This window comes from Echiichthys vipera (assembly GCF_963691815.1).
Source record: "Echiichthys vipera genome assembly, chromosome: 17".
Taxonomy (NCBI): Eukaryota; Metazoa; Chordata; class Actinopteri; order Perciformes; family Trachinidae; genus Echiichthys; species Echiichthys vipera.
Window position 1 is genome coordinate 21,998,562 of NC_139842.1, and position 59,126 is coordinate 22,057,687.

General features: G+C 41.8%; 4 protein-coding genes across 6 annotated transcripts in view; 1 reads left to right on the forward strand and 3 right to left on the reverse strand.

Moving 5' to 3' along the window:
- The window catches only part of rras (RAS related), a 12,860-nt gene extending 4,909 nt beyond the window's left edge, over nucleotides 1–7,951 (reverse strand). The window contains exons 1-3 of the mRNA XM_083930721.1: nucleotides 7,255–7,951; nucleotides 4,531–4,618; nucleotides 2,358–2,460 (exon numbers count right to left, since the gene is read on the reverse strand). Of these exons, the coding sequence (XP_083786847.1) occupies nucleotides 2,358–2,460; nucleotides 4,531–4,618; nucleotides 7,255–7,341 (278 nt within the window). The 5' untranslated portion in view covers nucleotides 7,342–7,951. The remainder of the gene's footprint in view (nucleotides 1–2,357; nucleotides 2,461–4,530; nucleotides 4,619–7,254) is intronic.
- Nucleotides 7,952–11,078: 3,127 nt separating this feature from the next.
- On the reverse strand, nucleotides 11,079–15,531 carry LOC310960153 (uncharacterized protein). The gene is made up of 5 exons (XM_083931773.1): nucleotides 15,400–15,531; nucleotides 15,005–15,099; nucleotides 13,312–13,471; nucleotides 13,059–13,182; nucleotides 11,079–12,131 (listed from the first exon to the last, which is right to left on the reverse strand). Exons 2-5 carry the CDS (start codon nucleotides 15,095–15,097, stop codon nucleotides 11,291–11,293), a joined length of 1,218 nt encoding a protein of 405 aa, XP_083787899.1. The 5' UTR covers nucleotides 15,098–15,099; nucleotides 15,400–15,531; the 3' UTR covers nucleotides 11,079–11,290.
- A 2,383-nt stretch (nucleotides 15,532–17,914) lies between these two features.
- ap2a1 (adaptor related protein complex 2 subunit alpha 1) lies at nucleotides 17,915–47,154 on the reverse strand. Of its 2 annotated transcripts, XM_083931033.1 has the most exons (22): nucleotides 46,424–47,154; nucleotides 40,489–40,700; nucleotides 36,957–37,150; nucleotides 36,298–36,427; nucleotides 35,934–36,035; nucleotides 35,058–35,317; nucleotides 33,996–34,164; nucleotides 33,654–33,791; nucleotides 33,201–33,383; nucleotides 32,712–32,809; nucleotides 32,401–32,632; nucleotides 31,966–32,154; nucleotides 31,672–31,826; nucleotides 29,207–29,269; nucleotides 26,257–26,322; nucleotides 24,580–24,662; nucleotides 24,321–24,421; nucleotides 23,308–23,429; nucleotides 21,685–21,801; nucleotides 21,517–21,586; nucleotides 21,159–21,293; nucleotides 17,915–19,993 (listed from the first exon to the last, which is right to left on the reverse strand). In XM_083931033.1, the coding sequence occupies exons 1-22, from the start codon at nucleotides 46,488–46,490 to the stop codon at nucleotides 19,916–19,918; spliced, it is 2,964 nt and encodes a 987-aa protein (XP_083787159.1). In that variant the 5' UTR covers nucleotides 46,491–47,154; the 3' UTR covers nucleotides 17,915–19,915. The 2 variants fall into 2 exon arrangements, with proteins under 2 accessions (XP_083787159.1, XP_083787160.1); XM_083931034.1 differs by lacking the exon at nucleotides 29,207–29,269.
- A 2,144-nt stretch (nucleotides 47,155–49,298) lies between these two features.
- On the forward strand, nucleotides 49,299–56,805 carry prmt1 (protein arginine methyltransferase 1). Of its 2 annotated transcripts, none has more exons than XM_083932024.1 (10): nucleotides 49,299–49,356; nucleotides 50,948–51,043; nucleotides 51,160–51,315; nucleotides 51,483–51,546; nucleotides 51,656–51,798; nucleotides 52,660–52,747; nucleotides 52,883–52,998; nucleotides 53,109–53,259; nucleotides 54,907–55,028; nucleotides 55,153–56,805. In XM_083932024.1, the coding sequence occupies exons 1-10, from the start codon at nucleotides 49,330–49,332 to the stop codon at nucleotides 55,234–55,236; spliced, it is 1,047 nt and encodes a 348-aa protein (XP_083788150.1). In that variant the 5' UTR covers nucleotides 49,299–49,329; the 3' UTR covers nucleotides 55,237–56,805. The 2 variants fall into 2 exon arrangements, with proteins under 2 accessions (XP_083788150.1, XP_083788151.1); XM_083932025.1 differs by having other exon boundaries at nucleotides 49,320–49,356; nucleotides 50,957–51,043.
- The last annotated feature ends 2,321 nt before the right edge of the window (nucleotides 56,806–59,126 follow it).

Consider the following 59,126-nt stretch of genomic DNA (forward strand, 5'->3'; position numbering starts at 1 on the left):
GAGATGGACACAACATGCTTTCAAAGTGCAAAGAGGCAACAGATACTAATGCAATAAAATGTGGTTCCAATATCACAGGTTAATAGTGCCTGGGTATATTTACTCAAGCACAGCAATAACTTATGTCACAAATGTAAACACTGTAAACACTGAGAAAAGATATCTGGAAACTTCCACTAACAATTCAAAACTTTTTTTAAATGAATAAAAGAACAAAACATTTGTACTGTATTCATTCAAACAGACACCATACTGTACATATATTACAAAAAACATTTTGTTTAAGATCCCCTCTAAAGAAAATCAAGTTTTTAACTTAGTTAACACGTCTATATTAGGGATGGGCACGAGTAGTTAATTCCAAGATCGAGGGATCGCATCAATTTCTCGAGGGCCAATCGAGTACTCGTTTTTCTAAATCTATTATTAGAACTTCTGCATCTTCCTGCAGGAATAATGATGCACAGAAATACAGCCTACCCAACATCTAATGCTTATTCTCAATCCAAACAGTCACAGTTACCCACAAAAACCACTCCAGTGGGTTTTTCTGAGGACGAATGCATGGCTCACTGAAACAAGCTTCTAGCTCGTTGACAACCATATTTTGGAACTAGTCGTCCCTGAAGAGGGTGTCCAGTGCCTCTGTGCCTGCGACGTTGCGGACCTAAGCGTAGCTGCTTTCCCCGTGCATGTCGTCTTGGTCTTTCACAGTAATCCTGTCTTGTAACTCACACTTCTCTCGGATGGTAAGGCAAAACGCTGGTTCCAAAACTCAAAAATTGTTTGTGTCTCAGGTCAAACTCAGAGGAAAGAGATGCTGCACCCCCGCACACAAAACAATACTTAAGTGCTAATGTTTACCAATCGAGTTATTTGAAACAAGGACTACATGAGGAATCGATCCCTCATACGGCCCATCACTAATCTTTATGATGTTTTTTTATATGCTACAAGACATATGATGAACCTGTCTGCCTACAAAATGCAGTATATGTATATTAAAGTTATAATCCGTAAGAATCGAGATATGCGGTTTCTAGCGTTTGCTTTGGCGGTAAGATGTAACTGCAGGCGAGCCTCTAGGACTTCATCTCCCAGAGTTCTTTTCAAAATCAAACAGTTTTGATTGTATGACGTCAATAGATTGGCAGCGTGATGCCTTCACATGCTCCACACTCATAGGAAGGAAAGTTGCCACACTCAGATCGTATTTCTCAGCAAAGCAGCAAATAAAAGTGCTTTCATTAGTGGGTCATAGGGTCAATCACCATTGTTTTAACTCACTCTGATAAATATTTACTTAACAGACAAATAACTAGATGAAAATCTTATGGACTACAACTTTAATCAAGGGTTAGTGGTGAAAGGAGGGTAAAGAAGCCTGACCGTTCAGCTGTTGTTTAGTCATTAACACAGACGAGAATACAAAACTTACATCCAGTTATGAGTTCTAACAACAAAGCTTTGGAGTGATCAAACAAAGGGTCTTCATCTGGTAACTGACGGCCTCTGTTAATACAGCTTGAGTTTACTGCTGCAAACTTCATGAGACATGCATTAAACTAGTTGGTAGTTTTGTTGGAATGGATATATTTAAAATAGTTTTGCATACTCCTGTGTGAATTAAAACCTTGACAAATGAAAAGAACTGAATATTTTCTCATTTTATTAAGAACTTTAGTGCAAAATGAACGTATTATGCATGGATCATAACGTAAAGCGCCAAACCAAATTACTTAAATGTTGACATAATGGAGTTTGGCCGCTGGTTTTTCAACATTGCAAAAAATATATATCTATACATCTTCTTGGCTGGGCGATGACGAAGAAGAACTTAATCTCAATATATTGCGATATCTGCTCAGGTATGTGAAATCTGGGTCATGTTTACTTGACTATTAAACTAAAATTGCAATTTTCAAATGATATTCCCTCAGATATATCAGGTAACATTTTCTGAGAAGTTTGAGTTAATGTGTACGTAAGTGTGCATCATGAAACCTCAACTTTTTTTTCATAAAACCTATTCCTCTGAAGGATGATAAATTGTATAGAATTATTGTCCAGTCATAAAGGGAATGCATGCGATTGTACACGTTTCAATGATACTGAGTCAGATCCCTGTAGCTGTCTAAATAACAGCTGGGCAGTAGGTTCTCACATCAGTCTCACCACCAGTGACAGCTCACCGCACTTCCCCTTTAGCAGGAAGTCAGACTGTCACTGTGAGTGACAGCATCACACGGTACCACTGACAGACCATTAAGCACACTGTGTCCACCTCTGAGCTACAGTCATGCTAGAAGCGCTCATCTGTAGGTGAAAACTCCAAACACACGCACACTTTCCATTACCTGCTCCGGTCGTTGAGTGCAAACACCAATAAGAAGCCTTCTCCTGAGCGCATGTACTGCTCCCTCATCGCCCCAAACTCCTCCTGACCTGCTGTATCCAAGACTGAAACACACACATACACAAACACACTGTATTCAAATGTTGTCACTTTCCTGCAATGACCCTCCTTTAACAGACAAGGTGAAGGTACAGGTACAGGTGAACAGAAATAGCAGTCAAAGTGACGGTTTCCATCTGTTATCAACAGTTATGTTATGGTACAGTATATGTTACAGATGAGAACATAAAACCTACCATAGAAATATAAAGACACTAAAGATGGCTATGTTAAGGTTGTAGCTTGGGAAAAGTTATGTTAAGAGCTGGTTGTTAGTGTTAGTTTGTGGCTGATATTGTTTGTGCTCAAGCAGCAACAGATGCCTGTTGGCCAGCTGGCAGTGATAGAAAAACCAGTACAATATGATGAATGAAGTAACTTGACATATTTATGTTGTCATGTTATATCTTCACAACACAACAGTGTTACAATCAGGATTCTAAATTAACACCCGCCAACCGGACGCCGGTGTCAATAATGACTTACTAGCAAGTTTGGCCGGTGATGTACAATATGAGGCATCACATGCATGATACAAGGCCCTGTTCTGGGTCATTTATCCCCCTGACAGTGCTTCCTACCTTTCCCATGAACGTTGTGCCACAATACTACGTGATGACGTTTCATACACCCATTGGCTGTGCACAGTTTGCAGTGAAACTAGCGTGAGAAACCATGGAAACGAACGGAGCATCCAACGGAAAACAGAAGGAAGAAGAAGAACGAAACCGAAGCAGGAAAATAGACTGAAAGAGGAGGGAGTCAGCTAATGTTAGTAAAGTAAAGCCAAAATTCAGATTAAACTAAATGACTAAAGAGGAGGGAGTTAGCTAACGTTAGTAAAATAAAGTCAAACGTTCAGATTAAACCAAATGCGGCAGTGATGGTAAAAAACTTCTGGGGGCGAGAGGAGGAACGAGGCAGGGGACGAGGTTAACGACAGAGAAACAAAGAAAAGAAAATGTAATGCCATATGGCTGATGGGTCGTGAATGGCTTGTGTTTGTGGGAACTAGCAATTTTGTTGTATGTATTATGGATGGATGGATAGATATATAGACATTCGCTTGTAACGAACTGTTTGCACTCCCATTATTTCTCTTATTTTCACCAGAAAAAAAGATTTGGCTGATTGGCTGGATCCCATTGGCTGGTGATCAAAAACGTTAATTTAGAACCATGGTTACACAGGTCATTGCTTGCTGCATTTGCTACATGTCTATGAGTGGGAGGGACGCACTGATTCATCTACAATCATTTCTAAGAGCAAGTTATGAGCCCAGCAATCCTTTGCCCCAGTTTATGCCTCTCTTGTTATATCGTTAGAATCATGCCACAGTTAAGCAGCGTTAGATAGTGTTTTTCTGAAGGATAAATCTGCTGTTATTGTTTAACAACCTCCTTGGTTTTTCCAAAAGATCACAGTATTTAGCTTTCAGAAAAAAAAGGCTTAGCTGTGTGACTCACATGAAATGCTACATTAAAGCCCATGTTCCTGTTGAGGGCTCAGACAGAGCCTGTGACTAGACGGAGCATTTGTGTGTCATGATATGCTGGTCCAACCCTTTACACCACCCACTGCACACGCTGCAACATCTGTGTACACACTCACTGACATACAGTACAGAATAGATATGATAAGTGCTCCCAATATTGTGATCAAATCAAATTTAGATATAACTAATTCCTACTTAGAAGCTCAAATGTCTCCAAACTGTATCATGTTTGTGTAGAGAAGTACAATGCTGTAAACAAACATTGAGACATATAAAGAGCAGCCACTCAGAGTCAGACAAACAGCAGCTCTGCAGAGTAAATCTTTATCCATCTGATGATTCACATATCACAGTGTGGTGAAAGAGCAGCGTGACCCAACACACTTCAGCCTGGCTCCATGCAGTAACACTGGCCAAGTACAAGTCCTAACAAGGGAATGAAACATCCAGAGAGCAAACACACTGCCTGTGTCGTATCATATCAGTGCAACACACCCTCTGCTTTCAAACAAAGCCTTTCACACACACACACACAAATAGTGTCAAGTATGGATTCATATCCAGTGTGACGGAGCCTTACTGTCAAGCCGGGTCTCCTTTCCATCCACAGTACACGTCTTGGTGTAGGAGTCCTCGATGGTGGGGTCATAGTCTGACACAAAGTAGGACTGTGGGACAAACTCAGTGTTAATAACAAACTGCTGCCGTGGACACAGTTTATACTGCAGCTGCTGTCAACAGCAGACTATATCTCTTAATACAGGGGCTTGTCTTTCAATTCTCCCTCTTGAAAGTCTATTAGAGAGAGAGAGAGTGGCCATTTGTTACTGATAATGGTTAAACACGACCCGGCTAGAAAAAGACGCTGGACAGTATTTCCATTTTATACTTGCCTACATTTCACAGGAAAACATAGTACTTTTTACTCCACTATATCTATCTGACAGCTATAGTCACTAGTGGCTTAACAGATATTACACATAGAGTGTGGTATTGGTATGTTTACCTAACTAATAGATTTGAATACTTCTTCCACCAGTGCCTGTACAAGGACTTTGGCTTATACAGCCACGGTTATGGCTTCATTAGCAAAATCACTAGCTAAGTAACTTATGTTAATGTTAACTAAGGTTAAAGGTCCCATTTTGGAAAAAGAGATTTCCAATCTCTTTTTTATTATAGAAGCAGGTGGAGGTGTTAAATGAATACTGTGAAAATATCATAAAGCTCAATCCGCAGAAAAACCTGCACACAGCTTATATTCAGAAACAGTCTTTAAACGAGCTGTCATGACTTCTGGACAGTTGTGACGTCACAGCTATACTATAAAGGCCTATCCGGCTGTTAAAACGTGCCGTGACTTTCAAAATATGATTTCCAGGTCCAGGTCTCGTATTTCCACAATGACGCAGTGCCGCGTTTTTTAAAAAAACAATGTAATTGTCATTTTACCTCTTTATCATCAATGAAAAAGACGTCTAACTGACGAAAGATGTGATCGTAATTGTTCACAGCCGTTGGATCCAAAAATCATATTTCGAAAGGGTTTTACGTCAAACTTAACAGCCGGATAGGTAGAAAGTGCTATAACAGTGCTGTTACGGTCATTCCCCGGCTGCAATGACAGTGCAGGAATGCAGAGAACCTGTACAGCAGACCTGGAAACGCTGACCAATCAGAACAGACTTTTTCAGGAGGGGGGATTTAAAGAGACAGGCGCTAAAGCTGAGAATTCTTCTATTTTTCTTTGAACATTAAAGCATGTTAACAATGCATGTTCTGGTAGAAAGCCAAAATGCAAGTATGAACCTGAAAATGAGCACAATACGGGACCTTTATCTTATGTTAACTGGCACCTGCCACAGTCACTAAGTAACACTGGCTTCTGAAGCTACAGAAGAAAAATACATGGCCAGGAGCAACAGAAACTACATGAGAATGTTAATAATACTTCCCATTACTGCTAACATGCTAACTACACCATACAATACTGTTATTGAAATGTTTATTTTTATTGAGTGTTACTGTCTCTATTGTCCTGGTCTTTTTTTGAGATATGCATTCTGCTCAGCTAATCACAGTCACACATGAAGGGAAACCGATATTTTTTAACATTTAAGTTAAATTGTGTGAATCAGAGACAAGTGAGCGCACAGAGTGTTTTTTTCCCCATCATGTCTGCATGCTTGTTTTTCCAAAGTCTTACTGTGTAGTTAGAAACCATGTAATATAACTTTATTAAGTAAACGCAGACTTGACGTTCACTGGGATGGACGACCTACTGCAAGCAAGTTTCAAGTTCATTTTCATTTAGAGGAGATGGAAACCAGTGTTGTGTAGAAGCTAGGAGAAATACATTTAAACATGCAAAACACTTAAGTGTACTTTGGAAATATTTGCAGATTTAGGGGAGGACTATTATGACTGCCGCACCCTTTATAAAGGGTTTATAGTTGAATCTCATGGCTTTATAAATCACTGACTAATGCATCATAGACGAGTATGTAATGTAATAATGTAAACAACAATTTGGGTTGCCATGGTTTTTGCTTTTTTATCTCTTTAGTCCATCTAAATAACCACTCCAATGGACTATGGTGCAAACATTAGACAATTAATCCTTTGGTAGTCGACTTTTACATGAGTCACCAAATATGTTGATAATCGATTAATCGTAGTAAAGTATTTTTTTAATAATTTATTGTCAAATTCTATAATTGCAGATTCTTAAATGTGAATATGTTCTGGCTAGTCAACTGAATATATTTGAGCTGTGGACAAAACAATACATCGGAGGACACCATCTGCTTTCTGACATTTTATAGACCAAACAACCAATCGACTAATCGAGAAAACGGTGGACAGATTACTTGATAATGACAATAATTGTTAGTTGCAGCCGTACAATGGACCGGTTTGACCATTACCATGTGTACCAGAATGTATTTATTAATCATTTACATGTTCAATTCAAGCCATTCTCTTTACTTACTTAACTCTTAATAACTTTTCAGCTCATGATAAAGTGAGAGACTTGTGACTCATGACCATTAATGACTCACCAGCCAGAGATTTTTCATACCGTGGAAACTTTTTTCCCTCATTAATTAGCCAGAAGCTGCGCTAACCGATAATAAAGCCCTTTGTTACAACTTATACCCGCTTTATAACAGCATTCCTACAGTACAACATAACGCATAATGTGATGTAAATGCTCTATAACACATGCAACAGGGCGTCCTACAGCCTAACTGGAGGCTCCGTGTCCCGGTTAGGCCCTACAGATGTTGGAGAGAGTCGGTACCTGGATGAACTGGATGGTCAGGGCGCTCTTCCCCACCCCTCCTCCTCCCACCACCACCAGTTTGAATCGCTCCTCTTCTCCGCTCATACTGGTCTTGAACTGGGGTTCGTCCTGGTCAAAAACCGTCCCGGGCCTGAGTCCCGCCGTTCACCAGCAGCTACAACAAACCCAAAGCCACGACAAAATCCAAAGCTAAGTAGACCCGCCTGTTAGCAGGAGACACCAGCATGGACGCTTTTTTTTCTTCTTATCGAGCGGCTACAAAACTGAAACTTCTTTACACGGAGCTCATTTCCCACAACGAGGTTTTCAACACACACACACTCAGCCGGAGCCGACAACCAAAGTCCCGCGGCAGCTCTTGTGTCCGTCCGCCACAGCAACAAGTCAAAAGGCTCCAACGGCACCGTGTCTGCTTCAGTTGCTTCTTTTCTCCTTTCTGCTCTTTTCTCCTCGGCCTCCAGGCAGCTTGTGGGGGCGGAACTGCTTCCTCTTTTCTTTCTCCTCCAGAAACTCAAGCAGATATCACGGCAATGTCCCCCCCACACACGGCAGCAGCTGTGTGCGTGTGAGCAAAGAGCCGGCGGAGACACACACTGGAGCTTTCTCCTCTATAAAGCTGAAAAGTGAGCAGAACAAATTCCACTTTCATGTGTCAGTTTCCTTATTTGGTCATCTGGGATATCCGTGACATCATTTCAACCTAGTGGCTCGCGCAGGGTGTTAGAAAGCGGCACGAGGAGGTCTCGAACTAGCTTATTTCACTGTCATTATGTTTTTATCCATATTTATATTACATTTAAACCGACGCTGCCTCGGTGGTTTACGACCCCAGCCTCCCTCGTGTTTCAGCTGGAACAAGAACATACGTGTAACTTCACAACACTCGCGATAAGACACAACTTTAAAGCGAGTTAGCCCAAATGTGTTGTTTTATTCAGTCCGGACGACAGCACCACGCCATTGTTGGCTTTTTGAATCCAAATGCGGAATACTCTGGAAATCTGCGCCCTCAGGCAACACATGCCTCACCTTTCTACCTGGACTCTTGCCAGAAAGTTTCTACTCAACAGATGGTAAACCTGTAGTCCTCTATTAAAGGAGAATAACAACTTATTTCCATGTCATAGGAAGCTTTAATTAATATAGGAACTTGAGCTATGAGCTATGTCATCAAGTGTAAAGTTGGAGCAGGCCTCCAGGAAGAGTGCTGGACCTTGAAGCCAATGTGACCAAAATGGCGCCCTATTCATTCCAATGAGACTTCCTCGCCTGGCACAAATGCCCAAAAGTGTCTGGGCTTCTGGGTTTTACTTCTGTACTTCACCTGATGCTGTAGGACCCAAGAAAACATTTGTCAGTGGAACAGTGGTTAGAGCAGTCGCCCCATGTAAAGAGGCTGAACGTCCTCGAGGCAGCGGCTGCAGGTTTGACTCCGACCTGCGCCCCTTTGCTGCATGTCTCCCCCTCTCCCTCTCACCCCATTTCCCGTCTGTCCTATCTAATAAAAGACTTGAAAACTGCCAAAATAATAATTAGTGTCATTGACTTACATGGAGACAGAGATGTCGATAAATGTGTGGCTATGACTAAGCCAATTTTGAAAATAGGCGTACTTCCCCTTTAACATAATGCACAATGACATCCACATCCAATAAAAACCCATAATACAGAACTTATTCTAATCAATATGGATTTTTAAGCTTTAGCATATTGTGATGAAACGTGTGGGCTATATATATTTTCACATCTAACATTTGAATTTCATACACAAGTTGTCACTTAGAATCAGTTAACCACAGATGAATGTTATGAACACATTGACCTGCTGTTGGGCCCCTAACTTCCACCCTCAAATACAATCCTGTGAATCAGTTTCATTCTTAAATGAAATAAGAAACAAAACAAATCTGCATTGAGCCTAGTTCCCCTATTTATCAAGTCTGAAAACAAAAAAACACTGGCCAACCGTTTAACCTGACTGCTGATCCCTGGTGCACAATCACCAAATGTGCACTCTGGTGTTTCTCTCTCTCTGATGTTCAATGTCAGTTCAATGTGCCTGTCTTTGCTCAGGGTCTCTGCAATCTACTGGTTTTTGTTTTGTGTCCTTAAGCTGCTACAGTGTGTGTGTGCGCGTGTGCCTGTGTGTGTGTGTGTGTGTGCCTGCGTGTTGGTGTGTAAGCTTGTCGTTTTAAATGTGTCTTTTAAAAGGTCTAACCTATTATTTTTTATGCTTTTAATGTGAAATTATTTCTGCACTTGAAGGGATTGTACTGTACATTTCATTGTACTGGTACAATGACAATAAAGACAATTCTATCCAATTCAACAGTACCACCACTGGAATATCATGTGCCCCCGGATTTGGTATGTGCTTATCAACTGATTTAGCATCACAGTGTCTGCACAACATCAGCTAAAATAACGTACATTTGGACAAAGGAACCCTCGGACACTGGGCTGCAGGCTGAGGTAATGACGGAGGAGCCCCCAGGACGCCCTTACAGTGTCAGCTGATATCATGCTTCAGTGGTGCATGTTCTCAATTCAATTACTGGGATTCAGACCACTCACAGTAAGCCTGCCGCTGTTAGGGGGCTTGGGGTTCTGCAGTTCATGAGTTCGCCCACTTGGTAATCCAGTCTGGATAATTGTATGAAATACTGAATTACAGGTTTTACTGGTGAGATGGAACATCAGAGTATAATTTATGATATTGGGTTATAACACTGAGTTGTCTTGATTAGATGGCATTATAGCTGCTGTAGGCCTAGTCTGCCGGGGGATAATACTTTTCCTGATACTCTGAGCTCCTCTCCTCTCTGTCTGTATCATTCATGTCTCATCAATGCATGTACCTAATTCAACTTCTTCCCCGGAGTTGTTTGTGCTTTGTCGTCTCTCAGGTCTCTGCTGATCATGGTGGTGCCTGCTGCCGTGGTCCTGCATGACGCTTCCTGCTACTATTATAATCTATCACCTTAGCTGTGCTTGTTTCTATTCTGCTGTATTAACTGCCATAACATATAAGTCATATTCACATTATTATAGATATTATTATAGTTACTGGAAGTGTGTCTGTCTCTGTCTTTGTGTTTGTCTTTGTCTCTCTCTGTCCATCTGTCCGTCTTTTCTCTCTTTCTCTCTCCTTTTCTTCCTCCCCAACTGGTGCAGACAGATGTCCGTCCTCCACAGAGCTGGGTCTGTCTGACGTTCCTGTCTGTTATAGTGAAGGTTTTGGTTGCCACCGTACTCTACGGGGGAATTGTTGGGTCTATGTTTATCATAGAGTGTGGTCTTTACCTAGTCTGTAAAGTGTCCTGAGATTTCTTTTGTTATGATTTGGCACTATAAATACAATTAAATTGAATTGAATTATGCCCATTATAGAACCATTTCAAGGTCACGATCGATATATTGTATCTACAAGGAAACAGTGACTTCATTTGCATTACACTTCAATACATTCAGTGTCCCGGCACAACATTTAGAAAGAAAATACTGTGAGAAATGCAACTGTTAAGAGAAAATAATGTGCTAATGTGGGCACCATGTATCTGTATCAATATTTAATAATTATAAACAGAGAGAACCATCATATTTCAATGTTTTCACTCACAACGGCTCGCTCGTTTCTGGCGTCATGAGGGATGAGATCTTAAAAACCAGATGACAATGTTGAGAAGACGGCTCTAAACCACAAAGGCAATACGACATGGTTGAAATGTCATCTTTAATCATCAGTCAATACATCACAAGCCATTGTGCCAAAAGTCTTTTTAAAACAACAGAATCTGTCAAATATCAAGATAAGCTGACCCGTGTCAGTACGTAACAAACAAGATGCATTTGGGTGGAGGTTTATTATCAAGTGTAGCTCTTATACTCAGCTCTGCAATAAATAAATAAATAGAAGATAATAGATATTCCACCTCATGTATGTATGTACCACATTCATGTGGTTTGGTTCATTTTGACAAACATGCACAGACACAAACAAACACAACAAGCATTCTTGACACCAGCTGTGTCCTCAGCACCTGTACGGCAATGCAGGCTGCCCCATCCTCACAGGGTGGACGAACACCCCCCCCAGCAGCAGCCTCTCCCCCCAGCCCAGCAGCTTGTTGAGGGTGACGCTGAACGGCGACAGCAGGCCCTGCTCCTTCACCTCTGCAGCGCTGCACTTGCTGTGGGAGGGGCTGCGCTGCCTGCGGGGGTCCTCTGCCTGCCTGCGGGGCCCAGTGTCACTCTGTGTCTTCACCTCAGGCTTTTCTCCCGTCTCCCTTCTGTGGACAGTTTTGGACGTGGTGGTGCAACTTGCTCGCTGGCTGCTGCCTGTTGGGGAAGGAGGGCAGGTCCCCAAAGGGGTCAAAAAGAGGGTGAGGCTTTTGCGTTTCTCTAATAGAGAAGCAGAGCCTGCTGGGAGTTGTAGTTGTGTGGGCTTTGCTGCTGGTTTGGCTGGCTCACAGGGGCTCGGGGCTGGAACCTCAAACGGTTTCTGGACTTGCTCCTGGATTTGATTAAGAGTCAAATGAAGAGTCCGAAGTTTCCCTGATAGAGAAAGCTGCTGGTTTCCACTTCCGTCTGAATGCGAGTGTCTCTGCTGCGTTTTGTCTGTGTGGTAGAAACTCTCTCTGTGTGCCTGCTGGACCTCTGCTGAGTCGCTGCTGACACCGTCTGCCTGATGATTCTTGTTCTGACTCATGTTAGCGTGGTTAACACTGTCACTGACAGGTGACAGACGATTGTCCAGCTGCCGGGGGAGGAGGTCGCCGCCAGAGGCCTTCTGGTTCAGAGTGGCCTGGAAGTGCTGCAGCTGACCCAGGAAGTTGAAGTTTGGGGAAATGGAGGGCCGGCGCTCTTTCACAAACCTTATAAGGGAGAGACAGGATGTGGGTTAGGGCTACTAGTCTTTAACGGCTCACACACAGACAGTGCAGTCAGATCATATCAGGACAGTGAGGGTTTTTCTTCCTTCTCTAACTCTGATAAGGTTTGCAAAACCACAGTTTACATGACAATTAACACAAACAGACAGGACCATTAAAATGACACTAAACAGCACAAAAACAGGTAAAGTAACTTGTTATGATTTGAGTTGAGTTTGTGCACATACACTATACTGTATGTTCATGGGTGTTGGGGGGCGTTTCCTTTTTCAGTTCAGGTTTTTGTTCCTATGAACACCGTGATAACTTTTCTGCTGTGACTTTGGGTCCATCAGTTGTTACTTCTGTGAATCCAAACTGACTACAGCTGCTGTCCTTTAAAAAGGAGTAGGATACAGTTTACACAAGAGCCACAGGACTCTGTTAATGATTGGTTGCAGGTACTATCTGTCCACAATTCGCTGCTAAAAAGTTAAACTACCCCCAACTTTTAGTCTGGCTGCACTGAACACCCTTATATCTTTGGCGTTAAGGGAGTATTCTTTTCTTTCATTTAAATATGCCTACCATTTGTCAACCATGGCGATCAAAATGTGATTGCTTTATTAAACTTATTTTTGAGCACTTATAGAGATCGTACTGGAGTTTTTTAACTACAAACTAATGGAAAACATGGAGAGAACACTATTGGCCACTTCAAAATACAATCACTTTTTAAATGCGTCTCCAAGGAATTCACTTCCGTTTCAGTTTTTCAATCAATTACAACATAAAAACCATCAGGTATGAATGAATGATGAGAATGATTTGTAAGCAAAGAGTCTGACTCTGACATTCACTCCTCCATGCCAAATAGATGTTCCTCCCACTGGCAGATAGGATGAATAGCAGCACAGCCTGTAACCGTACCTGTAGGCGTGGTCCAGGTCCATCCCCAAGCTGTACATGATGTAGGCTACAGCCAGAGCCGGGGAGCGAGAGATCCCTGCTGCACAGTGAACCAACACTGAGCCACCAGAAGACATGGCTGCATCTGAGCACGCACAGCAAAGTGACGGTTAGTCAAACAGCACAAAGCAAGTCAAAATATCTATTAGAAACTAGAGGTAATCCGCGGGTAAAATGGCGGCTGTTTTTGCTGTGCTGGAGACAGAGTACTGACCGATGAAGTGCAGAGCCTGTGGGATCCAGGGCAGCAGGTCGTCCCACAGGGAGTCGTCGATGGGGATGCGAAGATATCTGGAGCAAGGCAGGAACGAGGGCTGAGGGCTGCAACGGCTCACACTCAGCACATAGGAGATACCCAGAGAGGCCAGCCGGTCCTACACACAAACACACACACACAAGCGACTATTATGTTCTGCTACTTACAGTAGTACAATCCAATGAGATGTCTAATTTGCAGATTCAGATTTTACATTCAACACATGTGATCAGTGTCTATATCATGTAAATGTAACTTCCCAACTGTATGTTAAAGGTCCCATATTTAAAAAAAAAAGAGATACTATGTCTTTTTTATTATAAAGCCAGTGGAGGTATGGTATAAATACTGTCAAAGTATCAAAACACTCGCTCCACAGAGAAACACACAAAGCCCGTAATCAGAAACTGTGTCTTTAACCAAGCCGTCAGCACTTCTGCACAGTTGTGATGTCACAACTTTACTATATATAAGTAGAAAGTGCTGCTGCAGTGTTATTAAGGTCATCACCCGCTGCAATGACAGTGCAGAGACCCTGAGGCTTAAAGACACAGGCGCTAAAACTATGTTTTAAATAACCTTTTATGGGTTTTAAATATTTTATGCGTTTGTTTTTCCCAATGCTTTTAATGTTTTATGTAAAGCACTTTGAAATACCTTGTTGGTGAACTGGGCGTTACAGATAAACTTGCTTTGCCCAAAATTGGGTCATGTCTAGATGCTAACAATAGATTTGCAAAAACTTGCCTAAACTCTGCCAAGACTCATTTCCCAACCACCTTTACTAACCTTAACCATTAGATTTAAATGTCAAACCTTTCAAATTCAACGCTTCTAAAAATGAGCACGATATGGGACCTTTACGAAGTTAAAGGTTGAACATGGAGAATGAGCAGAACACCGCCATCTAGTGTCTCAAGATCGTAGTCGCAACAACAAAAAATAGTTCCAGCAGTCGGGTTGCCAGGTTTGTTGCTGAGTTTGTCAAGTGAGGAGACAGGAGACTGGAGTCTGTTTGAACCCGTCCCCTCCGGCAAATCACACCATAAAAACAAGGATTAGAGGAGTGTGAATGACAGTAGCATTAGCTGTTAGCATTAGCCGTTACAGCTAAGTAAAGATGAAATTGATGTAAGCGATCAAGGAGAACCGTAGCCATTTGAGGGGTGCATTTGAATGGCGTTTCTCTCCTTTCTCTCAGTCCATGGTGTGAATGCTCGGCCTATATTGACTCTGGTTTTTGCCCGTCTTCGGTCACTCTGCTGCTGGGACAAAAAACGCCCCCTTCACTGATGCTACAGTAGCTGCACCCAACAACAGACAACCGTGGCAACCCGCAATGTCAGCTACTATTGACTGCTACAATGTTAACATTGTCCAACCCCTTTAAATTTCTTTTAAAATATTAATTCCGACAAAATATATATATATTTTTTATGGAAAAGCAAAACTTGCATGGGTGTATTATTAAAAGCTTTTATTAAAGATTCTACATATTCAACCTTTAACATAAGCTCCATTCAACATTAAAGTACTGCTTGCACGTCACACATGCATTAGTAGACCGGGTGGGTTTAGTTGAAATGATACTTTGATGTGTGTGACGGATCTGAACGGACCCCCTTCTTCCCCAGCCTCGGCCCCGTCTTACCTGCGTCACGTCGCGCTCCGCTCCGAGGTAGAGCCGCGGGAGGATGACGGACAGTGGAGGCCGCTCCGCCTCGGTGTCTCGGGACCAAACCATACCTGCAGCACAACAAGCACCACCTGTCATTCCCTCTGATGACGTAAGAAGTTGTCTCCACAAAGCACAAAATGTTGGTCTGTTCTGCAGCTCGACTGGCACCATTAGGGGCTACTCCTGCAACTTCCCCTTATCTTAACACAACATAAACATATCCTTCAAACGTACATACTGGGTAAACATGCATCTATAGATTCAAGCTGAATAACAACCAGCAGATTGTGAAAACACACAGTTTTCCAATTAATGAAGACTTTTTTTCTCACGCAAAATGAAGATGTTCCTTATTTTAAATCACTCACTGTAAAAGTGTCTCCGGACAGGTCCCGGTGTTGCAGCAGAAGCCCGGTGCAGGTCCCAGTCAGAGGTTTAGACCCTGTCCACTGCTGCTCTCTGATCCAAACGGTGCTGTGTCTCTGCTGCGTCCAGAGTCCTCTCACAAACTGCCTGCTAAACGATGAGCTCATCCTCTTTCCAACAATAGCTCTGACTGGGATGATGTCATTTTCAGCCAATCGGCGCCTTGCCAGACTCCCGCATGCGCAGACGCAGCAGCAGAGAGGTGGAGCGGGTGGAGCGGGAGTACCGTCTGCCCCCAGCTCAGTGTGAAGCGAGCAGAACGGAGTCCGCCGACCAGCTGCCTCATCGATACCTCCCAGCGTCCATGTGCACACTGTACAAGACACAACACGTCTCCCGACATGACGCAATACGGGCCTGATGTTTGGACTGTGTGCCATCACTGCAGTGTGCAGGTCATTCTGCTGCCCCAGTGCAGATTTAAAAGATTTGATCTGGTTGTTGTTTATCCTCTACCCCCTCCTGTCAGCTCCTCAACCCTCATGCACACAGGGCCGTAAGCAGCATTTAGAGATGACAAGGTCCAAAACCTGAGCATGCTAGAGGAGCATGTCTCACGGCTCTTCTCTTCCAAAAGAGATCTATGATTGACGGAGAGTGCCCATCTCACTGAAGACAGTAAACACAGGGCCGATTCATATTTATATGGAAATGTTACCAGCTGTGAATGAAGCTTCAGGAAGCATTAGTTCTATGTGTTAAGCCCACTAGATGGCAGTGGCGTGCACAGACTTTTTGAAGGGCAGGGGCAAAAAGGCAAAAAAAGGGCACATATAGTGCATCCTTGCCACAGAAGAGGCACTTTAGCACACATTTAGGCTCATATGGGGGCACTTTAGCACACGTTTGGGCACCTAGAGGGCACTTAAGCACAGGGTTTGGCTCCTAGGGGGGACTTTAGAACACATTTAGGCTCATATGGGGGCAATTTAGCACACGTTTTGGCTCCTAGAGGGCACTTTAGAATACATTTTGGCTCCTAGGGGGCACTTTAGCACACATTTTGGCTCCTAGGGGGCACTTTAGCACACGTTTGGGCACCTAGAGGGCACTTTAGAATATATTTTGGCTCCTAGGGGGCACTTTAGCACACGTTTGGGCACCTAGAGGGCACTTAAGCACAGGGTTAGGCTCCTAGGGGGCACTTTAGCACATGTTTTGGCTCCTAGAGGGCACTTTAACACACATTTTGGCTCCTGGGGGGCACTTTAGCACACGTTTTAGCTCCTAGAGGGCACTTCAGAACACATTTTGGCTCCTAAACGGCACTTTAGCACACAATTTGGCTCCTAGGGGGAACTTTAAGACACCTTTTGGCTCCTAGAGGGCACTTTAGCACACATTTTAGCTCCTAGAGGGCACTTTAGCACACGTTTTAGCTCCTAGGTGGCACTTTAGCACAGGTTTTGGCTCCTAGAGGGCACTAAAGCACACATTTTAGCTCCTAGAGGGCACTTAAGCACAGGTTTTGGCTCCTAGAGGGCACAGCATGTGTTTTTCAAAAATCTATTTTTTGTTGACCCCTGGCATTTCTTGTCTTATTTAATCTTTTTCCTGTCATTTGCTTTTATTTGTTTGTGTAGTGGAAATATAAAAGGTTGAACATGGAGAATGAGCAGTCTTTCTCTCAGTCCATGGAGTGTATGTTCAGCCTATATTGACTTTGGTTTTTGCCCGTCTCTGCTCACTCAGCTGCTGGGACAAATAAGCAGCAGCAGGATTGGAAAACTCCATTTCACCCAGTGCCAGCCTACAGTAGCTGCACCCAACAACAGACAACCAGCAACGCCCAACACTATTGGCTGCTACCATGGAAACAGAACAGGACAGAAAGTCAAACCCTTCAAAAAAAATTTAAATAGGAATTCAGACTAAATATATATTTTTTTATGGAAAAGCAAAACTTTAATTTCGTACCCCTCATGGGTGTTTTATCTTTTTTTTTTTAAATATATAGCTTTTAACAAAGATTCTGCATATTCAACCTTTGATGTTTAATGAATCATTGTCATTTTTACACCTTCCTAACCTTTTATTTGAAAATCAGAAATGAAATGTCACTGAATTCGTTCATTTAAAACTTGTGAAGGATTTGATATGAGAGCAAGTTTTCTTTGTTCATTGGAAGACTCTAAAGCGTACCATGTGTTCATGTCCCGACAAAGACACTATGGGAATCCTTTAGTGATATTACACAGGACTTAAAAGGAGAAACTGTGAAGTAGAGGGCATACTTTTGACTCTACAGTTTAAAAAAAAGATTGCACATTCTACTGTTCAGTGAGTGTGAGAGACAGAGTTCCCCCCGGACCTCTGAAAACTGAGGAAGTTCTAAGAATCTGACCGGTGAAAGAAGTGTTTCACATTTCCTTTAATTCTGTTTAATCGTGTTGGCCGTGTTCTGTGCATGTGCTGTACTGGAAGAAGACAGGAGGCATCAGATCGGATATATGGCATAGTTTTACTTTCACATTTTTTCATTACAGAGTAAATCTTAAATTCTAACACAGGTATTGGACAGGTTCTTAACACCGATACATGAGGCTGCATTAGCTAGTGGATACTGCATACACACACACACACACACACACGCACGCACACTCACAGAATGACAAAATGACTACATTTTCCACTACGAAGTTCAATATCCTGTGATTGCCGTGCAGCCACAGAATGGAAATGTGACCGCGTTATTAGAAATGTCTTTAGGCTTTTTTTTTTTCTTACCTGCTTACAGCCACATTCACTCAAACACTCACACACACACACATATACTGAGTCCCCTGTAGTTGAAATGGACATCTGGGTGTCTTACATCCTGTCCTCTCCCACAACATCAGTGCTTTGTGCGCGAGAGGAAATCTGGGAAGAGTTAGAAAGCTGTGGACGCATGAATCTAAACATTTTGAGCTTAATGAACAGAAGATCTGTGTTCTCTAAACTTTTACTGTAGTGGTTGAGTACACATCAGATTTGTTGGCATTGATCTCTTCTATAAAAGCTAAGCTGGAGAAGCAGGAATATAAATTTATATATGAGACTAATCTCTCTCTCTCTCTCTGTCTGTCCAGCCAACGTGAAGCTGACTCATATATAATTTGGGTCTGGATTTAGCTGCTGCAACTGTCTGACTTCAAATCGGTTATGTCCTTTGCATGATTATGGTGCAGCTACATGTGCCCTATTGTGGTCGTAGCTAAGGCTGTGCACTTCTTCAGAAAGAAAACCAACTGGACTCCACTTAGACAGCAGCGCAGCAACACAAGCCAGTACCAGGGTCCTCTGATAAGTCACCCCCCACCTGGGCCTGTCTCCTCCACAGTCTCTGCAGCTGTGTGCTACCAGTTAGTCCTCATCACTGAAGTCTTCTCTCCTGTAAGAACAAGCTTGAATATGCGTTTATAAAGTCTTAAGCTCGACAAATGCCGGACAAATGTGAGATTTATGTTTCATCAGGAGTGTTAACAAGAGAACAGTCTACAGTGATGACAACCGTGTGCTTGGCTTGCCAAGTGTACAGACGCTTCCCTAGGATTTTCAATGGCAAGCACCTGGAACCAGGCAGTGCATGAGACAGACCCAAATGGTCAAGAAGACTGTTGTAGGGCCCGTCATCTATATAGTGCCATCCTTCTACTCGAGTGGCTTAATCAGAGGCGTTCTAAACCAGCATGATGGGAATGTCTCAGAAAGCGATAAAGTAATACACTGGCACATATTTACATACACATTAATGATAAACAAGTGTACTAGTTGTTTGAAATGAGAGGCTACTCATCACAGGAGAGGAACTGGGTCGTTCAGGGGGGAAAGTAAGGTGGCTCATGCTCGAGAGGATCCCAACAGCTTAAGTGCATTTTCTCTGGGAATGCTGACGGAAATGAGTGGGCAGACACGGCAGAGATCAGAGTTCTGGACCCTCAGAGGTCTCACTTCATTAGTGGATCCCTCCAGAACCACCAGGAATCATGGAGGCCTTACACTAGTGTGTGTGTGTGTGTGTGTGTGTGTGTGTGTGTGTGAGTGCATGTGTGCAAAAAAAAACCCAGCTTCACGGAATGCTCTACCAATTCACACACACAAACACGCACACGCACGCACCGACACACGCACGCACGCACGCACGAGCAGTATGGGAACCCAGCACAACCATGGGACACACAAACACGCGCACACACACACCCCAGCTACACAGGTAAACACCAACAAAAACAAGAATGAAGCATCATGTTAATAAACAAGTAGAAGATGAACTGGAATCAGAATCTGGGACAAGAATAATGACAATAATATTGCCGCTGCTGCTAGCAGTGGCTTCTTTTTCCCTTATGTAGGTTACACCTTTTTTTACTCAAAGACTCTTTGTTGGAGGGAGGAGGAGAGGTGCGGCAGGAGGGCTCCAGGGAGAGGTCGCTGGTGGGGATGGTGGGAGTACTGGTTACGGTAGAGGTCTGGACTCTAGAACTGTTCGGCCAGCAGCTCGCAGAGACGCCTGGACACAGAGTCCTTGCTGCAGCGCAGAGTCAGACGGTACATCTACACACACACACACACACACACACACACACAAACACAGAGTCAGGCCAAAAATATAGAAAGGATCTGCCTTTAAAAGTGCCTTTTTAAAAGTTGTGAGGCGTGCCCACTCTGAGTTGTCCCTGGCAATAAGCTAATAAACTAGTCTTGCATGCTTCCTGCACAGAGGTCAGACATTTTGGAAACAATGACTGCAGCGACGCATCTGGCCCCTAAACCTGACGGCCTTCCCCTGGTCCTGGGTCAGGTCTTGGTTTCACAGTCACATTGTTCAGGTCTTTGTAAAGGCCCAGAAACTGGTCAACAAGTACATGATTTCAGAATTAGAGCGTTTATAAAAAAAAGTACTGGACCAACTAGGGTTAGGGTGGTGCAATTATGGCTTCTAACAATTATGAATACAAGATAAATAAGCAATTATTGAAGCACATTCCAGTATGTCGAATATAGTTTACTGAAATGTTGAATATGTTGAATAGTTTTCACCAGGTAGGAGCAGTTCACCAATAATTTGTACAATATTTATTTAAATGATTTATATATTATTTATTTCAGTGTTTTGTTTTAAACTTTTCTATTTATATTTAAAGTCCAAGTCTTGTTTATTTTATCCAATTTATTTTTGCATTTCTTATTTAAATTAAAGATATTATTTATTTTATGTATCTCATTGTTTTGTGCATTTGTTTTTCAGTTCATGAAAATCCACTGTTAAAAGACTTAAGTTCAATAAATGCATTTTTCCAAAGTCAATAAGTGACGTGAAATAATCGGAATCTCAAAATGACCAAAATAATGTCAATATTATGATTTTGCTTGATTATTTAGCCATAATCGAGCAGCCCTCGGATCAGCAGAGCTCCTGTTCATATCTGATAAAGTGTAATAGGATGGGAAAATTGTCCACACATTAAGATATACAGCACAATTATATATGTCACCTTCTAATCTACATCATCAGATGCACATGATGAACATGGAAAACACTTGTTTCCGGTTTGCTCGAGCAAGTGTTTTGATTAAATATTATATTTAGTTTGAAACTTTGTAACCTGGAAGAGAGAAGCTACAGTATATGCTGCACATGAGGCTTTGAAATGCATTCATAATGTCCAGTATTTACTGACAAGTGGCAGTGACTTCTCAGTGAGCCTTTGTCTCGTACCTGTGCCTGGGCGTTTGGCTCCAGTCTTAACAGACAGCCGACCTGCTGTCCCTTGGTCTGGATCACTCCAGCACACACGTAGTTCTCTGGGTTTGGATCGACGTCGTCCAGCAGGGCCGTTCCTAGTCCCAGTAGCTGTGCACAAACACATCACCACAGGCGTATCACGAAGGATACTTACATGTAACATTGTCAATTACAAACAAATCCCTGGTTGTAAGCAAGAGTAGAGAGGCTTTAGGTACTGTGCATACAGAATACACGGGCAGTTCCACAAACAGCCTTTATTATGAAGACGGGTGTGGTTGATGAGCTTTGGGAAGCACCCAGAAGACTGATCTGTAAATGGTGGACGCACCTTAGCCTTAAGTACTTCTGTGTCCATGCCGTGGATAGCCTTGAAAATCTTTTGTGCTTCTTGTTGAGGCCTGAGGAGAATTCACATGGCAGATTTCAGCTTTACAAGGGAACACAAACGCACAGACAAAAAAAAATAACACACACCAACATACACACACACACTTACTGGCTCAGCTGTTTCCAGCGCTGGAAGAAGTCGTGTGAGGCCATCTCGGTAGGCTGGAAGAACTTGTTGATGGTGACGGGCAGCTTGAGGGTGAGGTTCTGCAGAGCTCCACCGTATCTGAACATAACACACACACACTGCAGGTCTACATATTGCATTGACAGAAAAACCTGTTTTTAAAGTGTGTTTCTGAGTTTCATCAGTTCACTGTGATTTATTAGTGACAATGGAACCTGTAGAAGAGGTTTATCTGTAAAAATGCCAACACTAACATAAAGGTGCTTTCAGACAGCGAGTGGTGACCGCCTCGCAGCCTCACTTTCCCGTATCAGACTTTGATGCTGGTGCTGTTCACAGCCTGTTTCTCTTTACCTTCTGTTTTTTGCTGGTGAAGAGGAGAATCATTTAGGGAACTCGGATAGCGCAAAATCAGCTCCACCGCTATCATTTCCGTCGCTGTAGAATCTATGGTTACCATGGTCACACGATGGGCCACTGCTAAAGCTGAACTATCATCAACTATGATGACGAGCCGAATGTGTTCAGGAGGAGTGTGGCAGCTGCCGCATCAATACTCACATGTGGTGGTGGCAACTGCTCTCTGTCTGGAGGCACCTGAAAGCTGCAGTCAGCAAGTCTGTCCGATTGAGTTGACTTAGTAAAATTTCAAATGTTTACAACTCTCACGCCCCTTCCCCTTCCCACCAAACTCCTTGCACTCTCCAATCGAGTTCTCGTCAGTGCGCGTGCACCAGATTCCTTTGAACGTGCCAGTGTCTTCTCTCATTGCTAAACGGCATGGAATACAGGCTACACAGAGTTAGGTTGGCTAACTTACTCATAGATAGCAACTGCTAACGTTATTTCGCGTACGCCTATCCTGAGGCGTGTGCCTGTGATGTTGTAACATGCCTGAGGGGGGAGGGGGAGGGGGTCTGTGTCATGTGCACGAACTGTGCCTGAGAGTCAGCTCTGCGCAGAGTGGACAGGATGATAAGGGCGCTGTGGATTTTTGCAAAACAAACAGTCTTTACGTGCTCGTAGAGGCGCCTTTTTTTCCTAAAACCCGTTGATTTATGTTGTTCTATCGGAGCATAGTGTCGGCTTCAGGGAATATGATCAAAAAAATGTTGCCGACTGGGACTTAAGACCTATTAAGACTGGTAGTTATCCAGCTTCTACACCTGATTCGCACCAAACCAAATGTGTTGGTAGCACTGAAAACCAACAACTGCAAAATCCTTAATGTTGGCATCACACTGATGATGAGAGATTGTAATCTTCTTGACTTACTCTTTGATTAGATAGTCCCTGATTTAAATCACAGTTTGAGCAATGACAGACTGCGTTTCATTTACACAAGGAACAGCTGCTTGGGACGCTCAAAAAAAAAACTTGAAAAATGTTTTTTGTAGAAAACAGATGCATGTTCCTCTAATGAAGGCTCTGAAACCTGTGTTGAAACTCCAGCAAATCAAACTATTTTAAATGAGTCCTCGCCCTGCGCAGCCGTCCTATTTGAGAATCCATACAGTGAAGGGAAACTGCTGATTTTTGATTCATCGAGCTCGTCCTCACGGAGTCTCAATGAGCAGTTTTTCCACTGGGGTTGGTTGTTCTTACCTGAACTTGATGTTGAGCAGCGGGGCCTCAGAGAAGTCAGTCAGACACTCTATGTTGAGAACCTGCTGGATCTGGGCTCCACCCTCTACCAGAGGCTCCACCTGTTTGGTCTGAACGTTGAGCTGTGGCTTGTTGTCAAGGACCATCAAGACATCACACAGTCCTGAGTTTTCTCAGTAAGGCAGCATTATGATGATCTATGAGGTCTCCATTACTTTAGACCATTTTAAACATACATATTGACAAACTAAGGCAGTTGATTACTACTAATAAAATAATCAGCATGTTCTTTCTCATGTTTTCTGCCACTAATGATTTGAATTGTAGATCTGTTGAACTAGTTTTTCAATAGAAGTGCAACTATCATCTGATAAAACAAGTCAAAGTAGTAATTTGGCAAGACTTTCATTGGTAAGTCTCAACAGCAGAATAGCTGTTAACTGTTGTTACAGAGTTAAAAACCCAAGTGTACTTGGAACTTCTCCATCTCTATGTGTGAAGAGAAGAGTTTTCTTTATTAAGAGATAAAAGGAGCAAACTGCTCAAGCTGAGCTTTCTACATTTTCCAGACATATTATGGTGGTAGAGGTGACGATTTTATTTCACTCAACTTTACCTGGTCCATACAGGATTTTTGAGGCTGACCGATATTTGAGAGAAAATTATTTTCTAAAATGATGGTATATCTGCCAATATAAACTTTTTTTCAACCCACAACATAAAACAAAACTTTTTGATAAGGTTCCTTTAACCATGTTTTTAAACAGGAAACTTAAGCACAGAGACACTTTTTCAAAACATATCTTTGGTGTTCCTGTACTTTAGTTTCTTGTCATTTATTGTCTGATATATAAATCAATATAAACGATATATCTACAATGAACTAATATTGACCGAATCAGTCCAGGATCTACTTTGAACCAAGAGACATTGTGTTGAAACATCACGCTGTTTCCCAGTGATCCCATTTGAAGCTTTTGTGGTTTCTAAAACATACTGAAACACGGCGGCACAGAAAGGATATGAGACTGCAGCTCCCCAGGACAGCTGACTGTGGTGGTGAAGCTGGCAAACTGCACTGACGTCTTGTTCCCGTAGAATAAGTACATTCTCCCTGAGAGAGAGACACACAGTTGTTACAAGGTCATTCTATTTATGATGTGGCTTGTGGTTTATGGAGCACTGCGAGTAAATAGTAGAAGTATCACGCAAAAGCCCATGTGTCGATGAAAACCACCGGGCCGCGGCTGCTTTCCTGTGAATACAACTCACCCAGATTCTGACGATACTCTGACTTGATGCCGATCTGTAGCAGCTGATTCTCAAACAGAACCCCGTTGTTCTTGCACACAAACCTGCAGGATGGAGACATTTAAAGGATTAGTCAACACTGAAATGTGTTTGCTGTTCTACTATATCTAAAAAAAACAACTAAACGATAAAGCATTTGATACAGAAGTAGTGTTGACCTAACATCATTAAGAAGGTTCTTTTTAAAACAAAGATTAGCTTGATTAGACACACACACACAAACACACACAGTTAAACAAGTGTCTGCTCCAGACAGCAGCAGCAGCAGACGGTGGAGGATTTGGTGTCAAAAAAGCTTTAATATAATTGAATGAGGCAATCTGTAGGCTATATCGCCATATACCATCGCAAAATGTCCCGGCAGCTGAGTGCTAAAACTGTGAAAGCACAATGGCCGGCAGACACAGTGTTTTTAGTGGCCTGACAGTTGGTGTCTCTGTTCATCTTTTCTCTCTTATATTAGATTATATGTACTTATAATTTATAAGCTTGTTCTGTATATTAATTATTTTAAAAAGGGAAATGAATGATCAAAAAATAAATGCTATTGCCTCATTATCATTAAAACAACAGGTAATAATAGGTCGATTGAATTGTAAAGGCCAAAGTGTAACACAGCGTCTGATTTGATATCAATCATTTACCAGGACAAGTTAAAAAGTGGTTCCTCTTGTCTGAACAGGTTTGTTGATCCTGGTGTGAGTGGTGTCAAACAGGAGCTCATCAGCAAGCAATAATCAGCGTTCCTACACATTTTTTCCAGACTTCTAGGATGGTTTTTAGTCAATATTAAACGTCTAAATACCCATTGTCAGATGCTTTTATGTAACTAAATGGTTCTTTAAAGTCCAACTTTTAACATGCATGTTAAATTCTAACTATGTATGCCATTATGTTGCCAAGTAATTCCCAATTCCATTTTTACATACGTATTGTAGCTCATATAAGTGAATCAACTCCAGACGGAGACATGTTTAATGCCCAGCATTTGATTCAAGCTAAATGCTAAAAGTGTGCAATTAAAAACAGTGAACCTGTAACACTACAGACAGTAACAGCAGGGATGGACAATTAACCAGGAACTACAGAGAAACACACAAGTCTGTGCTTCACTGGCTTTAGATGGATTAAATATACTGGAAATAAATTAAATATTAAATCGAGACAACACGCATGTAAAAAATTCAATAAATGAGAATCGCAGTTGCACGGCGAACGGTAACCATGGTAACCAGACACCATTCTATTGCCAGCTTGATTACTTTCATATCATCTACAGGTATAATATGTTGTGTTAGTTGTTTTGATTTGTATATAGTAATATTTTATTGTAGAAAGTGAGATAATAGTCTGAAAACAACACAAACATTTTCCCATACTCTTTTTCATTTAAATTAAATTCCATACTGCGTAGGAACCCTGAATATTGGATCATTGCCCAGGTTATTACAGCACTGTGATGGTCAGATTGCTCCACTCCACCACAACTCAAACCAGTGGATGCAATGGCTTATTCCTTGTTTACTCTAAATGTTTATCTCTCTTACTCCAACGAGGAAAAACCCTTCCCATAGCAATCGTGCAGAGCTGCAGCTGAGCAAACACATAACCAAGCTTACACACAGAGGAAGACCTTACTTGTTAAGAAGTTCGTCTGCCTCAGACAGAGGAGGAGCAGCAGGATCCTCAGAGGGAGGAGCAGAGCTGAGAGACCACAGGGCAGCGCATGGATGAAGAGACAGCCCACAGGACAGAGGAGGGATGGATACAGACAAATGAGGAAGGAATGGATTGAGCAGAAATGCACCATCCATTCAACACCGCGACAGTGTGAGAAAGAAAGGTTAAGAGAAACGTGAGAGAAGGAGAAAAGAAGGAGAAAAAGGAGAAAATGTAGAGGCAGTTAGTAAAGCAGTTTGTACAAGAATGATATCATTACAAAATGAAAGGTATCTGCTGGGTAGATACACTGTAACAAATACTCTTTTAGTGCAGTCGGTATGCATTTGGACAATTCCTGTTGTTTAGTCCTTTACTCAGGCACACTGACTAAGAAACTAAACAATAGCTATCAAGGGTGAAGTGCAGACTTTTAGCTTTGATTTGACACATCATCGTCCTACTGCACAGTTGGTACTCAATAATAGGACTGCAAGTAAGGATTATTTACATTTTCTATTAGTCTGTCGATTATTTTCTTGATTGACCAATAAGTTGTTTGGTCTATAAAATGTCAGATAATGTGAACATGCCGATCAGTTTCCCAAAGCCCCAGATGAAGTCCTCAAATGTCTTCTTTTGTCCACAGCTTAAAGATATTCAGTTTACTGTCATAGAGGAGGAAAGAAACCAGAGCATATTCATACTGTATTAAGAAGCTGGAACCTGAGAAATGTGACTTTAAAAAAACCCTCAAATTGATTCAATTTTCAAAATAGCTGGTGATTAATTGATTGGTTAACAACTAATCGAATATCCCAGTACCAAATACTATTGAAACGTCTCCCGCCTCGTGTATTTAAAGCAATTCTTACCGTCCTTGCAAGCCTTACAGCGATTCCCTCCAAAGTCCCACCCTATTCCCCCTGCCTGACCTCTGACGCTCCCCCGACTCGTGCGCTGAGAGAAATGCTGCGTTCCAGTGCAATAAAAAGTCCAAAGTTTCTGACCTCCAACCAGGCAAAGTGCACTGGAATGGCTGTCAAAGTGGAATCTCCTACTAGTGAATTCAGGGGAGATTGACCTACCCCAAATTTGCTGGTAGGAGGTTCCACTTTGACAGGCATTCCAGTGCACTGTGCCTGGTTGGAGGTCCCAAACTTTGGACTTCCCATGGCACTTGAATGCAGCGTGAGCAGCGCAAATGAAATGGAGTGAGGGATGACAGGCAGGAGGCTTGGCAAACAATTTTATTTGGACCAAATAAAATGATTGGTCAGACTTTTATCAGAAATATATGAGAACTGAATATTTTTGGGTTTCAACACCTGGTGGATTTCTTCTACATTTTAGTGTGCCATATGCTTATAATGAGCATTTTAATTTTCTGACAACTTTAAAGTCAACACTTTGACCTCAGTCACTGCTTCATTTGAAACCCTAGAGTATGTGCCTGAGTACAGAGCCCAAACAACCGAAAACTACTTGCTGTCCAAATGTGTACAGACTGTACTCTATTTCAGACACTGTTCACACATATAAAAGCACTCTACACATTAAGCTTGATGCCATGAAACATTGTTGGGGAAAAAAAAACATGTTTTTTTGTGTGTATGGCATTTGGATTTTCCATTTGCTGCTTGGTATTCCATTTGTTGAGTGGTTACAATGAACTTGAGTAGACGCCAAAATACAGCATGTGTGATGTTCTTTTATAAGAACAGGTACAAACAATCACACATGTATGTGTAATTTCAGTGTGTGACTAAACAAAACCTGAGTAGAAATGCCAGAATATTAAAACAAAATCATAATAAAAGGTTTTAACACTTGGCTGAGGTGGAAAGTTTGGTGTATTGATAAAAGCAAATGTGAAAGTGCAGTGAAAACAGACTTAATACATGAAGACATACATGAAGCAGGTGACTTCTCAGTCTTCGAGCATGCTGCAGCTAACGTTAGAACAGACAGCGCTCCTGAGGGACTGTCATTAGTTGATGGATCATTTTTGTTTCTATGTTTTTGAAAACGTGGGAGAAAAAGCACTTAACTGTTTATTTTATGCCAAGGATATTATTCTAAATATTTTTGCAACATTAGGTTTACACTTTTCTTAAATATATCGTACTGAGCACTGAATCAAAATCCATTCTAATTAAAAATGTTGCTACTTGTGTCGAATATTGATATGCGATTAATTAATTACAAAGCCTCTAATTAATTGGATTCATTTTTTTAATAGTGTCCCACCACTACTCTTTAAATGAAATGATTTCTATTGGAGCCTGAAAGTGTGCAGAGATACTTTGTTCCGTCTTATGTCCAGTCTGTCATTTATCCTGCTCATACCAATTGTTACTATTAGTGACTTACATCTGCTCATTACAACAAATCTTTTCTTTGGACGGTGTGATTGATGTGCTTGTAAACTTCAGCAGTTGAGGCTGTATTCCTACTTCTACTATATGTGGCATTAAGTTGAGCTTCCTACCCATGCTTAGGTACAAAACACCTCTCCTTCTCATGGCTGACTTAAACAAACACTACCACAATACAATGGAATTTGATTCATCTGATTATAAGGTTTCAGTTATCTATATCTATATATCTATATATATCTATATAGATATATCTATATAGATATATCTATATAGATATATAGATATATCTATATATAGATATATCTATATATCTATATAGATATATCTATATATAGATATATCTATATATCTATATAGATATATAGCAAGTCAGGTGCTTTTATGTAAAGCTCAATGGCTCATGTGCATCAAGCTACCCATATAGTGTTGTGCATTACCAATGACATTTAAGATGTTCATGTTCATTTAAGATGTAGCCTGTACAGAAAAACAATGTGCCATATTTGCATTGTTCTAGCTAATTCTGCTGTTTACTACTGGGCCCTTACTCCGAGTCACCAGAACTCTCCACCAACAGGGAATCAGAGGTCTCGGTGGGCTGTTCCAGATCTCTGTCAATGTCCAATCACGGCAGAGGACAGGAGACACACACGCAGACACACGCACACACACACACAAACACACACACAGCAGGAAATGGAGAGAAGGGAAGGAGAGAAAGAGACGAAAGACAGTCACATACACAGCAAGATAAAAAGAACAGACAAGTGTAGCGGACCTGCCAACCATGAAGAAAGGTCAACACATTTCCTGCTTTAACGGTCGCCCCTTCAGACTGCTGAGGAACTGGACGGCCAGTGGCAACATATTACACAACTGTGTGTGACGAGAGACCAGAGAATGAGGGGCTGCATTCACACATGAACACACGCCGATTACCCGTTCTTTGTACTCAGGAGCTGGGAGGGTAAACTTCGTTTGATGCCCGGTCCGACTGAATTGGATATTTGCGTTCACACATACAGCCCCGCTGGTTAACGTGTAGAGCATTCAGGTTTGCAGTGCATTTGTGAAAGGGGATTACGTTATCTCCTAATACTCTTCTTTTCTTTCATAAAAACTAACAGATTCCACAGCTGTGAAAAAAAAAAGTAAAGGCAATGTAGGTAATGAAAATCCTAATTCCTGCTGAATAGAGAATTCAACAGTGGTCTCTTTGATCTAATTTAAACCAAAACTTGACCTCCTGACTGTGGAGCAAATCCTCTCCCAACTACAAACCAAAATAATTCCCTAATGTACCAGTTGGCTAGGTAACAAGCTAACAAGACACAACATGTAAACAAGGCTATTACTGAAAGGCATAACCCTCCTAACATTCCCAACCAGTCTTGCACCAACACAGAGACAACACTGATCAATCAATCCTAGCATCGAGCTCTGGGGAAGACGGCAAACAAGGCCAGCTCAAATTTTGGAGAGTAGAAGTTAGTTACTATAGTACCACCTGGTTGGTGCAGTTGTATAAATAAGCCTTGCTAAAGCATTAGCTACCATGGGACTTGTTGACAGCACTTTCATGTGCAGCAATGTTTTTCTATCAGGCTGTCTGGATTTTATCTTAAATACATTATGGCATTACTACAACATACCTCTGACTATCGACTTGACGTATCAAACACTAACCTAAATACCGACCTAAAAAACACTTCTTCTGGTCACCATGTCTACTAAAGAAATAACTGCCAACAGCAACGAGAAGAAGGCGGGCGAGGGACTGATTCAAGTAGGGACCCTAATTGAAGTTTTCAGACCAGTAACCAGATTTTTTTTTAAAGTAACATCAGCACACAGGAAGTGACTACGAATGTCTCCAGGTTGACAGGTCCAAATTAGACAAAGATAGAGCAAAGAAAGATAGAGTCAACAGAGCGACAACCAGCATGGAGACATTACAACTAGTTGTATAGTAGTCTAACAGCACAAACACACCACAAACATCACAGCTATTTACATTAACAGATTAACACAGAAAACAACAGTATATGACAATTCATTATTCATCTCCATGGAGATCCAAGGCCTGTTTAGCTCAGTGCAGTATGAGAGACACTTTTTGAACAGTCAGTGTGTTAACATCCGTGTTGGGCAAGTTACTTTAAAATGTAGTATATTACTAGTTACTCTCTTCTGAAAGTAATAAGTTACTTTACACTATTACTGTCTGTGTATGTGTAGAGTAACATAGGCAGATCCATCTGCATAGCACCGTGTCAGCGCTGGAGAAAAGTCTGGCTGCACAACTTAACATTCTGGCTTGTTTGTATTTCTTTAAACCAATCATCTTGGGCGCAGACTAAGCGATGGATGCAGCGACGGTGTCCTTGCAAAATAGAGGAGATAGCGAAAGGGGAGGGGAATGCCGCGGAAAAAGGCCAATGGCAGGTTTTATCCTGATGGTGAGTCAGACTAATGTGTTCATGATTACACTACTTTTGCGTTACTTAACCAAAATAGCCGCAGAAGTATACAGTATCTAGGTATTATAAAATGGAAGAGGGTAATGTAGTTTTATAGTAATATTTCATAGCCTAACAAAGGCTCTCCTCCAGAGTTCAGATCTGAGCTTCCTCAGATGGGGGGGGGGGGGGGGGGGGGGGGTCGGGGGTTCTGCCTGGTATGCATGTAAACACACTGAGTAAAGGCAGCAGTATTTTAGAAACTAATTATGTCCCAAGTAGATCGGTATTAACTCAAATAAATCCAATCTAAATTCAACCCTTTCATATTTACTCAACATGTAGATAAACAACAGTATGGTATCAGACTTGTTATTGGTAGATACCCAATGTTAAAAGAATCGAGCTGGGATCAATTCTAAAGTACCCAGGTCTCGAGCAAACACAGACTCTTTCCTTTGACAGCAAGACAGCATCATCAGTGAGCTTTGTTGTAGCCTGGACTTTGGCCTACGGTGGATTCAACATTTGCACATCACGAGATAAACGTTCACCTTAGGAAGCCGTCATCGTTTACAGCGGCAGAAGGTGCGGCAGGCCCTGCCTCAGAGAACACATCAACCAATAGGCTGCCAGCACTGGTTGGAGCAGCACCAAGGGGAGCAGCGGAACGAATCCCGAGGAGGTCTGCTGATGGTGACGGGGTGGACTGGAAAACAGAGCAAACTTGCAGTAGGTCCATGAAAATTCTGTTCTTTTTGTTAAAGCTGCTGGTTTACATAAAGGAATCTGAGGGCACCATGAACTTCTATATATTAGCTAATAAGCCTTTCAGAGAGTCTGCTTACAGCGTTGGAGGCAGCCATGGCTGATGTGTCTGGCCCCCGGTCTCCTCCTCCGTTCAACTCCCCGCCCTCCCTTTTGCTGTCCTCCAGCTCTGTGACGGATACAGCCCCGGGCCCCTTCTTCTTCTTCAGCTTCGCCAAGATTGACGACTCCCTCTCTGGGAAGGGAGGCATCTCCTCCAGGACAGTGGCCTGGGGGAACAGAGAGGACAATCACGCTGTGGGCTGGGACTGAAAGAGCTGCCAACATGTGACTCAAGTACACATCATGGTAGATAGACAACATGTTCAGCAAGGACTTGACTGCAGTAGAACTGGCTGTGACGGTTTTGGACACAGTCTAAGAAAAATGTATTATCTATATCTAACAGTGCTCCTTGTTATTTTATCATGCATTACTGGATCTGAGCAGAGTTGAGTTTAGTCATCAGATCTTACCAGGACATCAGTGCTAGCGATGGAAGAAAGCTTCAGATACTCGACAGCACGCTGCTGCAGCTCCACATCGGAGTTGCGGATCTGGCTGTCGCAGCGCAGCACCTCTTGGATGGTGGCCTTGGTCTCGGGGAACAGGTTGATAAACTTGATGTAAGCCGACAGCAGCAGGGCGCGGGTCGGCACGGAGCACAGGTGGAACTTGGAGTGAAGAAGGTTGAACTGGACCAGGGGGCTGGATGACAGGACAGCAACGTTACCATTTATCATTTCAACTGTCAACTTAGAGCCTTGGCAGCCATCAACCAACATACCTGGAGCGTGGGTCACCGGCAATAAGGTTACCAAACTCTCCCAGAATGTAGCCTCCAACCTTCACCATGTTCTCATGGCAGGCAGGAGCCTGCAAGGCCTGGACAGACAAGGATTACACCCACTGTAAACCACACACTTAATCTCCCCTCATATCTTAAGAAATGCAATGACTGACACCCCTATAAAACAATAAGAATAGGACTCAGTGTGTAAAGAAAAAAAAGAAATTCCTTTAAAGTAGTAACCTTTGTTTATTTAATAAAAATGAACACAATTATAAGTCAATAATATTATGAATCTCAACAGTTTTTGATATTCTACAAATATTCGCTATGGATATTTGAGTCCGTACTTAAGAAGTATTGTGTTTTGATAACCACCCTAATCCATGCGGGTCCGTCTGAGCTCAAGAACAGCATCTTAATCTATTTCTGTCCACTGCTGTCAAAGACTACATTTCATGATTGTATAATTTGATGTAGTGGTACCTCAAAGACTGTCTTGGCAGCGTAGCCTTGCACATCGTCTCTGTTGATGACGATCTGAATGACGCGATACCACACCTCTTCGCTGACGTAGTCGCCAGCAATGCGGATGAGGTTGAGAATGGTGTCCACGTACCAGGAGTAATCCACGGCATACTTCTCTGCAAGTATGGCCACTTTCAGCACCTGAATGGGAAGGCACGAAAAGTCACAGCTCAATCAGTTGGTGTGTTGTTTTGTGCCAAATAAATCAGATGAGCTGATTTTGGACACTGCTGAGTTTAGCATTAAAGTGAGGTGAATTGTTTGATTTTTCAGTATTGATACGTTTTCTAAAGTCTCCTGGACCGTTTTTTTTTATTTACTCCACATTTAGAGAGGAACATAGCCAGTCACAAGGGGGGAAAAGGAATATAACATGGCACAAAAGCTTTCTTGGCACACTCTCACACCCACCATCTCCTCTCTGATGGAGTAGTCTGCCGTCTCAAGGTAGCTGAGCATCTCGGCTACGATCTGCTTGGCATTGCTGCGATCACACATGGCATACAGCAGATCAGCCGCCCGCTGTCGAACACTCACGTCCCTCTCAGTCTGTGTGAAAATGTGACAGAGGGATTACAGACAACTGTATAAATATATGTGCACTGTCCTGTGCTACTGACCATTATAATTATATAATAATATATTTTTAAAGCTCTAGTGTTTTGTTGAAATGCATAAGGGATGACTAGATAATGTGGGCTGGTAGGATTGTTCTGTTAAGTGCTGAGTCTTTAGCACAAAGTGAGACACCACCTTGAGAGCGTTGATGACGGTCTCGATGTGCGTCTTGACGGCTTCATGGGAAAACTCAGAGCTGGCCAGAGTACACATGCTCTCCAGAGCCAGGTAGCGCAGGTTGGTCTCTCTGTGCTGCAGGAACTGGCCCAGCTGATTACAGGCTCGCACCAGCAGGTTAGGCTCACTGCGGAACAGACACCAAAATTACTTCAGAATAAAACTTTTTCATCTGGTTGTGAAAAAACATGAGCAAGACAAGCTGAGATTTGATTTCACACCAATTCATTAACCACGATGACAAAAACATTTGAATACAGTAAAGATCTAGAAAATGTCAACAAAGATGACATATGTTTATAATTGAAAGCAGTCTCTACTAGAACCCAATTAACAATGGAAGGGTGATTTGTTTTTTGTTGTGTGATGGACACATGACAGAGGGGAAAGAGTGGGGGACAGTGAGAGCAAACAGCTTCTCTGTGCTTACATTATAATAATGCAATATTATGTGTGTGTGTGTGTGTGTGTGTGTGTGTGTGTGTGTGTGTGTGTGTGTGTGTGTGTGTGTGTGTGTGTGTAATAGTGAGTTAAAGAGTGAGTGTCTTTTCTGGCTCAAAGCTCCGGCTCCAGTCATTTGCTCACAGTAGTGAAACAAAACAACCCTTTATTATTAAAAAACATGTTTTCAAATTCTAGCAAATGTTCTTCTACACAGATTAAATTATTTTAATACATATGTTTTTTTTATTTAGAGCCTATGTCAACGGTTTAAATGGTTGTACAGTTTATTAATGGATTTAAAAATGTATTTGAATTCTTCAGTCTGAAATTAAATAAAACACAACTGTAAAACTAAAACCCTTCATAAGGGAAAGTTGTTTATGTCATGTCTGACTGATGACTAAATCTTCAAAATGAACAACCTCTATTTGCTAAAGCTGTTGCTTTAGGGGGTAAAAACGACTTCATGGCATAAATATTTGAATATCTTCTGTCATGGCAAGTTCCAGAGGATACACTGAAGGTGCTGCACTGCTGAAAATCCCTGCGTAGAGTCTCGTTGCTCAGAATACTCACCTGTCATAGTGGATTATCAGTGAGATGGCCTCAAACAAGATAGCGTTCTTGGCATTGGAGTGCTGCACCTTCTTGGACTTGGGCGGCTCCTGGGCCTTGTTGAGGATGGTTTCCAAACACTCTACCAGACGGCCCTTGACGGCGCCATCTTCTGGAGGAGGGTAGCACTGCAGCAGACGCAGCAGCTTACAGGAGAGCCACGGTGCCGGGACAAAGTAGTAGGTGTAATCCTGTAAGTCAGTGGAGGCCGACGACACAATCTGCAGAACCAACACAATTTTTCTTAGGACTTTTAATGGCCGGCCAAAACTGAGCCTGTTCAAGACATTGCTTAACTGTGAGCAAAGTACAGCTTACGATATACAGGGGGCACAGAAATGATCACAATCTACATCTACAGAATCTACTCCAGTCAGGATTCAAATGTTTTGTAGCCTTATGGTATTTGGCTTTAATGATTCATGCTGTGTTTTTTTGCCCTGCACTAAAGTGCACGAACATCACTCAGTAATCACTTTCTAATGAGCTTAGCAGCCACCTGGGACACCTAGCTTTGATAATTGACATTTACTTTGACCTTGCTTTTGATCAGACAGTACCAGAAGTCAATATCAAAGAACAATGTCGATGTCAATGTTTTAGAAAACATTTTTAATAGACACTAATGCATGCTGCAAGTGTATGCTGAGAAAATCTAAACGCCCCAGAAAAACAACTCAGGAGCTCAGAGAGGTCAATTCAGAATTTGGTGAAGAGAGGACATAAAACCCACAGAAGGATAACTGGATTACACAATATGTTCACATTGCCATCCATTTAAAATCTATTTAAAGTTCTCTTTACAATTCATAGTTCCCGATGCACACAAACACTCACCCTGCTAAGGCGGGAAACGGCCAGGGAAACACAAGTCTTGAACTCATCTGGATTCTTCTGGCTCAGACAGGTGATGAGAGAGATGGCTGCTGTCACCACACCCTAAACCCAGACACACAAGAAGAGAACGAATCATCCCACTGATACATCACAGCTGGATACCAACGTTTCATTCATCAAAAACACATTTTTTCCCATTAAAACTTTCAAATTTTCACATGTTCAAATATGTTAGCTAATCAACATGCTTTATGACAAAAAACATTTAATCTCTTATGAAAAAAAACTCAACAACAGACACTACAATGCTGCAAAATAATGTAACTATATTTCTGGTGTCAAGGGGTCAGAATTATGCACTCACCATGTGCTGGTCATTGAGGAGGTGGACCACACGTGATGTCCACTCACCCATCAGCACCAAGTCAGGAGAGGTCTTATAGAGGCGCAGCAGACACAGGGCAGCTGACTGTTTCACGCTGTCCATCGTATCCCTGTGGTGCAGCACATTCACATTACCAGCAGCTAAGTTAGGTCGCAGTGATGTAAAGCGACATGACAGAAACCCGTCTTAGCTTCATCACTCACAGTAACACAAACAAACAAAAACATGACAACTGAGGAGGATTTACATTCATTTTAGAGATGCTAAGATAATCCGGGCCCTTGTTAACCACTCATTAACCGTTAACAGACAAGCAGCTGAGCCCCAGTTCAACCGTTCAGGAAGCTTTGACTTACTTTCCTCATACAGCTGTGGACATGCACCGGTCGTGTAACCATGATGTTGTGTGCATTGTCCTGGACACATGTACACAGGCACACAGCCACACAGCCAAAACACAATGTGCTAGTGAGGGACGTGTGGTTGCCCCCATTAGTTGTACTAGTTATGTTTTTTTTATTACATGTATAGTATTAATCTGTTAACATTCCAATTGTCGGTTAACAGATAAACTGTAAATTATTAAAATCTATAATGAATTTGACTTCCTAAGCCTCCAAAGCAGAAGTCGCACTCACCCAGCAACCAGGATCCGAGGGATCTCACTGGCAAAGGCCTCAGCCATCTCCCGACTTCCCACGTTCGCGATACAGTGAAGCGCCAGGCACATGAAGGTTGGGTTGCGGCTGGACAGATCATTCTTGATGGCGTTATTGATCAGACGAATCAGCTCACTGTTGCTGTTTACCAGCACTGAGATGAACAGATAACCCTGGAGTACAAGACAGCAATGACACCGATGAGACTTCAAAACAGCAGAGTCATCAAAACACCATAGAAGGAAAGAGGAATCCAGTGTTCAGTGGGTGTGCCACATCGTATTGTTCATGATAACACTTGTTTACAACCAGGGTGCAATATTAGGTCCTTAAGGCTTAAAACTAATGTAGTCTAAAACGACAGTCCTTCGTTAAGGTTACAGTGTTCAGTTCATGTTGCGACTGTTTTAGAGAGGTGTGGACTGCTGTTGAAATGCTCTTGTGTCTAACAAGAAGTGTTTCCAATATAAAGTTAACCTCACTGATATTAACCAGCCGCAGCATATACCACATTAACCCCCCAGTCCCTACAGTCATGAGCCTATGCTGACTGGATCTGTGTGAGGTGTACGGATCATTTCACATTAACCAGTAGGTGGAGCTAAAACATTACCAGTTTCACACTGCACAGTCATAAAGCATTCAAATCTGGTTATAAAAATATATATATATATCTGTCAAGTCAGTTCAACAAACAATAATTGGGTTATTGCACTTTCTTTAAAATAAATGTTTGATCTACCCTAGTGTGGACAAAATATTAAAAACTGCAGCCTCCCTGGTGATGAAGTTGGAGCAACTCCACACTGAAACAGATTTAGCAAAAAAGGAAGATTAGAACCTTAATGAAGGTAGGACTTATTACATAGCAGCTAAAAGCTACCTTTCCTTTAAATCTTGACACCTGTATTGTTTACATCCATGTGTACTAGCAAGCAGTCTTCCTCTTTTTTCTGCCTTTGCTGTGTGCTACATGTGACTGTGGACATGCAGGCATATAATCCAAAGAATTTCAAATGACATAAGAAAAAATGCCAAGAACACGTATTGTACATTTCTCAGGAGCCTAATTTGAGTCAATACGCTTAGAATGTAAACCTACATGTCCAATACAGGCTCGGGGTTTAATTATCTCCAATTCATAGCAAAAAAATAATAGCAATTGAATTGGTAAAAAAAAGAAATTTTGATTATTATTCACTCAATAAGTTGGATCACCAATGGGTTCTTTCTCAGTGAGCCCTGTGGACAATTGAAATGACAGATTCCACTGGACCATCTGCCAGTGCAGCCCTGCTTACTATCTCATGACAGAACTTTGTGTCTAGTTTTTTATTGGTTAAGTTAGAAAACATATGCAAGGACAAAAAAAAAGGAAAGAGAGAACACATGCATGTCTCAAAATGAGTCATGTTTTTACTGGGTTAATTACACAACTACAGGATCAAACGTTTAAAAAGCTCTCACTGTCTTGGGTACACTCGTTTATGCCTGCGATCCTAAAGCCCAATTACATATTAGCTCCTTTTCTGCCACAGTGTCCATGTTCCAAGGCAAAGACACTAGTGCAGTGGTAGCCAACTCTGCTCCTGGAGAGCTGCTGTCCTGCATGTTTTAGGTTTCTCACCTGAGTCCAATGATGTGCTCGTTATCAAGCAGGTGAAGCTCGTCAGAGGTTTGATAATCATTAGAATCAGGTGTGTTGGAGCAGGGAGAAACCTAAACCTCTCCAGGAGCAAGGCGGATACCCCTGCACTGGTAGAGTAGTAGTTCAGCTGTCTTTGATGGTACAGCAGTCAGCTCCCCCAACAGAGATCCTGACTCAAAATGATTCTGCTTACTCAACATTTCCTGTTCCTGAGTAAATGGTCCACCACACAGAATCAGGAAATAGTAACGGTGGCGTTGGCATTTGTTTTGCTTTAACATTTAGAGTATTAAATGAGAAAATAAGTGAATGCCACAAATTCTTCTAAATCACTTGTACATGCCACTCAAGAGTAGAGCTGGGTATGGTTAAAAAATGTTCAATAGCAACACTAGTACAAATAACTTTACTTTGGTACCAGTTAATTAGTGATATTTTTATACCAATTTTACCCATTTTAACAAAAAAGAAATTATAAAATTACAGATCGTTATTTTGTAGCTCCTTTACACCAACGCGACTCACAGAGTAGTCAAGCTAGGTATTTAATGACAAGGCATTTTTCAATAGTTCAGTACGAAGGTCTATTTAAGAGCAGATCCGTTTGTCCTGCTGCATCCATACATGCAAATAAAATGTATGGATGAAAACAGCCTCAGAAATTCATAAAGCTCAGTGTCATTGTTTTATTTCAAATCTAATGTGTTGAAGTGAAAAAAACAAGAAAAACCGTCACCCTGCATAAGATATTGACTGCAACGTATCTTCACGTCTCAGTGTTTTCTTAAGCACATTTAACAGCTTGCAGGTCACAAGCCAAGAATTTATTATTGCAATGGGTAACCAAGCACGGTTGGTAACTGTGTGAACCAGTTAATGGTTATTATGGATACTTAAACAACTTTAAGAAGTAAATTAAATTTCTTTGTTGTGTTTGCTTACATGTTCAAAATGAAATAGAAAGAAAGAAAGAATAGTATCTCATGTTTGTGGTCGTTATCATGTGTAAAGCCATGCTTCAAAATGTTATGCATTTAAACTGACTCATGGCCAGTAAGGAGCTGACCATGAACCAATGGTTTGGACTAAAAACCCAGTCGGGTCTAGGTAAAGCACTGAAGTATTATAAGTATTTGCAACACTGTCTACTAGCTGATACCTAGCATGATACTTTGAGGGTTTGTGATTCTGGCCGGTGTGTGAGTGATGATGACACACTGGTCATTGATCTCTGCTTCTGTCAACACTGATAGTCAACAAACTTGGACCTGGTGCTGTTCAACAGAGCAGGAGTAGCATGTTTGAGATGTTGTAACCGAATAGAAGGAGGAGGAGGAAAGAGAGGTGACGGACTATGACAGGCTGTTTTAACATCTTTAGGCTAGGACAGTAACAGTCAATGTCTCATGGCCTAACACTGTTTCAATAAACCAGCATGGCAGACAAGACAAGGGTGAGTGATTATACAAGTTACTGAAATACTGAGGAACAGCCCAAGAGGTAAAATGAAGTGTTCTGTTTTTGTTCATATTTAACATTCAGCACATAACGCAGAGAGCAAGCAGCATGGCCCAAAAGTCATAGCTGGCTCATGAACGAGCCTGATGGGATGTTGTGTGTACTCTGCAGAAAACAATCACATCATGTTCGTTTTGCAAAGCAGCCTCCCTAAACGCTGTGCGCTAGTGATGCGCAGATTGCAGTTTTGTCCGCGGACACCGCGGTTAATCTGTCGATCTGGTGGGTGGATTCATAGAAAATAAATCATTAGGGACAATATTAGAGAGCAGAGATGCTGTCCACTGATGCAGAAGACACAACAGCCGTACCACATTTTCAAAAAAGAATTAAAGGAAGACTTACAATCTGTTTCTCTGTGTACTTGTTGGAGCTCAGCAGGTTGACTGCCTCCATGTGTCCAAAGTCAATGTCATGGCCGAGGAGGAAGATGAAGAGCAGCTTGCAGACATATTTCTTCTTGCTGTAGCCATCAAGAGCTTTGTCCCCTTTAAACTTGGAGCGAATGTTGGCCAGCTCTTTATTGATCCGTTTAATCTCAGCTTCCTTGCTCTTACCTGACAAGGGGGAAATAAGTAATACAGTGTCAGCATTTACAACATGGACATGGTGGACCCGATTATAAAAAGACTTGATATTTCTGAGTTCAAGTATCAAAATCAATCAAAAAGGAAACCATCTGGAAGCCAAGTGCTCAGGGGAAGAACCATTTTGATCATCTTCATTGGGACAATACCTCTCATTTTTGTCAAATTCCTTTCCAACATTGAAGGCTTTAAGCCCCTTCAAATTCAGCAAAACCTCAGAAGCCAACCCCCATTTACAGTACATAATAAACACTGACAAATAAACATTGCACAAAATAACAATATTTATTTAATAGCAGCAAATGTTATAATGAAACTATGCACCCTTCATGCATCAACATCATGTAACTTCATACAATCTATATATCAATTACTAAACCACATTAAGAAACACCATACAGTCTCACCGTAAGATTCTTTCACTCTTGAAGCTAATATGTCGAGGGTTACTTAACTGTTATGAGATGTTTGTGTATAAAACTGGACTATTGATGATTAGTTAAATGAATGGAAGTGAGGTAGGGCTAGGCGATAATTCAACATGATTGTTTATCTTCTTTCAGTGGAATCGTACCGTGAGGAAATCATACAGAGATGTTGTGATACATAATTATGACGCCTACCCTCACCGGTCACTTTATTAGGTGCACCTGTCCAACTGCTTGTTAACGCAAATTTCTAATCAGCCAATCACACGGCAGCAAACACATGCATTCAGGGATGTAGTGAAGAGGATGTGCTGCAGTTCAAAGCAGCATCAGAACGGGGAAGAAAGGTGATTGAAGTGACTTTAAACGTGGCGTGGTTGTTGGTGTTTGATTATTTCAGAAACTGCTGATCTATGGGATTTTCACACACAACCATCTCTAGGGTTTACAGAGAATGGTCCCAAAATGAGAAAAGATCCAGTGAGCGGCAGTTCTGTGGGCCCAAATGCCTCGTTTTAGCCAGAGGTCAGAGGAGAATGGCCAGATCGGTTGGAGCTGATAGAAAGGCAACAGTAACTCAAATATCCACTGGTTCCAACAGATAAATGCAGGAGAGCATCTGTGAACACACAACACCACCTACTTTCTACAGAGAGGGAACAGCAGCAGGAGACCACACTGACACTTTATTAAGCACCAGGTAAGCACCTAATTAAGTGGCCGGTGAGTGTAAATTGACAATAACAAGCATATGCCAACTCAAATTTCTCAGAAAATCCTGATGTGAAATACTCTGGTTTATATTTTTGCATTAAAGTTCTTAATAACATCAGAAAATACTCAGTGTTTTAATTTGCTATGTATTAAATTCAGCCTTTACCATGTGGTTATGTTATATTCACTCTTTATGTATTGAACCAGATAACGATCGTTATTGTGATATAGATCGTTATCGAGATATGAAATGACTTATATTGGGATAGAATATTTTGTACATCCTTAGTCCAGTTGTCCAGCCCTAAAGTGAGCCATTATAGTCACGCTAACAACAGACAGCTCTGCTTCCAATGTGCCAGTGAGGAAGTCCATCAGACCAAGACAATTCTGAAGGCTTGTCACACTCTTCTCCACAGTAGACAGCAAAACATACTTCCAACAAGTTTGCATCTGAAGAGACGAGCTCACCGGTACTGGAAGATGTGCACAAAAACCAGGCATTCATGCTACACCTGTGTAGGTGACTAAGACAGAGGAAATAAGGCTTAAAAGAAGGGGAAAGTAAATTTCTCCAAGCTCAACTGAAGTAATGGCAGGGATATGCCTGTCTCAACACCACGAGACTGTGGTTATCTTTGCAGGCATTATTCAGTAATGTCACACCATTTTTAGATGGAAATAAAAGCTGATATTTATATATGGGTTTGGCCTATCACAGACATAGATCAGAGGTATCGATGTATATGTTCTAGTGTGCTTTTACAAATCACTGTATGATTGTGGTAGTTGGCAGTACACAGAACACAGGTTTAACAGAGAGATGAATTAAAAAAGGCATTAGCAATGAGCCAGGTGAAGGTGGTGTTTGTGAACATCTTGAAATCATTTCTCTCAAGACCATCAAAGGTCATTGTGCCGCAAATCGCCCTGCCCTGGCATGTGGGGAGTCTAATGACTTAGTGCAGTGCATTGAGGTAACTGAGACTATAATGAGCCAAGTGTGGACAGGGCTAGAAAACCCACTCAGTATCCTCTGTTAAGCCTTATAAAGCCACACAGCAAATCTATAGTGACACAAATTAAAATCTGAGCAAGATGATAAAAGTTAAAGCACAGAAAGCCTGAAGAATCAGGTGGTTTCCAGACAGATTTTCATTGCCAGTCTATTCAGACAAAAAAAACCCTGTTCAGCTGCTTCACACATGAAGGTTTCATAGGAAATATGCCTTTGAAGCTGGCCTGGTGGATTAGTATTATTATCATTAGCTGCTGATCTTAAGCAAGATCTTTTCTTACTTTAATTGTTTGTCAAATATTTTTCAGACTGATGATACTAGTTAGTCCCAGCCTGGCATCCGCAGACCAATCACAGATGCGTAATGGCTGGGTCCTCTAAGTTCATCTCAGATCTCCAAGGGTCGTTATCAGTGGTGCAGAGCAAAATCCCTCTGGACGCAATTGGCAGGACCTACAACCAATCACAGCAAGGAAGCCGCGGTGGTGCTAGCTCAGTGGAAAACACTGGCGGCCAGGTCACAAACTTTCTCAAATTGCAGCAAAACAGTACACTAAAATGCATTTCTGAAACATTTTATGCAAGAAATGGGCAATACAGTAACAGAATATGGAGTCATATTTGATCAGCGCTGCCTAGTGAAAGGGTTCAATCTGAGAAAAACTGTATTGAACAGACTGGACGGTAGCGGTGTCAGTCATCATCTTAAACCCATTCCACATTAAAAATAAAAATTGTGATTGGTCGGCCCAGGGCCAGATTGTCTGGAAATCTGTTTGAATGGGAGAGGGACCATGCGTATCTGCCAGAACAAATGAAACATGAATTTGGCAGATTCCTCTGGTTTCCAGGTGAAGTTAGTCCAGTAAAACCAACCTTTGAATCCACATGGGCCAAGACAAACAAAACCCAAGACAACTCGTGGAGAGAGATTTGAAACAGCACATAGCTCAAGGTGGTTGCTACACAGATTTATATTCCATGGCTGATACAATCAGTAAGTAACTGCTCAACAACTACACTGTCGCACATCTGAAAAACCTTCGCAGCTAATTTAAAGAACATAGCTCAGCACTTCGGGTATTTTCAATTTCTGATCCACCCAGCTTGACAAAACTGTGAAAAGCTAAACATTTAATGAAGAGGACTTCTTGGCCCACTAGAACAATAATGAATACATGCCAGCCCACTGGGAAGAAGTATCCCACTGTGAGATGCTACGACTCAGCTGTATGGAGGTATTTCACCTAGTTCAGTGAACTGAAATACAGAAATAAAGACAGAAATGTACAAATTAGAATGTTACAAGAGCCTGTGCTATGAGTTTCTTTTATAGCGACAAAAAATGACAATTAGCATGAATGCTAATGAAAATGCCATCCAGCCCGGTTCATGTTTTTCCACATGAACCAACAACAGTTTTAAGTAAGTTTCACCAGTCAAAATGGTACATATTCAAATCAACTTCCAGGGAATTCTATAACTGACTATTGTTTGATATACACCTCAGAGAACATCAGGGCTAATCATTTGTTTTAAAAAGAAAAACATTTGACTAGCTTATAAACAGACACTGACATTTCTCAGGGTCCAAATCTCCAGTAATAGCTACTTTCAAACTACCTTGAAAAGGGAATAAAGAAACAACCACACCTTGTTTACATAAGGACACTAAACTCACATCAAACACAATTGTTTGAAATACTGTGATAGCAAAAACCAACAAGGATGGGGGGAGAAAGTACCGTTTTGTACTTCCATAATAACTACTTAAAAAACCATTTGAGTCAACAACATTAGCTTAGATAATTATCTAACGCAGTGTTAAATAACTATTGGATGCACTGTTGTACAAAAGCTGCTGTCATTGTTGGAGATATTACGGCAGACGGCTAAAGTTAAACCTTTACAGAGTTAAAAAATGTGATTAAAAAAAAGCATGTGTAGTGTTCCTTTTTCAATTTGATTTCAGGTTGTCAAAAATAAATGGGTTTGCTAAACTAAGTCTAACACTTGCTTAAAGATTCTTGGATGTCTCCTCACTGTTTTGTATAGGCTTGGCCGATAAGACGATATAGAGATTTTGCCATATAAGGCAATATTGTAAGTCAGAGTACTTTGATTGGTCATGTAATTCAATGGCTTAGCCGTACAAACTAGAGATGATCCAATACCATTTTGTCCTGCCCAATACCAATTCAGATACCTGAACTTGCATGTCTGCTGCCATCGAGTATCAATCCAATACCAGTCCATTCAAATATATAAAGAGAACAAATTATAAATACTTGTGTTTTTCACAAAGTAAAGGTTTTTGTTGAAGTGCCTTGGTTATTTAAAAAAGAACATGCTAGTAGAGCAGTGGTATAGCCACAGCAGATATTTTATCAAATTCTGGACAATAAACAATATCAGTATTTCAGAATGAATCAAGTATCAATAATATGTTTTCTAATTTTGATCTCCACTAATATATATGTGATAGAATTGCTGTCCTTATGTACGGCCTGGCTCAGGTTCTACATACAGAGAATGAATGCCCTTATCTAGTTGGACAGTCAGCCATAACAGGGAAAGAACATAAGTAAACTACTTTAGAATAAAAAAAATTTGGAGGGACTAAATTACACGGAACTGGACCGGTGTAGACTTGCATGCCTGCTGATACCATCATTTTAGGCAGTATCTGACCAACTGTAAAACACATTCCTGTCTGCATCTCACAAACTGCCTTTATTTGTTTGTATGTGTGTTTTATTTGCACACTGACAATCTTTATTTGACTACCGGCTTTAATATAACAATTTGTGCGATACCAGTATCACACAATAAAATGACCCATGATGTAGAATCGTATTCACATCTTACAACGTAGAGGATCACTGTTAGTGAAGATATCAACTAATTTTCAATAGTTGTAATCTCTGTTGTATTTTTTTTTGTTTTGACTTATTGATAAGCAATGATTTATTTCATGGTGCTTGTTGGTGTTATGACAGGGGCTTCAGTCTGGAGAGGTTCAGGTTGAGGTTACCCTGTCTGTATTAACTGATACAAACTGAGCAGTTTCATCCTCACTGTAAAAGTTATTAATATGTGGACTGTCATGCTCTCAGCCTAAAATAACGACATATACACAAATACCGCTTTTCATGGTGGAATGAACCCCTGTTCCCAGATGAGTTCGGACATCTGGATGTCTAATATCTTACAGATGTCTGTGGTGTCAGTTTGACTAAAGCGACAGCTAACACTCAAAAACAAAAGGCCTCGTTCTCTGCATCCAAGCGTACATACCCTTGGTTTGCAGCAAGTGGTGCGAAACGATCATGTTACTGGCAACATTTCAGTCATAATTATTACATTATTGAGTAGTTAGCGACTGGTAGAAAATAAATAAATAAATGAAAAAAGGCACCTACAGGCTCTTAGCTTTGCCCCCCGTCATTTCACTACAGCACATAAAAGGGCTCAACCTGCAGCACGGTTAAAGTTAACTGATGTCATTAATATAAGAAGAAAATGTCACTTACAATTTCGTATGTCCGAAATAAAAACGGCCAATCCGCGCATTCCATCTCCTTTCGACACAGCCGGCATGTTTGCAGGTTTGTCCTCGCTCCGGCCTTCACGTTATCCGTCAAAATGAACTGACGTCGGTCAGCTTTTCACACCGGACTGCGGTGAAAGATGGCCAACTGGACGTGTAGTAGTAGCAGTCGTTAGCTAACTTACACCGTTATGATTGACTGTAACCTACCGAGCTCCCTGTGTGTAGCCCCGATAGCATTGGCTAGATTAGCTGTGTGTCGGCGGATAAATGAACGTGATCCCTGTTAACTGGCTCGTTTCCGCTGGCTAACGTTATTTCATTCAATCCTTATCGAGCGAGGATTAGAAGCGACACGCATAACACCCAATGTAGGATTAGATTAAAGGTTAAAAACACCCGGCACTTGGATGTCACTCGGTTGAATGTAGTGAGATGTGTTAGTGGAAAGAACCTCCGAGAATATAACGTTAAGTTACTTCGAGTGAAGCACCGTAGAGCTAGCTCAACAGCTAGCTAGCTGGCTAGCGATATCATTCAAATCCTGGAATACATCACCGGCTGACCGGAATAACTCAGCAGACGGTTTAAACTGCCAACCAGCGAGATGAAATTATAGCCCGGCTCTCTCTATCACGCACTAAATTGGTGAATAAAATGTCTCTGTATAACTGACGTCCGTTCAGCGGTCCAGCCTCCACTCCGCGGCTCGGATATGGCTCGTGACAGCAGATCCACCCGCGTGACCGCGCGACGCACCCGTGCACGCGTACGCTCCTTTCCTTCGTCTGAGTGCAGCCTCGCGCTGATTGGTCCAGCGTGCGGCGGCACTGTCACGATATCAGCTGCCTAAATCATAATAAACTGGGGCCAGAGCCGCCCGCTCACACAATAAGAGCTGTATTTGGAAAGGCGCGGGCCTTCTTGTGTAAAGACAGCGGGTGAAGGTACACCCGTTTCGGCGTTTAACCACATCTCTTTGTCATTTCCTGTTGACACGCAACGTCATTACCAACGATGCAGGTGTATGTTTGTGTGACCTATATAGTTTGACCTTATCAAGGAGAACACGCGATGCGATCTGCTTGTTTGTTGTTACAAACAAGCAGATATGCTTGTTTGTATATGCAACAAACAAATATATAAGGCATCATTCATACGATTATATATGTATAAATTATTGTATAAACCATGGACGATCTTTTCTTTTGCACATTATTATACTTTTGATCGTGTTTATATACAATTCAGCTTGTATATATTCTGTATTGTAATTAATTGTATTTATATTCTATTTTTCTAATATATGTTGTCTGTATAATATTTGTTGTTTGTATAGATGGAGTTTGTGTTGTGATTATTAAAGTATTTCTGATTCTGATAATATATATTATTATATATTATCATATATTATTATTATTAGTAGTAGTATTATTATTACTTGCAGATATTAACTAACCCTAATCCTACCCACACATATAGGATGAAAGGGTAATGAATATGAAGACAGGGTAGCTAAAAGATCACTAAATATGAGGAAAATATCAGCTTGTTGGCTTAAAAAGTGGGATGACGACAGTAAAGGCAGAACCTATAATAAAGTAAACTACAATCCACACACGGTATTGGCAGTTGAAATATATCTTTCACAGATCCCCTCTGCAGGACAAACAAGCAATTTAGGGTACAGCATCCCTTTAGCAGAGGGTTCAGTGTCTTGCTCAAGGGCACATCAGCATTACCCAAGAGGGAAACTTGTGCTGCATTACAAATCACATCCTTTTTGTTTTTACTTTTAGTACATGCTGCAGCTGCCCTTAGAAAACACGTGTTCCACGCAGTATGCATAGTACTCCTTTGTAACATAGCGCCTTGACATCTGGCTTATGAAGGCTGTTGGTTGCGGTGCATTGCTTAAAATCTGAATGAACTATCATCACCTGTCTGTTTGTACTCTCTCGGCGGCTCAGTCAATGTGACCTGTCTTATGCTGCACAGAGGATTGTAGGTCAGAATAACCAGAAGAGTATGCTGCAAAAGGTGACCTGATATAATAGGAAATCCAGGTATGTATGGCATACTGCATTTGTTATGTGTTTGGACATATCCTTTTCAGGCATACTAAATAACAAGATGGTTTGGGTACTGGAACTCAGCCTGCAACTTCTCCAGCTGCCAGTCCACACTCCATACTTGGTTTGTACGGAGACTTGAGCTGGCTCAAATCAAGTCTACTCAATCTCAAGAGCTACTGGCTTTGATCACATTGCGTTAAATAAGACACTATTTCAATTGGGAAAAGTCATTTAGTATGTGCACACTGCAATTTAGCTAAAAATTCTGAACCCATAATAATGGACTGTGTCAAATATAATGACCAAAGGGAAAGAGTTTGAAATAAAGGGTGAGAGAGGCCTGCCCACGATGGGATTTGGGAGGGATAGCTTGGGAACAAAGGGAGGAAACTCAGAGAGGGCTAATAGCAAGTTTATATGGTAGAGTACCTTTTACAGACAAAGTCACACAATGTGATTAAATTGTTAAATCCAAACAGTAAGAGGAGCAAGCAAAAAATAAATACCACTAGAAATAAAAAATAAAAATACTTAAAAATTACAAACACGAGACAAAAGCCATTTTAAACAAGTGGGGTAATACATTTGCAAACACATGATTGCTTGATAATATACCATTTCTTTTTTTGTATTTGTATGTGATCTTGTATTACAATGTAACGTGGATCCTGTGTTATCCACTCCGGTACAGTAGGGGGCGGCATACACATAAAAGTCACTCCTGCAGTCCATTAAAAGACGCGTAGAAGAAGAAGGACGCAACATCGTGGTCAGTGCCGTGACATCCTCAGAGAAGCAGCAGCTGAGGAGCGAAATGGCTGCGCCAACAGAGAGGATGGAGGTAAGCTGTTACAATAGGAAATACAAAAAAAGTCCTTCATTTAACTTTGTTCACCCAAAACGCACATTTTAGGTTTCCTATAGAGGACGTTGTACATGCGTCACTGTCTTAACATTTGGTGGGTTTGTAATTTAATTGGCGCCAGCTCGTGATGCATCCATTTTAACTGAAGCTAGCTCGCGTTAGCCCGCTGGTGTGATGCAGCTGCCGCTCATTCATTCAGGGTCACATATCAACCAGAGCTAAGGTTTAATTGATACATTTAAACTTCTCTAGATGTGACCGAACATTTAGTTGGTAGCTAACGTTGGAGGTTTAAGCGACTGTCTGTTCGCAGAAACGCTGTTTTTACTTAGTGCGACAGTCAGCCGGCCTTTGAGACCGCATGGGAACTAACGTGTTAGCATCCGAGTTAGCTCCCTTGTCTTCAGGTACGGATGCCGCCTCACTCACCCCTCTTTACTTTACTCCGTCACATTTTAGACTTACTGTAGTTAAGCAGAGTCTACACTTGTGCGAAACTATTTTCCCTCTGTGTCTTGGTTTATCAGCGGAATCAACATCAGCTGTGCCGGCTGGAGGTGATGAGTCTTTGTTGGTCTAATTAGTAGCATAGCTCCTACCGTTAGGCGACGCCGGTTACCGGTTAATTGACTCTACCAACTGGCTCGACCTGGCACTAAGGTCTGGAGATTAGCTCTAATTTTGAGAGTTTTCACGAGCCGGTCGTTGACACCGTGTCGGTTTATAGAGATAGTCTGTGGCTATCTCAGAAGAGGGCCAAGTTCAGAGTTAACGTTACTATCAACCATGTGCTCCCACCTTTTGTGCTGCGGGGGAGGCGGGCCTCATTCACTCTTAACGAGGATGGTCACTTTCACAGCACCGTGGAACATCTTCCTTATGTCAGATACTTGAGCTAAACACTATTCTCACGGGATACCGCGAGCTTTACGGTGCTTTTAAGGAAAATACCGGTATATGCGTGTGTGCTGGAGGTCACTGTTCAGTTTTCAACCCAATCCCAGACTTTTTGTTCTGCTCATTATTGGTGATGCAGCTTCTTGGCACTTTACATTTTGAGACTGATTATAAGAGGGGAAAATATACCTTTTGCATGGATATATTAATATATATTATATGTTTTGCACCAATAGGACTCTGCAAATGTAGTCAGAAGGCTGCCTTCCTTAGTATTTAGTATGTATTACATTTCCAACCAATTCTTGAAATAAGCACAGAAAATAAAGAATACAATTTAAAAAAAAGAAAAAGTAAGACAAACATCAGTACTGTATGTTCAGTATCACTCAGTTGGTGGCCATTTTAAGTAGCTACGCAATGGTACAATCCAATAACTTTGCTCATCACAGATCATTTCATGGGGTTACTTTACGTTTACTTCAGGGCTTCTGTTTTATTTGCCTGGTTCAATATTCCACCTGTGTATGCTAAGCTAAAATGATCTGTTGCTGTAATATTTAAACCCAAGGCACTTGGAAAGCCCAGGTTGTAATTGTGTGTCTTTTTGTTATTTAAACTCAACGCACTTGGAAAGCCCAGGTTGTAATTGTGTGTGTCTTTTGTTGAGGTTTCTCAGGGGGAGAGCTCAGCCAAGCCTGCAGCTGAGGATATGACGTCCAAAGACTACTACTTTGACTCATATGCCCACTTTGGCATCCACGAGGTAATTTCTTTTAAACTTTCATATTCACGTGGTCAAACTGTGATCAGCTGACCCCTCTTGTGGCACAAGATCTTAACCCTTTTGCCATTATTGGACCCTCTTTACCGCCACTGCAGGAGATGCTGAAGGATGAGGTTCGCACTCTGACCTATCGCAATTCCATGTTCCACAACAAGCACCTGTTTAAGGACAAGGTGGTGCTGGATGTGGGCAGCGGGACAGGCATCCTCTGCATGTTTGCTGCCAAAGCTGGGGCCAAGAAGGTTATAGGGGTAAGTGTTGGGCTTTATCAGAAACTAATCCATCTGTGCGGTTTTCTAGATTGGCTAGACTTCAGTATTACATCACTAGTTAGTAGGGTTTGACCAATGCTAGCTGCTTCTTTATAATGGCATAAAAGACAATGCTTTAAAACAAATTATTGTCTCTGTCTTCATAGATCGAGTGCAGCAGCATCTCAGATTACGCTGTGAAAATAGTGAAGGCCAACAAGATGGACGACGGTGAGTTAATAGAATCCAATAATGTGGTGACACGCGTAGGGGTTTCAGTATTTCTGTCATGTGGGGATCCAAGTGAAAGTAGTGACCCAATCTCTTCTTGTGTCTTTAGTTGTGACCATCATCAAAGGGAAGGTGGAGGAGGTGACCCTGCCTGTGGACGGGGTAGACATCATCATCTCAGAGTGGATGGGCTACTGCCTCTTCTACGAGTCCATGCTCAATACAGTCATCTATGCCAGGGACAAGTGGCTGGTATGTATTTTTGTCTTTCTCAGTGTTTCTCAACCCAAACACACACACACACGCACGTCGTCTATTTAATTATTCAATTTGATGTTGTCTTGGCTATTAATTTGAGTTTTTGAGTTAATTTGAACTTTGTTACTGTTACCCTATGGCGACACAATTCAGTTGTTGGATGGCAGGCCTGGGTATCATCACAGATTTTCCGACTCCTTCCCCAATGTACCAGTTCGATTCTATAATCCATACGTTCAATGAGATTACAGATGTTTCAGTTACAATGCCAATTTTTCTTCGGTATGAAAGATTCTCACAGAAGTAATGCTGTAAATTGTACAAGGAACCCTGTAACATGTTGATTGTTAAAATATTTACGTCAGGGGTTGACCAATACAGTTACCTACTTTTGTCAGTCAGTCAACACAATATAGCGCGTCTCTGCAGTCAGGGAGTATTAGCTGACCAGAAAATAATGCGTACGTGCTTTCTGTAGGGCAGACAATATATATCGGAGGCCATACATCCTGAAAATGGCCATGCCGGATCTTCGTTTGTCAAAATATAATATTAGTCAATTATCAGTTGTCAACCGTCAAGCTAGCATGACATGGTTGGTACCAGTGGATAATATCAACGTCTTCACTTTTACCTAACCTCAGGCAGCTCGGGCGAATTGCCACAGGGTTGTCCGGTGGTGGGAGTGACACGAGTGTTACAACTGTTACACAAACTCCCCGGGCTGTTCATTCAAAATTAATGGGAAGACTTGCATTTTTGCACCCGCATACACTCTGTAACTGAATTTTGGCTGTTTTGAATGGTTGTGCACTCTGGATGTCTTATTTATTTTCTTTAATTTCCCCCTGACAGAAACCAGATGGACTCATTTTCCCAGACAGGGCAACCCTTTATGTCACTGCCATTGAAGACAGGCAGTACAAGGACTACAAAATCCACTGTGAGTAATCGTTCATTCACTGGTTTGGGTCTGGTAACTGTTCCCATTGGTAACAGGCCCGGACACCACTTGCTGTCGCCCACATGTATTTATTTCAGTGAACTGACCCGTCTGTGTTTTGTGCGACTGCACCAGGGTGGGAGAACGTGTATGGCTTTGATATGTCGTGCATCAAGGAGGTGGCCATTAAGGAACCCCTAGTTGACGTAGTGGACCCCAAGCAGCTGGTCAGCAGCGCCTGTCTCATCAAGGTGGGTGATGGAGTAACTGCTCGATATTGTTGCTTCAAAAATGATACTATGCCATCTGTCCTGTTCTCTAATAGAAAGTCTGACGCCGTGTTGTGTGTTATTTTGTTCAGGAGGTGGACATCTACACAGTGAAGGCGGACGACCTGACCTTCACCTCGCCGTTCTGCCTGCAGGTGAAGAGGAACGACTACATCCACGCTTTGGTGACGTACTTCAACATAGAGTTCACCCGCTGTCACAAGAGGACAGGCTTCTCCACCAGTGAGTCTGCTTTCTAACACAATCTAGCGTTTGTCTTCACCATCTTTCAGCAACCGTAGGCACAAGTGCCACCCTTAGCACGCGGTAACTTAACCATTGGCACTCTAGCAATAAGTCAGTGCGTTTACAATCAGGTTATTAAAGTTCTGCCCTGAAAAGGGGTTGAATAGGAAAATTGAGTAACTCTACATCCGGTACAATGGGTGGCGCTCCACCAACATACAGCTGGACGGAATACAGCTGTTTTCCCAGTTTACCGTTGTCAAAATCACGTAAGACCGACTTTTGGACAGAATTACGACAGCAACAGGTTTTCTTGGTAGCAATTTTACTTGCTGTTGCAAAGTCCTCCCTCGGTTTAAAGGTAATGCTCTATTGTATTTCCGAGTCAGAAGCCACCGCAGCGGAGTGGGGAGCATGCGCAGACGGGAAACCTGATAGTAATCTGAGAACGCTGTTGAATGCATGAATAATCAGGGAACGGAAGGAGTTCTTTAGGTCTGTTAACTGGGGAATGAGAACTTCGACTTTACCCGGGGTATGGTGTTTACATGGGGTTTGAGAAATCGGAGTATGCCCTGGACCCGAATATAATCAGGTTTTTAGACTTCATGTAAACGCAATGACTGCAAGTTTTTGGGAAATTACTGCCTTCTCGACAGCATGCTAAATTACCTGTCTCGCAGCATAAGTGAAGTAGTTTAGTGGCGTTTACAGTAGTTTGCGCCGCCGTGACACTGCTTGAGTGTGAATCAGGCGAAGCCATGCTTTATGTTGGTACTGCACACTGATTAACAAGGAAATTTAAAAATGGCACTTCATATCAACATGGTCTCTGGTGCAGATGTGAGGCGGTGTGCCCCTAAAACATGTTAAATTTATCAAACCTGCACATAAGGCTGGAATTAAAGTTGGTCATTCTATCAAGTGTTTGTGAAATCTCTCCTCATTATGCATTTAAGGGAGGAAATAATTGGAGACATTTTACACAGGCTAGTTTTTTTCTGTTGGATTCACTAAAGTCAGGAAAATTGTGAGGTTTTGGTGATTAAAAGATGTCGTTGGATATAGGTGTGTGTGTACTGCAAACAGATAAGGCTTTTATTAATGAGCATGGTGTCTGATAAGCATATGACCCAGATAAATAGTGGATTGGGAGTGTTGGTTTATGATCAACCATCGACCATTACCACAACGAACTTGGATCCCTACAGGCTGAAACGGCATAGCTCTCTATTGTCAAAACAATAGAAGTGTCTTATGTTTTTCTTTTCCTTTGTCGGGATTTCAAAAAGCCAGTGGCTGAATATTTCCACTTAATGTTCTGAACATAGTGTTCAAGGATCTTCTTTACTTGTCAAGTATTAAGGTCACACATGGTTGTACAAACTTATTTCTCAGTATTTATTAAATTTAATCGTGACACTCACTCTGCTGTGTTGGGTTACTTTTTTCTGCATTAGCATTTTATGCAGGTTGTTAATTTAAGAAAAAGAAAAATATCCTGTGTGCCTGGGACCTTTTTTCTTTCTGTGGAGTCATGTGGTGTTTCTTTTCCTATTTTTTTTAATTAAGTATTTTAGAGAAGTTTAAAACTCTGGTATCATGAAAGCCTTAATTCATGCACCCTTTATTTCCCCCTCTCAGGCCCAGAGTCTCCCTACACCCACTGGAAGCAAACTGTCTTCTACCTGGATGATTACCTGACTGTCAAGACTGGGGAGGAGATCTTTGGCACAATCAGCATGAAGCCAAACGTTAAGAACAATGTAAGCAAAGCTCCGCTTTTCGGGAGGTCCTTTCTAACTTGCTTTGATTTTTTAACGGTATATTTGTGTGTTGCGTCTTCTCTGCTGCGTGCATCTTGTCTGACCCGTCGTTTCTGTTTTGCAGAGAGACCTGGACTTCACCGTAGACATCGACTTCAAGGGCCAGCTGTGCGAGGTGTCTAAGACGTCCGAGTACAGGATGCGTTAGAAGTCTGTGTCCCTCCCTGTGTTAGTTTGTCTTTCGTAGAAGACAGATTATGCTGTTTGACTCGGCGTCTGTACAATAGTTTGATGCTCCCCATGCAGCAACATTTTAATAACTGTCTTCTTTTTTTGTCATTTTCTTGTTCAGAGGTTAACAGTATTTAAGGGGTCTTTACATCCTTGGGCTCAGAGTGCGTTGGCGTGGTGATCCATTGTGCCGTAGTCAATCGACGAAATGCGTGTTTGACATGTGCGTGGTGTTTGTGTCCAACATCTTCTTGGGTTTCTTGTCCTTTTGCATGTGCAAGATCCATATATACGGCAACCCACGGCCCTTCTCCGACATGTCTGCATATTATTACTGTTCAGGCACTTTGGCCCGCTGTTTGGTCGTTACGTGACCCAGCGAACGATCTCCCTTTTTATTTTTGACTCTGTTTGAAGCTGTATGGTGGTTTTTGGATTTCTGTTTACTCAAGAAACCCTGCCTCTTCCACTTGCGTACCTGTTAATAGAACCCTTATGTAACTGACGACAAAGCTGTCCACCAAACACCTTTCGGACTTGTCCAGACCAAAAATAGCCGTGTTTAAAAATAAATGATAAAACAAGGGTGTGCTCAAGGTTTTAATGACAAAGACAAACCAGGAAGGTTTTTAGGACTCTGAGGCTCAGCATGCTCTGTAAAGTTATCACAAACTACTAACTAATTCCACACAGTACGTACTACATACTAATCATCAAAGGATACCGTTTTAGCATGTGGTAAACAAAATATCCAGATACTTAACCATTTAAAAAGTGTACGCTGGATGTAAAGCTACTGCCAATAAAAGGTCTGGCATCAAAATGGTTTTCTAAGACAATACTTTTTGTTTTCCATGATTTGTTTGGGGGCTGTCTCACCCACACCTTTTTAGATGTTGAGCTGAGCAGCTCCGCCCTCTCCTTTGGAGCAGAATGTCATCAACAGCACTTTTAATACTGAGCTGCGTTTTTGTCACTCTTCCAGCGTGAACTCACGACATGCTAAAACATGCTTTGATTCAGTATGTAGTACAGATTTCGGACCAGATTTGAGATGAGTAAAACACCCAAGTTGGTTCCGGAGCCTGAGTTTGTGAGCAGGAAGTAGATCTCGGTCTCCTAAACCTCCCGCTCCAATTTAGCTCTAGTACCGCTCACACCGTGATCCAGAAACATGCCAGTGCTCGTCTCCGCCCTCCATCCAAACCTAACCTGTAACCGTTAATTGGGCCTATGCCCGGTGTGAAAGCTGGGCTGCAGCATTTGTAGTGCACTAGCTGCTATCCTGCACCTGAGGGAAAAGATTGGCCCGATGGCCCCGATTCCAGCTGGCTCCACAGCTCCGTCAGGTGTTCTCCAGCCAACGTTTGTTTTGAGACAATGTGTCCGAGGCTGCTCGAGTCTATCTGAACAGTAGTTACCATGTTGGCACTGTGCAGAGACAACCGACTCACCACAATTAGTATTTTTTTCTCTTTTGTATTTTTTATTTTATTTTTTTTGCCTGCTGCTTTTTAAACAAAAACTAATAAACTGTAACTGTAACTTTCTATAAGCTGTCTGGCCATTCAGTCTCTTTATTTCTATTGCCTCGTTGAATTATACTTTAATGACTAAGAAGACATTCTGTGATATTCACATAATCAACACAATCTGACAGAACATGTGGAAATGGGCTGGTCTACACTCAGTTACGTCAATTGTTTGGTTTGTCGGTATTACTACATTTTCTAAAGACTTGTGGGCTGTTTCTTTTTTCACTGCTGATATGAATTTTGGAGAAGACTTAGTCAAAGCAATAGCATGGCACAAAATCTTCGCACACAGCCACCCAGCATTGCCTCTGATGGAGTACTCTGCCGTCTAAAGGTAGCTGAGCTTCTCGACTTGTCATCGCATACAGCAGATCAGCCACTTGCTGTTGAACACTTCTTAGTTTGTAGTACTCCCCAGTCCAGAGGAAATATTAGTCTCAACTTCTCCTGATTGTTAGAATATCTATTAAAGAGGTAAACAGAGGTGTAAGTCTCTTGCTTTGCTCGTAATTTTGCAGGGAGAACAAGTAAACCAAAGGGAAAAAAAACAAAATCCTTTCCAACCTGTTTTTGCAGCAGTGAAGACGAATTGGAAGTGAGTCCTGAGGACAGGGTTGAGCCTGCACAATCACTGTGACAACCCCCTGCAAGACTTTACTTTGCTGCCGGCAAGAGTTGTTCAACCTCATCTGAAAGGAGAAAACCTTTATCAAATATTAATATGTACTGAACTAATAAAATCCAAAAATAATAATTAAAAAAAATGACATTGATTTGGCACTTATACGCATGCTACTAGTGTTTATACAGAAAGCCGTAAATATTCTGGAACACATCACTTGAGCATCAACATCAAACTAGTGTCTGTTCATGTTTCCACTGCAAAATTCACATTCTCCGTAAAGATGTTATTGCTTATTGTTGATGTGCCATCTAGAAAATTTTACACCTCGTAATGCATTGAAAGTTTCTTGACTTGTGCAGGAAATAAGTGGCCCCCTTATGAAATTAGACAAAACTGTGGATTTTTCCATGGAAACAAATACACTACAAAGACAAAAGTGGACAAATTTGATTAGGATACTTAATTGATAAAATGAGTTGAAAAAAAAAAGGGCAAAAATGACACATCTAAAATGATTAGCCCCCTGGCCATTAATGGTCAATAATGTACCTTTTTTGAGTCACAACTGACAACAGCCTCCTGTAGTAGTTCTCCTGGGGGATTCTGGCCTTTTCTCCCATTGCAAAGTGTTCCAGTTGGTCTAAATTGTGTAGTTTCCGAGCATGGACAGTCACTTTGAGCACCCGCCACAGATTCTCAATAGGGTTGAGGTCTGGGCTGTGTACGGGCCACTGCAGAACTTTGGTCTTGGTATCCTTCAGGAACTGTTGGAAGACCCAGCAACGACCTAAGGATAGACTATGAGCAGATTTCTGCATATTATCCCTCAAAATGTCAACATCATTTTCCTATTTTTCATGATGCCATGCACCCGAACAAGGCTCCCTGTGCCTGAGGCTGCAAAACAGCCCCACAGCCTGATGCTCCCACCACCATGTTCATCTGTGGGAACTGTGTTCTTGGGGTTGAAGGCCTCTCCCTTTCTTTGCCAAACATCAGCAACATCCATGTGCCCAAACAATTCCAGTCACTCACTGCTACTCACTCATCCCCTGACCAAATAAAGGTCCCTTAATCATTCCTTCATCCTTTGACAAACTTGATTACCTCCATACTTATTCAAACATTCCTGGACAAACACCTTTGCATTAATTCATCCATCGTTGCCCAGCGACTACCTTTACCACATTCAATTATTATTAGTCCCCTCTGAGAATTAGCGTCTGGGTTACTCAGTCTGACTGACTCAGGTGGTTATGGTTGGATGGGCTTCAAATGAGTCGTGTTGTTCTTTCCACACCAAGCAGAGATAAATGCTCGCTACACAATATGCTGTTGGAAAACCATTTAGACGCTCCCTATACATGCAGCCCGAGTGTATAGCTTGCTGTGTGTGTGTGTGTGTGTGTGTGAAAGCAATCAAGAAGAAGAAGAAGAAGAAAAAGGATTACTTTATTTATCCCACAATGGGGAAATTCAATTTTTTCACTCTTATTATTAATCATGTTACACACACACAGGCCTGAAATACACACACGCACAAACAGGACCTATATACATGCACTTAAGGAGAGATGTTAGAGCGAGGGGGCTGCCAGTGACCGGCGCCCCGAGCAGTTAGGGGTTCGGTGCCTTGCTCAACAGCACCTCGGCAGTGCCCAGGAGATGAACACACACCTCTCCAGCCACCAGTCCATGATCAACCAC

Coding starts and splice junctions, on each gene's coding strand:
- LOC310960153 (XM_083931773.1), bottom strand. CDS start 15,097: ATGGTTTGGTCCCGAGACACCGAGGCGGAGCGGCCTCCACTGTCCGTC. Junction 13,472..15,004: donor CGGAGCGCGACGTGACGCAG/GTAAGACGGGGC, acceptor GTTTGTGTGTAG/GACCGGCTGGCCTCTCTGGG. Junction 12,132..13,058: donor GACCTGGACCACGCCTACAG/GTACGGTTACAG, acceptor CTCCCTTATAAG/GTTTGTGAAAGAGCGCCGGC.
- prmt1 (XM_083932024.1), top strand. CDS start 49,330: ATGGCTGCGCCAACAGAGAGGATGGAG. Junction 51,044..51,159: donor CCCACTTTGGCATCCACGAG/GTAATTTCTTTT, acceptor CCGCCACTGCAG/GAGATGCTGAAGGATGAGGT. Junction 51,316..51,482: donor GGGCCAAGAAGGTTATAGGG/GTAAGTGTTGGG, acceptor CTGTCTTCATAG/ATCGAGTGCAGCAGCATCTC.
- ap2a1 (XM_083931033.1), bottom strand. CDS start 46,490: ATGCCGGCTGTGTCGAAAGGAGATGGAATGCGCGGATTGGCCGTTTTT. Junction 36,036..36,297: donor TCCTCAATGACCAGCACATG/GTGAGTGCATAA, acceptor GTCTGGGTTTAG/GGTGTGGTGACAGCAGCCAT. Junction 21,802..23,307: donor CTGCTCAACATCAAGTTCAG/GTAAGAACAACC, acceptor TGTTATGTTCAG/ATACGGTGGAGCTCTGCAGA.